The 70,992-nt window shown below is 35.1% G+C and overlaps 8 protein-coding genes and 1 long non-coding RNA gene across 13 annotated transcripts; 4 read left to right on the top strand and 5 right to left on the bottom strand.

Annotated features, from left to right (window-relative positions):
• The first annotated feature begins 6,929 nt into the window (after positions 1 to 6,929).
• On the top strand, positions 6,930 to 8,067 carry LOC113738741 (tropinone reductase homolog At5g06060). The gene has a single exon (XM_027265997.2). The coding sequence runs from the start codon at positions 7,069 to 7,071 to the stop codon at positions 7,861 to 7,863; it is 795 nt and encodes a 264-aa protein (XP_027121798.1). The 5' UTR covers positions 6,930 to 7,068; the 3' UTR covers positions 7,864 to 8,067.
• Positions 8,068 to 10,266: 2,199 nt separating this feature from the next.
• Positions 10,267 to 11,552, bottom strand: LOC113738740 (tropinone reductase homolog At5g06060-like). Its single transcript, XM_027265996.2, has one exon. The coding sequence runs from the start codon at positions 11,284 to 11,286 to the stop codon at positions 10,489 to 10,491; it is 798 nt and encodes a 265-aa protein (XP_027121797.1). The 5' UTR covers positions 11,287 to 11,552; the 3' UTR covers positions 10,267 to 10,488.
• A 7,032-nt stretch (positions 11,553 to 18,584) lies between these two features.
• Positions 18,585 to 23,821, top strand: LOC113740017 (uncharacterized). 2 transcript variants are annotated; one of them, XR_003460378.2, is made up of 3 exons: positions 18,585 to 22,740; positions 23,041 to 23,160; positions 23,292 to 23,821. It is a non-coding gene; the product is annotated as an uncharacterized lncRNA (long non-coding RNA). The 2 variants fall into 2 exon arrangements; XR_011813071.1 differs by having other exon boundaries at positions 18,585 to 23,160.
• Positions 23,822 to 25,929: 2,108 nt separating this feature from the next.
• On the bottom strand, positions 25,930 to 26,418 carry LOC113738938 (uncharacterized). The gene has a single exon (XM_027266202.1). The coding sequence runs from the start codon at positions 26,416 to 26,418 to the stop codon at positions 25,930 to 25,932; it is 489 nt and encodes a 162-aa protein (XP_027122003.1).
• Positions 26,419 to 28,530: 2,112 nt separating this feature from the next.
• Positions 28,531 to 34,471, top strand: LOC113739444 (pachytene checkpoint protein 2 homolog). Its single transcript, XM_027266658.2, has 14 exons — positions 28,531 to 28,916; positions 29,017 to 29,080; positions 29,417 to 29,523; positions 29,759 to 29,826; positions 30,574 to 30,677; positions 30,755 to 30,859; positions 31,294 to 31,383; positions 31,471 to 31,546; positions 32,253 to 32,322; positions 32,408 to 32,478; positions 32,602 to 32,692; positions 33,454 to 33,590; positions 33,678 to 33,806; positions 33,975 to 34,471. Exons 1-14 carry the CDS (start codon positions 28,745 to 28,747, stop codon positions 34,113 to 34,115), a joined length of 1,425 nt encoding a protein of 474 aa, XP_027122459.1. The 5' UTR covers positions 28,531 to 28,744; the 3' UTR covers positions 34,116 to 34,471.
• Positions 34,472 to 35,523: 1,052 nt separating this feature from the next.
• On the bottom strand, positions 35,524 to 37,841 carry LOC113738556 (pentatricopeptide repeat-containing protein At3g48250, chloroplastic-like). Its single transcript, XM_027265790.2, has one exon. The coding sequence runs from the start codon at positions 37,732 to 37,734 to the stop codon at positions 35,821 to 35,823; it is 1,914 nt and encodes a 637-aa protein (XP_027121591.1). The 5' UTR covers positions 37,735 to 37,841; the 3' UTR covers positions 35,524 to 35,820.
• A 1,627-nt stretch (positions 37,842 to 39,468) lies between these two features.
• LOC113738801 (pentatricopeptide repeat-containing protein At3g48250, chloroplastic-like) lies at positions 39,469 to 42,671 on the bottom strand. The gene is made up of 2 exons (XM_072045993.1): positions 40,841 to 42,671; positions 39,469 to 40,749 (listed from the first exon to the last, which is right to left on the bottom strand). The coding sequence occupies exon 2, from the start codon at positions 40,707 to 40,709 to the stop codon at positions 39,972 to 39,974; it is 738 nt and encodes a 245-aa protein (XP_071902094.1). The 5' UTR covers positions 40,710 to 40,749; positions 40,841 to 42,671; the 3' UTR covers positions 39,469 to 39,971.
• Positions 42,672 to 42,822: 151 nt separating this feature from the next.
• LOC113738647 (pentatricopeptide repeat-containing protein At3g48250, chloroplastic-like) lies at positions 42,823 to 45,032 on the bottom strand. The gene is made up of 2 exons (XM_027265889.2): positions 44,893 to 45,032; positions 42,823 to 44,680 (listed from the first exon to the last, which is right to left on the bottom strand). Exon 2 carries the CDS (start codon positions 44,596 to 44,598, stop codon positions 43,165 to 43,167), a length of 1,434 nt encoding a protein of 477 aa, XP_027121690.1. The 5' UTR covers positions 44,599 to 44,680; positions 44,893 to 45,032; the 3' UTR covers positions 42,823 to 43,164.
• Positions 45,033 to 64,941: 19,909 nt separating this feature from the next.
• On the top strand, positions 64,942 to 69,698 carry LOC113740263 (protein DEHYDRATION-INDUCED 19 homolog 5-like). Of its 4 annotated transcripts, XM_027267820.2 has the most exons (6): positions 64,942 to 65,093; positions 65,189 to 65,294; positions 65,779 to 65,918; positions 66,211 to 66,288; positions 66,359 to 66,600; positions 69,387 to 69,698. In XM_027267820.2, exons 2-6 carry the CDS (start codon positions 65,213 to 65,215, stop codon positions 69,487 to 69,489), a joined length of 645 nt encoding a protein of 214 aa, XP_027123621.1. In that variant the 5' UTR covers positions 64,942 to 65,093; positions 65,189 to 65,212; the 3' UTR covers positions 69,490 to 69,698. The 4 variants fall into 4 exon arrangements, with proteins under 4 accessions (XP_027123621.1, XP_027123622.1, XP_027123623.1 ...); XM_027267821.2 differs by having other exon boundaries at positions 64,965 to 65,294; positions 68,019 to 69,425; XM_027267822.2 differs by having other exon boundaries at positions 64,967 to 65,294; positions 69,393 to 69,698.
• Positions 69,699 to 70,992: the final 1,294 nt, after the last annotated feature.

Genomic DNA, 70,992 nt, shown 5'->3' with positions numbered 1-70,992 from the left:
CCTTATGAGCACAAGCAATTGGTTTCAGACTTCCAAGTGAAAATTATGTTCTAACTTGTGGTGGGCAATAGATTTCATGGAAAATAGAGTCATAAGTCTTGCCCGTTGTAATTTCTTGTTCACGAAAAGAAATAACTTTTTGTCAATAAAAAAATGGAAGAATTTTTCTTAAAGTTTATAACATTTTTTCCCTTAAAAAAAGAGTTTTTAAAACTTTGCTGGTCAACATTTTCTTGTAGCATCCCAGTTTAGGCTCGTCTTATGTTGAATTTTTGTAGAAAAGATTTCAAGGAGAAATAAAAGAAACTGATGCACTTGCTTTGGATACGTTTCCTAGGGAGCATTTAGGCATTTGTAGTTACTCCCTGGGAAACCAAAACACCAAAAAAAAAAAAAACCAAAAAAGAAATGAAAAAGAATGCAAATTGGTTGATTCCTCCATTTAGGATTTCATGGGCTGCAAATCAGACAAGAATAAATTGGCCATTTCACAACACAAGGGGCTAATTTGGCTAAACTAGTACATTAGGGTTACCAGACTTTATGCTAAATCATATACCTACGATGAACTTTCCGTGGTAGTGGTACTAAAAATAAAAATAGAAAAAGAAACAAATGTACCACTGAAAAAAATAAATTCTAATATTAAAAATCATGTCTATCTTAGTATGCGTTACAAATATACCTATGATAAACATTTCGTGGTAGTAAAATATATATTTTTAAAAAATGAAATGCATCATATGAAATGGAACGGAAGAGTAATTTAGATCAATTTTTAAACATACTACTTCCCAAATCATGAAATACGAGTTTTAAGGTTCACAACTTTTCAAAAATTAAGGGATTCATAAAGAATGCTCAATTTAGAATTTTTTTCATAGAGTAAATTCCACTTTGACCATGAAACGATCCATGTACTTTCACTTTAGTTCTTAAATTTTAATTTTGAACACTTACCTATTTAAGTAACAAATCCATCACACTTGAGTATAGCCACTAACCTATTTTTAAATTTCTCGAGCAAGTCGCAGGGTGCTCCAGGGAGCAAATTCGATCCCGAGACCTCTGTGTCCAAAGGGACCGCTGCTGCCACTGGAATTTGAGCACCACTTGCCTATCATTCAATTAATTTTGATAATTCCACCAATGATTGTACTCAAGTAGGATAATTTAACACTTAATGGAGTAAAATGTTCAAAACTAGAGTTTAAGAACTAAAGTGAAATACATCTATAGTTGAAGGGTTCAAAGTGGAATTTACCATTTTTTCCTATAAAAAAAATTAAAAATTTTAAAAATTGAAAACAAATGCCGGTCATTATCACTTTTCCCAATTAAACTATATTATTACTATCAGTTTACCCCCTAACGTTATCTTTTAGTGATTTCATCCCCATAAGTAATTTAACTCAATATGTTAAGAAATTTTGGACAAAAATATTCTTTTACTCTATAGTATTACTACATTGTTATTATCACTTTATCTCTTTAAATTATAGTGATACAATTGCTTTAATTACTAACATTATTTTCTAGACATTTTATCTCATCGTTAATCTAACTAGTATGGTAAAAAAATTTTAAATATATTTATCCTTTTTATATATAATTAAAAACAAAACAGTTGGAATTGTTATCCTTCCTTTTTTTTCACTTTAAGAGATCCAAAAACATAAAAATAAACGGATTTTCTTAAATTTATTTTTTCACACTTATTAATACTAGGAAAAGAAAAGGAGATAAGAAAGAAGAAAACAAAAAATTAGATTTTGCAAAGAAAGAAAATAAAAAAAAAGTCTAACATTATCGTATTACTTTAAAGTTGTCGAGTTTAGAATTGAAATTTGGTAATAAACAGAAAAGTGAAATAATTTTAAAATAATAAAAGTACTTAATTTTTTTTATTTATATTTGTTTAAAAAATGAATTGAACTCTCTCTCTCTCTCTCTCTCTCTCTCTCTCTCTCTCCCCCCCTCCCCTTCCCCCTCCCCATCTTTCTATTTTTTTCAATATTAATAAGATTGCCAAGAAGAAAAAGGTTAATATTTTGACCTTTTTCTTAATACTAAAAAGGAGAAGAGCCACTCTAAAATTTTTATTATTTTTATTATACAAAGAGTAGGGTACTTTCTTCTAAAGTTTTTTTAACTTACTAAATTGGTTTAATGGTAGGATAAATTGTCTAAAAAATAACTCTAGAGGTAAATTGATAATGAAACTATAGTTTATGGGGGGTAAAGTGATAATAATTTTAAGGGCTAAACATGTATTTTTACTTTAATTAACAAACTCCGTCAAGTTTGACTGTTAGTCTTGGGGGTAAAGTGATTTAAAGGTAATGTTAAGGGAGAAATTAATAGTAGCACCGAATGTTAAGGGGGTAAAATGATAATAATCCAAAAAATGCTGCAGCCCTTTATGTTGAGTTTGAAACCTAATGACAATCAGTGATGTGCAAGTATCTCATGCAGGCAAAGGTCCAGCCTATAGTTTAAGGGGATAATTGCAGAAACCTCCCCAAGGTTTTTAACAGTTACACTCATCTCTTTTGAGATTTTGAAAATAGCACTTACCTCCCCTAGCATGAATTTGGGGTCTATATATAGCTAACGCAAGATAGGATGAATTTACTTACATATCCTTAGAGTTTAAGGTTGTTTGTAAACAAATTTGGGGCAAAAAAAAATTAGGGCAATTAACAAGTTCATGGTAACTAATTAAACAAGATTAACGGTTATTTCTTATCTGATTAAACATTGTCAGTATACTTACAAAATGACGCAAATTGATGCTCCGATGTGGCATTATTTTGTAATTGACAACACTTGAGAGGACAGTCCAAGTTATATATTATTTGCGTAGAAGAGAAGCAGAAGCAAGAAAAATGTAGGGGAAAGAAACCTCCAAAAAGGGTTCCATAAAAGAATAAGTTCTAGTGGTTTTGGTTGATCTTACTTTATCTTAAGTATTCATGAAATGAAAGGAGAAAGTAAGTAGAAATCAAGGCAAAATCTAAGGATTTTTTTATTAAAAATTTACGACAATCAAGAGATAATAGGTAAGTAATCCATTGTCATCTCAATTTAATTCAAAAAGTTTCTTTAGTAAATGAGAGTTTTTGGAGTTGTTTGTACATTTTATATGTTTTAGAATCTCAAATTTCTGAACGTATATTCGTTGTTTCTTCTAGTTATTGCTACTGCAGCCTAAGTGTTTCACTAATTGTTTTCATTTTTTAATGTTTTTCATTCTTTTACTAATCCAGCCTTACAAGAGACAAAAAGTTACAAATGAAACAAAATTATTATCTTATTTCTCAAAAGATTTTTTAATGGCATTTTCTCTGATATAGGCTAAATCTGCTATCAAAAAACTTAAGTTCAGGGGATGTTAGTGCTATGTTTAAAATCTTAGGGGACGTCAATCCAACTATTACAAACCTCAAGGGAGGTTTCTGCAATTATCCCTAGTTTAAGTCTATGGGTCGAAGGCTAGATATTTGTTACGTACAGGTCCTTTTTGGCTTCTCTTTCTCTCTCTCTTCCAATGCTTGGTGGTATATGTCTTCTTTCAACTACAGTTTCTTACTGTCTTTGGCCCCAAAGAAAGAAAAATGGTTTCTTGCCGAGTTATTGGACTTGCTCCTACCTTCTAGCAAAAGAATGCATATGATTGGTCTTGTGTCATCTTAGAAAAGGACTAGTTGCCCTTTCGTCGGATGATTAAGAATAGGTTGGATCATGAGCTATTCCAGTTTTTGCTGCGTATTCACTAGTCAAAGTAGGTTAATAGCTCCAATTTGACTAGAATATTGTCTTATACAACCTTCCTTTGATACACGTAACATTGATTGACAATTAAATAAAATAAAGTGTTAATTAGCTGTCTTTGACTGATTTTATCTATTTTTAGAACCCTTCGTGTGAACCATCCAAATCTTGAGTAACTCATCAATTTGCCATTTCTGGATAGAGTAAGGATGCAGTTAAATGGTTGAACCGAGTCTCTCTGCGCTTAGTAGAGAAACCGCTTTGTCAAGTGCCAAAATATTTTGTCAAGTACCACTGAGCTTGGCTTAGTGGCTAGTTGTAGGTGGGAGTTTAAATCTGCAACGGATCTTTTGTATTACATCCTGTCTCACTCCTTATAATCTTGTCAAGTGTTTCTTGATAAACCAAACCCTCAAATAACCGAACTCGGACCATGTTAAATTGATTAATCGATTAACCGAACAGAAAACTTAATTTCTTTAACCAAAACCAGGTAAAACAAAAACTCTCTAATAAAATCACAATTTATCAAGGGAAAAAATCCTAAAACCCAAACAACCTCTGTCCTCTTTTCATCATCTTCACCATTCAAACAGACAACTTGATGATCCGTTGCGCAATTTACATGCATCACTGACGCCCACAAACACTCCCGCACGAGACTATCTTTCTACCCCATTCACACACACAAATTTTGCAGACTAAAATCTAGCAGGAAAATTCAAGATTTCTAAGAGGAACCCAAGTTTTATTTTCCCTTTTCCTTGCTGGGTTTCTTCGAAGCTCTTTCTTTCCATGCCGAAAAGGGTTTGCAGGAAGATGCATTGGCATTGCACATGAGAAACAACTTTTTTACGAAGATGAGATAAAGCTGTCCATGCTCGCGTGCTCATTAGACAAAGGCACATCAGGTATATAAACAGCTCACGAGTACTTCGTCAAATTGTAGACTTGAAAACAAGAGTGCAGCAGCTAGCTTACAGTGAAAAAAATTTAAGGATAATGTCAAAACACCCCTTTGATATAGTAAAGTCTGTATATCTATTAATTCCTAACACAATTGTTATCGTTTCCGAAAAAAAAATTACCAAAATATTTGTCATATTTTACATTTGAAATGTTTTAAAATGTTTGTCGTGTTACATAAGTCAGAATCATTTTTAGCCTATTGTCAATGTTGCCCATTCCTCTATTCATACACATTTCATATACAAATTTAAAATTTTGAAATTTTGGAGGTAAAATTGAAAAAAAAAATTACAAACATTATAATCAAAACACTATTTTTTAAAATGTTGGATTCATGAAAGCTACAAACATATTAATACAGAGGGAGTAGTTGATTGGAGATCTAGTTAGAATGGGTTGACTTGATCCTAGTATTGATTTTTAAATGGATGGTTGAGTTGGCAGAGGAACCTAATCCAAATAGGATATGGAGCACGGATGATTGTCACTAACAATCGTTCAGAACAGTGTAATGTTTTTTAAACAAGTTATAATTATATCTTAACTACTTGTACATATTTATACCAAAAGTGTAATATTCTATTACTATTTATATGAATATCATGTACTCCCTCCGTCCCACTTTGTTAGTCTTGTTTTCCTTTTTTGTCCGTCCCAAATTGTAGTCCACTTTCCCATTAAGAAATATAGTAATCTTTCAAATTGTCTAAAATACCCTTATTAAATATCTTGTTATTAATACATTGTTATTAAATACTAACCCACTACATTGAATACATTGAGCTTTTCCAATACATTGAATACATAGACTACATTGATTAGCATAAGGGTATTTTAGGAAATTATTAATCTAAATTTATGTTTCCAACCAAATTAATTACACTTTCTTAATCTGTGTGAAAAAAAAACCAAGACTAAGAAAACGGGACGGAGGGAGTATTATAATTATGAGTCGTTATGAAATTTTATAAGTAATTCAAATAGAAGTTACAAGGGATTCAAAAGTATTACATTGATTGTCATTGACAACCGTGCTCGAGTTCATCCAAATACATGCATGATCACAATTTACAAGTTACATAAATTAACATGCGGGTCCAAATGAACTCGACACTAATTGACAAAATCCTTTGAGACATTATGAAAAGAGAAAAGGACCTTAGCCATTTAAGATCGTGATGGATCTAAAGTCACTATCGTATTAAATTACTGGTAAAGAAGACAAATGAAGTGATAGACAACTTAAATAACACCAATTACTATTAAACAATGGTGAAAACTCCAAGAGTCTTGTATCATAACACTCAAAGCAAGATACTACTAAACTGTAAATTATTCTAGTTAAGTCTCAAAATCACAAACAAATTTCACTCACACCCAGCTCGGCAATTTTATCAATCTTTTCTTCAGCTATGGCACCTTACGACTTAAAAATGACCTCTATTAATTACTGGCAAATGTGAGACATTCAGCACTAATTTTCCACATGTCACGTTCAGATTATTGTGTTAAAAATGAAGTGATAAACACGAGCAAGTCAAACTTTGGATATGAACGTGATTCAACAGCCAACCATTCTCGCGTTTATTCCGTGAAAAGGACCTTTGGCATATTGTTTCTTTGGACCAATTGTCAATAGGTGATGCAAGTTCTGATCCGTGGAGCCGACGAACGAGAATAATACTCCAAAGAGACACGGATCAGAACTTTTGACAATTTAACAAATTTTGTTGATCAGAATAGCCAAAGAGAATAATACGACAATATGCCAAAGAAACAATAAGATCGATCAGAACTTGCCACGGATCAGAACTTGCATCACCTATTCATGCACATGATCAATGAGAGATGAAAAAATTCATTTTGAAAAATGTGAGGGAAGAAAAAAATTCATTTTATGAAATGTGAGGGACTATGAATCGAATTATGTAAAATTTGATTTGACAATTTTACTCTTAAAAAATTATCACATGTAAGACACGTGATGGATTCCAACTAAAAACTAGTCAGAAACCTAGATAATGAGCAAATTTGATTAATGTGAATTTGTAAGGGATATAAAATTATACTTTTAAATGTGAGGGACGAAAAAAGTCAATTTACAAAAAGAAATAAACGTTTTGAATGATTTTTCCTTTTTTTTTTAAGTGGAAAGTCTTGAACCCATGAGTCGATAACTTTCTATTACAATTCATGACGTCTGATTACCGAACCTAACCTTTCTCGATAAAATGGGATGTTGCATTATCTTAACAAGTCATTTGCCAAAAATCTCTATATCAAGATCAGGCTTTTGACATCTTGAGGCTCATCCCACCATCAATCATGGAAAGTACCGTAGGAAAAATTAGTTCAAGATGGTCTCTATCTGGAATGACGGCTCTGGTCACCGGTGGAACTCGAGGAATCGGGTGTGCAATCGTGGAGGAACTAGCCGGACTGGGAGCAAAAGTGCACACTTTTTCAAGAAAAGAATCAGAACTGAATGAACGGTTGCAAGAGTGGTCCTCCAAGGGATTCAAAGTCACCGGTTCGGTCTGTGATGCATCTTCAAGAGAGCAAAGAACTCAGCTCATCGGAGAGGTCTCTTCCATCTTCAATGGGAAGCTCAATATCCTCGTCAACAATGTTGGAACAGGTGTATTCAGGCAAGCTGAAGCGTTCACTGCTGAAGAGTATAATATGATTATGTCTACAAATCTTGATTCTGGTTATCATTTCTCTCAACTTGCTTATCCGCTTCTGAAAGCATCTGGGATTGGGAACATCGTGTTCATGTCCTCAGTCGCAGGCCTGGTACATGTTCACCATTTATCTGTTTATTCAATGACAAAAGGTGCAATGAATCAACTCACCAAAAATCTGGCTTGTGAGTGGGCTAAAGATAACATTCGAGTTAATTCTGTTGCGCCATGGTATATTAGAACCTCATTAGTTGAAGAGAAATTGAGTGACAAAGAATACGAGGAGAGGGTAGAATCAAGAACTCCTATGAGGCGAACGGGAGAACCAGAAGAAGTCTCCTCCCTGGTTGCTTTCCTTTGTCTGCCGGCTGCTTCCTATATCACTGGTCAAGTTATCGCTGTGGATGGAGGAATGACTGTCTATGGATTTGAATAGGAGAATAGCTGAGTGAACCATATACCTTATCAAGGCAAATGTTTACTTTCCAGCAAAAATTTGAAGTTCTTTGTTTTCTCTGTTTTGCCCATATCTGTACCATTTAATTCTATTTTCTGTAGGGCATGTTCTGCATCTTGTTTGCTTGGTAATTTGATAGATAAAAGCTTTGGCTGATAATACTAAGAATAGCTTTTGGGCTGATACGTCCATGGTCATAACACTAAAAAATTCTATCCATTCTTAGGCTCTTAAGAATTGGAGTCTATGGTTTCAAACTTGGATTTTATTTTTATTTTTTAATTAAATTTTCCTATATCATTTTAGGAGAAGAAGAGGAATTTGTTCCCATTGTTGGGGAGAAGTAGCTCTAACTCCTCCATTGTCCTGGCAGACAAGACTCCAATAATTTGTTGGGACTTGGGATCACCTGTGCCCAAATTAAAGCTTTTCACTTAGGAAGCTGTTAAGAAAATTGATTTATTTCTTTTTTGATAATCATTTTGAGGATGGTTTATGAGTTGCTTCACACTACGACCGGGTGAAATTGATCTAACGTAAAAGACACAAAATTCCAGTCTTCAATGGAAAAAACAATCATGGAAAAAGAAAGGTAGACATCATATGTGTTTTAATTAGTAATGTTGGTTGAACTAAGGACTTTCAACATATTTTTGGTGGATGAATATTACTTTTCTTGAATTTTATGTCTTTATTTGAAAATACTTCACACTGCAGCAATTTTAGACTCCCAACTTAAGCTGGTATTTTTTATTTGAGCTCAATGTTTCGGCCCGAAGACGAGCCCATTGAAGTTTACGTATATAAAATTCGCAACACTCGTAGGAAATTGGGCCCCGGCTAGCCCAATCAACAGTCTAACTGGACCAATCAACAGTCCAAATGGATCTTCTCCGAGATGATAACTTACCTAAACAAATAAAATGTGGACAACAGTCATCGTCATTTTTTTATTTTTATTTTTTGTCAATACAGAGGTATCCGGGTCAATTCCTACGGGGCTCGACTAATCCCCTGCGGTCCGGATCCAGTGTCATCCAATACAATGAAACAAATCATATCTTCAAAATAATGATAATTTCATAAACCTCCGTGGAGGTTTCTAACAATTGTATGTGTCACCTCCCATGAGGTCTTGTAAAATTACACTTATCTCCCTTGATGCAATGAAAAGATTATGATAGTTTTCATAAACTTTACAAATTATAGGTGACAGATGAGTTTAAAAGAAGAAAAAAAGAAATCCTTTTTTTAGTAATTTTCTTTATCATAAAATTCTAATGTCATCTAAATTAATACATTATGCTTCATTCCCAATTTTTCTGACTAGATTCCTTAATCAATCTACAAAATGTCGACCAGCCAATTAGGGAAGCATTTATTAAAACTAGGAGAGATCGCCGTACTCGTACTCATACTCGTACTCGCGTACGGTGGTAAATTACAAATATGCCCAGGATCAAATGATAGATATTGGCGCTGCATGGGGAAAAGGACTGAATAACATAAATGCAACTCCATGATCGGCACTCTGTAGAGCGGAAAAAACATTTCTCACCGGCCATGTACCAAAACCTTTCAAAGATATGCGCTCAAAAGAGAACGATACTTTTACCCATACGGCCTGCAAAATATTTAGTTAAATGAATAAACCAACCTTGGAAATTTAACAGTTTGGCAAAAAAGCTTTGACAGGAAGAAGGCAAAGCTTCTCATTGATAGCCGTCAAAACAAATACATGTATCAATTAATGACCTGCAGGAACGGTCCCAAAAGATTGTTTCAGCTACCGTTGTAATTCTGGACCATACAACCTTCTTCCAATAATAGCAGGATGGTTTTGAAGATCTGCCATGACCTTTGCACCTTCATTTGCAATGAAGGCATCCCACATAGATAGCACAGTTGTTTGAAAGCAGGTTCAAATAGACAAGTTTGCCCACTTGCACGAGTAAATGTAATTACGGAGCTCCTGTATGGTTAAAATTAATGATGGGTGTAAAATGGTATAAATTGATAATTTAGTTTACAAAATGAATTTATATGAGCTTCTAAAAAATTAGAATAATTGGGTTATCCAACTCATTTTTTGACTTACCCATTTATATTCATTTAATCTAATTAAATGGATATAAATGAGTTGACTCACTTATACCCATTACTCATTTTACCTAACCCAAACCGGTCCAAATCACCCATTTTGCCACCTCTAATAACAATGCAGCTGCCATGATCTCTGTAGGTGGAAGTCAGACCGGGAGATCAGCAATTGCCCTTCCAGGTGTATGCTTTTCATGACAAGCACTCCGCCGTTTAGATGCTACCTTTTGATAAAAGTGTGAAGAGTAATCAACATAGTACTAGAATTAACCCATAAATCAATAGGCAAATTAGCTAGAGATACTATTAGATAGTCACAATTACATACTTTGTGCAATATAGCAGTGGTGCATAGTAGACCAATTGAGAATTCATACGAGTCAATTCTCAATTTCTTACTATAAAAACCGAGCACATACCTTCCTTTTACAACAAAATACGTATAGATTAAACACTAGATCTTGGTGAACTATTGCATCAGTAGCAAGATAGAGCCTTTAATGACTAATTCCACTGGATTCCATTTGCAGTCAGTCCTCCATCGACAGCTATAACCTGTCCGGTTATGTAGGAAGCGGCTGGCAGACAAAGGAAAGCAACCAGGGATGAAACTTCTTCTGGTTCTCCAGCTCGATTCATTGGGGTTCTTGCATCCAATTTCTTCAATTTTTCATCATAATCCTGCACAGATTCCGTTAATGGGGTTTTAATAGCCCCAGGTGCAAGGCAATTTACGCGAATGTTATCTTTAGCCCATTCACAAGCCAAATTCCTGGTGAGTTGATTCATTGCACCTTTTGTTGCTGCATAAACAGATGCACCTTCTACACTGACCAAGCCAGCAATAGAAGAAATGAAGACGATGTTTCCAATCCCAGTGGCTTTTAGGAGAGGATAAGCGAGTTGGGAAAAGTGGAAAGAAGATTCAAGATTTGTAGACATGATCATGTCATATTCTTCCGAGGTAAACTCTTCAGCTGGCTTCATTTTGGTTGTTCCAACGTTGTTTACAAGGATGTTGAGCTTCCCATTGAAGATGGAAGAGACCTTTTCGATGAGCTGTGTTCTTTGCTCTCTTGAAGATGCATCGCAGACTGAACCAGTCACTTTGAATCCCTTGGAGGACCATTCTTGCGAGCATTCATTCAGATCTGCTTCTTTTCTCGAAAAGGTGTGGACTGTGGCACCAAGTTGAGCTAGCTCCACCACAATTGCACGGCCAATTCCTCGACTTCCACCGGTAACTAGAGCTGTTTTTCCCGACAAAGACCATGCAGAATTATTTTCTCCTACCTTTGACATGGGTGGTAGTACAGTGGTAGTGATGATGCTAAAAGGTTTTTTTTTTCCTTTTTTTTGGTTTTTTTTTTTTTGTGGGGCGGGGGGTGTTTTGGTGCAAAGTTGATAGGTGGTTGGAAAGGATCGATGACCTGAATAAACTTTTTAAGTGGACAACCAGCAACAAAGAGCCTGTGTTTTGGGAACCAGAAAAGTTCTAAGATTCGATTGAAATATCCTGAATTGGTTGATTGAAGACAGAAAAGTATTTCGTGATTATTTGGAATGAAATTTTCTTTTCTGGTTTATGATTTTGTGGTGTACAATATTGTAGGCCTAAAGTCAAAAAACAACAACTAGATAGATGGTTGAATAACATCGACTGTACAAATTCATATCATTTTCAGACAAAGAAGTGTTCAAACGGAAGTGTTAAACAACATATAATTCCCCCATCGGCTTGCAAATCCCTTTAAGACCAATCAATAATTCTCTTAGATCTCTCCACTCATCGAAGATAAGTCCAGGTCCAATTCAATCGAAAAAACTTGAGAATAAGCAAAATTGGTTTCCATGCTGCCCTAGTTTCCGGACAATATTACAGAATCATCTTTTCTTTTTCTTCATCTATAACTGCATTATTCCTCTAGAGATTTGTTGATTTGTCTGTGGTATTGCAGTAGCCGTCATGATTCATGACTGTTACGTCTAATGCAGCAACGCTTCTTTATTCTTTTAGCTTTCTTTCATCTTAGTCAGTATTGCAGGCAATTTAATATCTGAAATTTCATAATATATATATATATATATATATATATATATATATATATATATATATATATATATATATATATATATATATATATATATATCATTATCATTATCATTACTATATGGGTAAAATACCCAAAAACTCCTTGTGGTTTGCTAAATGTTCAATTTAACTCCCTCTAGTTTGAAAACCTATACTATAACTCTCTGTAATTTCAACTAAATTGAAATTGGACGGAAAGCATCTAATCTAACAGTTATACATGAAATGTCAATATTGCCCTTATATAAATGAATTCCTTATAATTTGTTGAATGTTCAATTTAACTCCCTCAGATTTCAAAAATTATACTAAGACTCCCTATGATTTCGACTAAATTGAAAATTGAATGGAAAGCATCTCACGTATAGTAGGACAATATTGACATTTCACACACAACCGTTAGATTTGATGTTTTATGTCCAATTTTCAATTTAATCAAAATCATAGGGAGTTATGGTGTAGGTTTTCAAGTCAGAGGGAGTTAAATTGAATATTTATCAAATCACGGGGAGTTTTTGGTATTTTACCCGTACTATATAAAAAGTATGAATCTTGGTACGAGGAAGTATAAGTGTAAGCACTTTTTTATCTTAGTTTTTGTTATCCCCAAATTACCTTTATGTCTTTTTATTAGAATTATTTCATTTTAATGTGGCACTAATTAAAAGAAATAAAACACTCCAATTGATTACATCTTAATAGTATTGGTAATTATAATTAAAACTATTTACCTACCCTTAGACTCTATCTCCAATTATTAAACATATCAAAATTTCTTAATTGAAGTATGAAAAATTTCTTATTAGTCATTAGTTGAGATTGTAAAAGAAAAATCAATGTCAAAAAATAGATATTCTCTAGAAAATGGAGAAACGTATAAAGAGAAGAGAATCCTTATTCATCTGTATATCTTTATACAAACATCACAACCAAATTTTACAATTGTGCACTTTTTACTAAGATTCATAGTTTTTCTATAGTAATGATGAAGAATTTTTCATATTGCACCAAAAAATGATGACACCTTTATAACTGAAATAGTATTATTAAACTAGAAAAAAGAAATTAACATAGCACCATACAAACCACTATTATCATTAATAGCAACCGATCAAAACAAGAAGAACTGAAAAAAATTGAAAACTATTTATAAAATGACATAAAATAAATAGCAAATGAATTAAAAAACTAGAATACAATTCAAATAATACTAAAGATAACTTCCAAATCATTGATATCCAGGGAAAGACAAACATTGTTATTGACAATAATATAGTAATGCTTCATTTGTATTGGTTTGAGCAAACCAAATCCATCCACCAAATCAAAAGCCATCTCTAATGATAAAGTAAGAATTATAATAAGAGTAAACTTAAAATGAGGATTGATAAAATGAAAATGATATCCAAATTGTTATTGGTTATGCTCAAAATACCCTTATTTTTCTAATGATCACATATATTTATTGCATTGAAATATTAGTGAATAATGGAAGAGGTTATGAAATGCAAAACTTTAAAATTAAGTAAATTTTATTTATGGTGACAATTGTAATTAGACAGATTTAGTGCATTCCAATAATTGATAATAATGATAGCGGATATGGATTAAAAGTCAGCAATTAAAAAATATAACATTGCAATATACAAAAAATTAATATTAAAATTGTTAATTACCCATAATTCTCATTCCAATTGCATGATTATCAGAAAAATGATTATAAAACAAAAAATATTGTACTCATATGAAAAAAGTAGACTTGTTGCTTTTGGTCCGCATTGGATTGTGCTAAAAATATGCATAAAAGAAAAGAAAAATAGAAAAACTTCAACTATCTCTATCTATCAAATTTTAATTGTCAGAATGTATAAGCCAAAAAAACTTTATGTGGTGGATCATTTATACTCCATTATTGATAAAAATAGAATTAATATAATACAAAGAATTCAAATTACGTATATGTTTATTTTTCTGACTTCATTATATTCTTCATTTATAAAAAAATTGTAATGATTGTAGTTTTTGTGCAATAGAATCATGAATATACAATAATTTTGGTAAAACATGATATTATCAATATTTGATATGTTAGAGTTCAAATTATAAATCAAAAAGTGTTCGGTTCATAATTCCAAATTCAATCCTAAGGGAGTCAACTACATTGGGATTTTTTTTTTATCTCTTTTCATTTAATAAAGTTTTTAAAAGTAACTAGTTTAAAAAAATAAATAACATAAAAATGCTATATTATGATGTTGATTATCAAAATTTCATAAAAAAAAATTTAGTATCTAAAGAATAATATATTTTAAAATATTACAATCACGTGCTTTGCACGCGAACTATTACTAGTATGTATGTATGTATGTATGTATGTATATATATGGATACAAGTGTGAGAGAGGAATGAAGATTTGGGTTAATTACATTTACCTCCCCTGAGGTTTGACCATATTACCAATCAATCCCTGTAATTTGTCCAAATAACGGTCTCACCCTTTGAATGATCAAACATTTAACAAAAACCCTCTTAATGCCGAAAATGCCCTTTTTGAGGCCATATTGCATTAAAAAAGAATATATTTTTATTTATTAACCTTCAAGTAATCCAAAAAATAGAAAAAAGTCTTTACTTATTATTTTATAAAAATCATATCTTTGCTTCCATAAATAGTTTTGAATCAATAATTATTTTAAATCTTAAAAATGAATATTCAAAATTAGATAAATTGAAAGAAAAATAAAAAAGAATCAATTATTTTAAATCCTCAAGTATGGTTCGAATTTGTGGTTCAAGGCATGTTGCGGAGAGCACAAGGCATGTTTTCCTCAATTTGAACCATACTTCAGGAATTAAAATAATTTCTTCTTTTTTTATTTTTCTTTCAATTTATCTAATTTTTAAGATTTAAAATAATTATTGATTCAAAACTATTTATGGAAACAAAAATATGGTTTTTATAAAATAATAAGCAAAAACTTTTTTCTATTTTTTTGGATTGCTTCAGGGTTAAAAAAATAAAAATATGTTCTTTTTTTAATGCAACATGGCTTCAAAAAGGGCATTTTCGGCATTAAAGGGGTTTTTGTTAAATGTTTGATCATTCAAAGGGTGAGACCGTTATTTGGACAAATTACAAGAATTAATTGGTAATATGATCAAACCTCAGGGGAGGTAAATGTAATTAACCCATGAAGATTAACTTGCAGTTTCTTGGTTGTCTACGCATCCGACATCGCATGCATCTGTCTGATTCTTTGTAAGATTCTAACATTAATTCTCAACTCAAAATAAGTGTGGGGCTTTTGTTCATGTTAGTCTTACTCCAGCAGTTGACTATATGTGTTGTTTCGTATAATTGTGAAATTGTGCTATGAGATCAAGTTAAAGATCAATGGAAATGTAGGGTATGTCAAGTTTTTATTAGATATGAGATGATTTTTTGTTTACTCACCATATCACTAACGAGTTCACGTGGCTATTTGTCTTTTTTGGGTTATTCAAATTTTAGGTTATCATTCTTAAAACACAACTAGTTGGAATATTAGTAAGGTGACAATAAGATTCCATGATTAGACTTTTAACTTTGTGGATCGACTCGAACTCAACCCAATTTTGATTTACCAGGAAAAATAACCTCACCATTCCAAATGCACAGCACAATAAATGTTGGTGATACTAAGTTAAAGCTCACCAAGGTGATTCAAATTGATTTGAGCTCAAGATTTGTGCATACTTTCATCAACAATAGAAGATTATTTCAACTTAACATGAGAATAACATCAAATACATGACATGTTTTTCAAAGGAAGATTGGATAAAGTGGACGGGTTTAACTTGAAAATGGATCCAAGATCTCATGCTAAAATGCATTGGCTTTGCTTGAATTGAGTGTTTTTCTTACAATTGTTTTGTTTTTTTTGTGGGGTGTATAATAACAAACTCTAAAAATAATTCAAAAAACACACAATATCAAATATAACTTATAAAAATAAGAAAAATAACAAGTAACAAATTCTACCACTTTTTCTTTTTTCACCCACTATGCACCACCATCCACCACCTCTTTTCTCCTTCCTTCTTCGCCGCCACCTCTCCCCTCCTCTCTCCCTTTTCTTCCTTTTCCTACCATCCTTCTCCCTCTACCTCTTACTACCCTCCCTTCCTTCCTCCCTCCCCATTCACCCGTCCCTTCCCTCACCATTCCCCTCCACTCCTTTCCTCCACCCTCCGCCAACCGCCTTCCCTAGCTTCACGGTGGGGGGCAGGGGAAGGGAGCAGAAAAGAGGAAAGGGGAAGAGGGCGGAGGGAGGATGGAAGGGAGGGGAGGGAAGGGAAAGAGAGATGAAGATGGAGGGGGAGGGAGAGGAGGGGGAAAGAGGAGAAGGGGCGAGGGAGTGGTTGCAGCACAAAGGAGGGAGGAGGGGAGGATGATGGGTTATTTTTAACAAATTTACATAAAATGCTCAAAAAATTTTAAATTCTAAAAGTACCCCAAAATATGTTTTTAAAAACACTGAATCCAAATAAATCATTTAAAATAAAAGTTTTTCACATACATCGTTATAATAAACTTTTTGAAAAACACACCCAAAAATACCTAATCCATACGTAGTTATATTTATCAAGTCGTACTTAAAATGGATCGTATTTTAATTGAGCTGAACCTATCTCAATCCAAACTTAACTAATTTTTCACTTGAGTTTAATATTGGGAAGGGCGAAGTTCAGCCTAAACCTACTTTACATAAATTAGGACGCTTTGTTAAGAGCTAAGCTCGAGCTAGCCTAATCAACAGTCCAATTAGCTGGAGATACATTCTCACTATCCATGGAAACCAAATTCATATATTCCTATTGCACAACAATCTTGTGGATAAAACAAAAGCAATGCAAGCATCAAGAAACAATACAAACCAGTATCATGCTGAAATATTGCATCGATAACAAGATCCAAGGGTTTATAATGATTAGTCCCACCGGATTCCATTAACAGTAATTTCTTCATCGACAAATGTAGGAAGCAACTGGGAGACGAAGGAAAGCAACCAGGGATGAAACTTCTTCTGGTTCTCCCAATCGCTTCATTGGAGTTCTGGATTCAATTTTTTTCAGCTTTTCATCAGTACTAAGCATAGGTTTTGCTAACGGGGGGTTTTGATAGACCCAGGTGCAATGCAATTTGCCCGAATGTTATCTTTTAGCCCATTCACAAGCAAAATTCTTGGTGAATTCATTCATTGCACCTTCTGTTGCTGCATAGACAGATGCATTTTGTATACGCGCCAAACCTGCAATAGAAGAAATGAACACGATGTTTCGGAACCTAGAGGCTTTTAGTAGAAGATAAGCGAGTTGGGGAAAGTGGAAACAAGATTCAAGATTTATTATTTGTATTTATTATGTTACAATTGTTGTACGTGTTCAAGACCTAACCTTAGATATTTTGGTCATACAAAATATAACTTCATTTTAATTCTGTTAAAAAGTTGATCAAAAGGAGTAAAGTGAAAGGGCAAAGTGTTACTAGGGACCAAGTCCAGAGGGACAAAGTATAATTAACCTTTTAAACTATTATGCAATTAGTTCAGTTTTAAAGAAAGTTAGTTTGATAAGAAAAATAAAATCATTACACAATTTTGGAACTTTTTACATAATTTAGAGTTGCAATATACTTTTCATAAAAGTGAAATACAAAAGAATAATTTTGCTAAAAAATTGGTTGATTTTGAAATTTTTAAAGAGCCGACTATGTTTGCATTAGAGATTATTTGAAAAAAAAATATTTGCAAGCACAAGCACCACAATTCAATTCACCTCCCAGCAACAATCCTCTCTCTCTCTCTTCAATTATTTGCAAGGGAGAAAAGATTTAAAATTAGACCGATTTCATTTGATGGGGAATTTTTGTTGTCTTTTATTAAAAAAAAAAAAAGGATAAAAAAAAAGGCCCTTGGAGTTGGAACCGGTCGACTTGTTTTGATGCTGATCCTGATTTGCATTATTTAAGTATTGGATTAGGGAACATCCAATCCTGATTTACATTATCTCATTTTTTAAATTTAGAGCTTTATAATCTAATTTTATGTTCTTCAGATCCGTTCTTTGATATCTTTATATATTTGATGATGTAATTTCTGCCATTAATGCAAATTTTAATGAAATTATGATGTTTTATATAAAAAAAAAAAAAGTATTGGATTAGGGAGTTGTTTGCTTTAGCTAGGAAAAGGGTGATGAAGAATGAAGAAGACGTGGGCAAATAAGCACGTTTTCTAGTAGCAGCAATGTAGAGTGCGTGATTCACTCAACCACGTTTCCATGCTGAGGAGAGGAAATTAAAAAAAAAAAAAAAAAAAAAACTGATTAGACGTGAAGTGGGGATAGTTGGCCGTCCAACATTGATCCACTCGCTCTTTTATTATCGGTGTGGTTTCAAGTCAGTCAGCAGTATATTTCTTCATGAAAACGCGTGCTCATTTTCGTTGTCGTTGAGAACTATAATCATTTTGTCGGGAGTGGATTTGCTCTCTTATTTTTTTTTATGAAAATAAATTATACTAGGATAGTTGAAAGTACTATCTCAAACATTAGCACAGAATAATTTGCGTTCTGGAGATGGTTTCTTCCAGTTATGCAGTCATTCATCTCGCCTTCGTGAAGGTGCAAGATGATTTTAGGATAAGATTTAATTTTGCTGAGGATTCTGGAATGCCATCAATTGACTCCAGTGATGAATCCCTTAACTTGTCCAGTTATCTGTATCGATATAGCCATCAACTTGACAAAGATTGGATGTTTCTGAGGATGTTTACAGTTTCTATCCACAGGTGGAGTGATGCAGGGAAGCTTTTGCAGAACTCGGGACGTAGTGAATGGGTATATCTGGTTGTCACCATTGAAGCCGTAGCCAAAGAGCTTCTTGAAAGAGTTCTCAACAAATGCTGTTCAAATCCTTCAGAGCTGCTCAACTTACTTGAGAGAATTGCAAACGAAGGACTGATCATTTCATGGCCGAAGTTGGACAAGTTCTTGATTATATTTCGCGGTCAGGTACCGGCTCATATCATCTGGATCCTGACTTCATTTACGACTATTCTCAGTTGTCAGAGATTTTGGGCTCCGTAATTGAGGGTCTGGTTTTTCTGGAGAACACCAGTTATGGCGTCAATGATCCTGATCTTAGAAAACAAGTCTGTGCTTTCCATGGGGAGCTGAACTTGATGGAAAGGTACCTTTAATTTTATGATGTAAATGCTACTTCCATCTCCAACTTCTGCTGCATTAGTGGCAGTGAGAATGTAATTCAGGCTTTTCTAGCTCATGTTGCATCTGTCCTTGTGCGCGCCGCAATTCAGTACGGTAATTACTGGATTGGCCAGAAAACAGATCAAATCCAAGTGGCAAACCATATGCTCAATTTTGGACTTGCATCTTTGCTGCATGAGATTGATCCTACTAATCTAGAGTTCCTAGATTCCAGTCACAATTTCCTAAAAGCTCTAAATAAATTCAGCACATCACAAACTGTTATGCCAATATCTTCTCAATGGGAGAGGGGACTCTGATCTTGAAAATGAGTTCAAGTCTTTGGTGACCTTTGTTATCTACAATAAACCAGAGGACAAAAACTCCCATGAGGATGTGCGAAGTATCTGTGCAGAAATTATGGCATTGCTTGCAGAGGCTGCTTCTCGCCATGAGATGGGACGGGACAAAGCTGAAGCAATTTGTCCTTTGTGTTCTGAGCTGCTTAAAAACGCTTGCCTTCTCAAGACAGTGCTTCGTTAAGGAGCAACTGAAAGAAAGAGCTTGTCCTCTGAAAATTGGAGAAATCAATGAGGTTTTGGAAAGTCAGAGAAGATTTACAACAGATGTACCCCATGAGAACATAGAGAATGGAAATCAGATGTTGGCATTCACAAAAGAAGTGGCTAAGGATGTTGCATCTCTACCTCAGCATGTCAGCAAAGGAAAAAAAATCTATGGTGAAAGAACTCACTTCTCTGTTTGCTTTTCAAGATTGTGATTTTCAAGGCAGAGTTATTTTTGTTTGAGTTACTGAAGAGCACTAATACAAGTATTATGGTTCTTGACAAATTCTCCCGAGTCAAATGCACCAGTGAGGTGTCATTTTGAAGAAATTCAACTACATCTTAATTCATTGACTCCTTTACTTGTTAACGTCTCAGAGTTGGACATTGATAAGCATCGAGAACTAAAAGTTTTTGGGAATCAAGTAATGGATGTAGCATACAGAATTGAAGATGTTATCGACTCGCTGGAGTCTGATGCTCATAGGCTACATCTCATATGGTTTTATGATTTACTAGATGAATTAAAACTGCTCAGTGAGGAGGCCTCCATTATGCATGTGACAACCCCTGATGCTCAAGTCCAAAATATCAACAATGTCACGCAGGTTTCAAGCAACATGATATCAAAGGATGTTATACCAGTAATGAATGAATTGATGGTGGATCGAAGGGAGGAAGAAGAAGCTATAATTGATCGACTTATTGCAAGTTCGTCAAGTTGAAATATTGTTTCTATTGTTGGTATTCCTGTTATTGGCAAGACAACGTTGGCTAGAAAAGTGTACAACTGCAAACATGTTACGTATTGCTTTCTTCGTCGAGCATGGTGTACTGTTTCACAAACATATGAGAAAAGAGAATTGTTGCTTCAGATTGAGCGTGACATTCAAGGGCATACTGGTGAAATTCATCAAATGAACGCTGCAGATCTGAAAGCAAAATTGTGTCAGTCCTTGCTGAGAAAAAGGTACCTCATAGTTTTGGATGATGTAAGGGATATTGGAGCATGGAAGTATATGGAAAATTCATTGCCAGATGACAGGAATGGAAGTAGAATTTTGATAACCAGTCGTCTTAGTGATTTTGCCTTAGATATTAAACCCGGTGATAGTCATCCTGTCCCATTACTCTCTGATGATGAAAGTTGGGAGTTACCAGAAAAGAAAATATTCCGTGGTGGAAGTTGTCCAGAAGAATTTCTGGATGCTGGAAAGAAAATTGCTAAACAGTGCAAAGGATTACCTCTTTCAATTGTTGCAATAGCTGGTCTCCCGGAAAGGATGGAGAAGAGACGAGATTAGTGGGAAAAAATTGCAGAAAGCTTGAGTTCAGAAATAATGCAAGATACAAAAGCTCACACCATGGAAATATTAGACTTGAGCTACAAGCACCTACCGGGACATCTAAAAGCGTGCTTCCTTTATTTTGCAGTTTTTCTTGAAGACAAAGTGATTCTTGTCAGTAAGTTGATGCAATTTTGGCTAGCCGAAGGGTTCATAAAGAAATCCCAGTCAAAGAACAGAGAAGATGTCGCGGAGGACTACTTGATGGACTTGATAAACAGAAGCTTGGTTGCAATATCCAAAAAATGTTCAAATGGAAAGGTCAAAGCATGTTGTCTTCATTATCTGATATGTGATTTTTGCAGGTCAAAAGCAAAAGAAGAGAATTTCTTACAGCTCGTAACCAGGTGTGATGAAACCTATGCTTCTTTTCCTGGTTCAGATTATGGTTTAGAGGTTGATTTTGACCTCCATTTAGATCCTGTATCATATGAAGCTTATCCATTGAGCAGTTTTTTGAAGCGGAAACAATTTTTGGGTTCAAGACCATCTGGACCTGGCACCTGTACTTTGATATTCTTTACCTCTACTGATTCAGAGCCTAGATGTCCTTATGACATCTCATTCATTTGTAGAAACTTTTTAAATTTCTTCGGGTTTTGGATTCCGAATGTATCAACCTGGGTGTTTCTTTTCCAGCTGAACTAGTACTGCTGGTTCGATTGAGATATTTAGCAGTCAGTGGGTTCATACGGAATGTTCCACGATCAATAGCCAACCTCAAGAAACTAGAAACATTTTGTGCGACTGGTTTCCATGGAAGGTCATCTTACCAGATATTATTTGTCACCTGCCAAGTTTAAGGCATCTTCATGTTAAGAAACATGTTGCTTTCAACTTGCAAGATGAAGAGGTTGGAAGTTCTTTTGATCTATAGAATTTGGTCAGCTTTTCCTTGCCAGCACTTTCTTATGGGGAAGATACGGAGAAGATACTTAAAAGGTTACCTAACTTGGCCATGTTGAGATGCATATTCTTGGAATCATGGGATTCTTCCAAGAATATGAACCAATTTCAGAGATTGAATTCTCTGTTTCATTGGAGACACTAGATATTTTACTTTGGTTGGTTTCTTAGTGCCAGCTACCTGATTCTGCCACTGAATCTAAAGAATATGAACCTACCATGGAATCATATTTCTGTGACAGGAAGGCTACCAAAACTTCAAGTGCTGCCTTTGTTGGGCGAAGATGGGACATGAGAGAAGAAGAGTTCCAGGAACTTAAATTCTTGAAGTTAGAGACCGTGAACATTGCCCAGTGGAACGCCTGTAGTGATCACCTTCCCAAATTTGAATGATTAGTGCTACAAAATTGCAAAAATCTTGAGGAAATTCCTTATGATTTTGGGGCCATACCAACCCTCGAGACCATCGAGGTGCATTGGTGTGGCCAATCTGCAGAAGCGTCTGCAAAAGAAATTGGGGAAGCAACTTATGAGATCAAAGTCCTGATCAGTAGTTCATAATTGAGATCATCGGTATAAATCATGAAGGACATTGTGGTATTTTCCTGCTGAAATATAAGCATGTTCATTGAATTTTAGCTGTTGAATCATTTCATTTGCTCTTTTTTGAGATGATATCTCTTTCAAAATCTTTATTTGAGGATGTATCATGACTAGTTAAAAATGTACAGAAACTTAAATGAAAATTGAATTTGTCATCGGCTTATTTTAAAGTTGAGAGCCTTGCATTACCATTTAATTGCTCCATAGTGATTATAAGTTTAATCAATTTAAGTAGGTTTCTTACTTAAGTTGCTTATTCATTGTCTCCTTTTTGACACATTCACTCCTTACCAGAAATACCAAAATAGCAAGCACATTTCTGTGGAGAAGCTGATTCATCCAAGTACAGAAAAAGCACTTGTTTCTGATTCTTTCTGATGGTAAATTCTGGAGGCCAGCATGTGCATATTATATGTAAGTGAGGATGTTTTTCATTTCATTTCACTCATGCATGCCTTGGATATGTGCTCCTTACATCAATTTGTTTAAAATTTCTAGAAGATTACTAGTTAAAAAGTTGAAAGCAACTCTACATCTTCTTGTAGGAAGATTGTCCTGGAGCTGCCTTTACATTGTCAGTGTGCTGTTTATGGTGAATCTCAGGTTATCAGTTTCATCTTTTGAGATTGATGTCCGAATCATTGACCTGGGATAGTTTTCGTCTTCCCTGTGCAGCCACTTCTTGGAGAACCTGATTACTGTTGCCGATTGACCTTAAGCCCATTATCAAATAATTGCAGCCAAGAAAGATGCTGCATTGTTTGTGCAAAAGGTTTCAGCAGCTAATTGATGATGGCAGTTCTCAGATGGATGTCCACCTAGCAAACGCTGTGATAGGTCAAGGCTGAAGGAAGAAGAGACTGGAAATGCAGAAAATGTATACTATGTTCATCAAAATGAGCTTGTCATACTAAAGACAGGAAAAGAGAAAATGCCAAATTGAGCAAGAATTAAGAAAGAAATAAAACAAGCTATTTTGCAAAGAGCCACATCGAAGTTGCCACCCGTCCAGGAAGTGAAGGCATATATGTAAAAAGCCATGAATTGCAAGTTCATCCCTCTATTGACTCCTGCAGTCTTGGATTTTTTTTTTAAATCAATGATTAATCTTTTCTATACAGGTGTAAAAAGATGATTTTATACTTGAGTTAAAAAAAATGTTTTTTCGATCAATCGGCAATTTTTACATTACTCCTACTCCTACTCCTACTCTAACCTATCTAAGGAAGGCTCCAACTGGATCAAGGGGAACTAATGGGGGCTTGAGTAAAATTTAGAGTAAGTTTTTTATATATTGTCAATGGTATTTTTTTTTTATATACTAGCAGATTTAGATCGTTGCTACATAATATAAATTCAAATTTAAAATTCATATCATGGATATGTGGAATATATCTAGTGGTAAAAAAAAAAAAATCAGTACACTATCAATCATAAGAAGTTAATCTTAAAAGTTATAGTCACACACCTTGACCCTCAATCATAGTGTTTCCAACATAGAATTTTAATTAAGTAGCAACTAGGGAGAAAATTAAAGACATTTATGGAACTTGCCCTGTATGTTTCAGGGATGTTCGAAAGGCCTTTCAAACCCGGATTAACACAGGAAGAGCGTTACGATATGATCTAGTATCCTAAAGTCATGTATCAATATTAGTCATGTGTTAAGGAATAACAAGTGTGTTAGGGATTTTATTCATAATTAAACATTAATTTTATTCTAAGATGCTGAAGCCCATTCAGCTAATTTTTTTGGGTGGTAATTTTCTATATGTTATTCTTATCTTAGATCCCATTAAGTTTTTTTGAGATTTAAGAAAATATCATTCAGATATCTTGCATTCTAAATATTTTCATTAGAATTCCTTTTGTTCCGTACCCAAACAAAAAAAAAAAAAAAACTTTGAGGACAAAATTGAAAGTATATTCTGAATTGGAGGATCAATATAGATTTCGGAGCATTTTGAAGGACCACAATGAAATTAACACTTTAAGGGGAGTATCAGTGTTTTAGACCCAAAAAATCAAATAAAGTCATCTACTATCAGTTTCTTTTTATTTTTCTGAGATGATAAAGAAACACCTATTAAATCATTTAATCTAAGCCTCTCTAGAAGAGAAAACAAAGAATTTTAGGTTTAAGCTCCCTTAAAATAATAAAACCCAACTGAGGCTTCTTTTGTATTATTACAACTTAGCCCACTAATGATCTACCACCCTCAACTGCAGGATACATTACCATTATCAAGTATAACTAACCAGTTTGCAGCTTCTTGCAATTGACTGAAATCTTTATTCCAATTGCCTTTTGTGATTTGTCAATACCATACCTTCTTCTTTTCCTTTTTTCCTTTTTTTTTTTAATCTTACATACATCAAATCGTTACAGTTCGTTTTTCTACAAGAACTCTAAAATATAACAATGCAAATGTGAACGAGCCTCACTGACTACTCTCCCACTGGAGTGGTCATAAATTTGTCCATTACAAACCTGTTAGGCCTGCTTTTCTAGGTTAATCATCTAGGATTATGTCATTTGACAGAATTTATTTGCAAAATTCCATGCTACTCCTGTTTTTTAGCTTCCTGTCTCTTTTTATTTATCTATTACTTATTAACTTACTACTTCTACCCATGTTAATAAGCTGAAATGTACTGTCCCTATCCCACTTGAAGAAGCACTAAAAGAACACTAAGGTTTCAGCAGACAAAAAGCAAAAGAACTATCAGGTTTTAGGAGACAAAAAGTAAAAATAAAAGCCAGAAGCAAAATGTACTGATACTAGACATGCAGTACAAGATCAACATTTTGACCCAAAAAAGAAAAAGATAAAGAAAAAGAAAAGGTACAAGATCAACAACCAATAAACGGCGAAACTTTAGCAGTTGAGATTTTGAACTGTATTTTTCATTGATATGCATAATCCCAGAAGCTTCAATTGCATCATTGACTGTAATTGCAAACTAATTGTTACTAAATTAAAATGCATCTATTCATGGTTCCTGAGCTTCAGATTAAATGACACACATGTCCAACTTGCCTTCCTTTTTGCCACACTTTTTTTAAGAAAAAAAATAAACACTAAAAATATATTGCAACTAAATAATTTGTCACCCAATTCAATTCAATTGAAAGCAAGATATGAAAGAAGAAGGCTAAAAATGACCTAAAAATTTGAGCCATCATCCAGGCTTATCAAGAGACAGATTTCCTTCTTCTTGGGGTGCAAGTGGTTCATTAAATCTCCTAGAGGATATCCTATTAAGTAAATTCCTGAGGCTATTCTTACTCTCTTTCCTCTTCTTGAAAACATGCCCTGCATCATCCTTTTCAGAGAATGTATGATCCAAAACTAAACCTCTTTCCAACCTTCTTGCAATTGTAACAATCTCATAAGAATCCCAAAGGGATTGGCCAAAATCCCAATTACTACTTGTACTACTACTGCTGCCATATCCGTCACCTGATGATGCTTTTCTTGCAGCTTCAAGCTTGAATCTGCTAGGCTTGCCCTTGAAATTTCGCCGGTGGGCATCAAATTCATTTGGTGATGACTTAGAGCTGCTGGAATTGGCATACCATGCTTGTGCTACTGCCTTGATGATCTCCAGATCATGTTCGTTTTCACCATCATGAACACGCTGCTCTTGCTGTTGCTGCTTTTTCTTCATAGGGTAGCAATTTAATTGATTTTGGAGTCAAGAAATTGGTTAGTGCTGCATGGGCCATGTTATTATCCTGGAACTATTTGAGCCTCTCATTTTGGAGCTGCAGAAATGTGGGGATGACAAACTGATCAACTGAATTTTGTCATCTTTAGGACACCTTAAGGGGACGAGGGGACGAGGGGCCTGACAACCGTCCCAGGCAGTTCACGGCTTGGATGAGGTCTCAAAAATTTGTGCGGTTCAGATCACGTCTTGTAACTCGATTTTCACGCCGTGTGGGACCCACAAAAATGTTGTTTTAATGTTACTCGCTGTTGTTCTATTATTATACCTTGTACAGATGATGTTACACCATGTACAAATGATATTATACCTTTCGGAGCAGTTGTTACACCATGTACAAATGATGTTACACCTTCCGGAGCGATTGTTCTGATAACCGCTCCAGCCCCGCGTCCACCTTAAGGACCAAAGATGAGTTTCTGTCAATGTGTTGTCATGAATGGACCAAAGGAATAGCATGTTGTCATGAATGGACCAAAGGAATAGCATAATTGCATGTAAGACATGGATACCTTGCTTTGTCTTTTAGATTGTTGTACTATACTTTTGATGTATGAGAACATGAAAGGTCGTACAAAGTACAGACAAAAGAGGGTGGCAGAAACCCACAATGGTAGGGTCATTTATGATGTTACAAGTTAACCTACAAATAGTAGGATGAACACTAATGCATGGTTAGATTTCCTAACCTCCAAGACTTAGCTTACCAAAAAATAAAAATAAAATAAAATGAATCTCTAATTCTTAGAACTCAACCTCAGTTGTTTTTATCAATAGTCTATGGCCTCATTGCCTTTATAAAGGGTAGTACATAGTACATCATTATTTTGTCAAATTGCAAAAAAAAAAAAAAAAAAAAATCATCAATCTTTTTTTTTTTTTAAATAATCGTCAATCTTATACAATTAGAAGTTATGTAGTTACAATTTTGATCTCTATAGCCACACTGAAGAAAAAACAAAATGAGTTGTCTGCACATAGTTTATTGTAGTAAATGGGCGAAATCTGTCAAAGGTTTTATTTAAGTGAGTAATGCCTTAAGGTAGAATGAACACTTTCTACAATTAATTTATTCTTCAATCCTTTTTTTTTTTTTTTTTTGTCGTAAGTGAGAGGTCTTGAATCCAAAATTTCTTATTTATAACACTCTCACCTTTTGACTCAATTCAACCCTTTCCCAATCCTAATGTGTATAATAGCTAGGACAAATTTTTGTTTTAAATCCTCCAAAATTTTCAAATCCACATTTTTATTTATTCCAACTTCGGATATAGCTCCAAAAGAAACTCTAAGTAGAGAAGGACAACAGCATCAAATGAACACATTTCTCTATGGACATTGTTTTCATTATTCATACCACGTAAATCTGTGAGAACATAATCTTTTTCTGAATTGGATTTTATAAATATTAAGCTACAAAATCTATATGCTAAAGAACTACACATCAGTAAGATTGTGTTAAAAACAACGAGCAATGATGACGTAATTTCTTTTTTAACATTTTCCAATAGAGAAGGGATGATATTTTAAGACATAGGGAGGGAAAGAAAGATTTGAATGCAGGATCAATAATGTTCTTATTATACATGCAAAAGTAAAAAATGGGTACACGATTTGTCTTCAAAATGGGAACAAAAACTCATATATTTTTGCCAAAAAAACTCATACACTTCATATAAAAATATCTCCTTAGCTATTTTACACTTAATTGTTATGCCATCGAATTTTTTAAAATTAAATTCTTTATAACGTTTTTGGATATTTGGTCGATATAATTTTATCAATAAAAAATGATCACAAAAAATGCCAAAAGTGTGCGCTCTTCAACTATTCTTTTGAAATCGATAACTTTGGTCAATCCTTATAAATTTTTTTCAACCTATCAAAGTTTTGAAAATTAATTAATATTGTCCAAAATTTTCACACAAAAATAGAGCAAAACATTTTCCATCTAAGCCATTGGTTTATGGTTTCTTTGATTCTACGTGTTTAAATCTTACTGCAGTTCTAAGATTCGGTCCATGCACCCACCACAGTACGCCCAAAACCATAGCCTCCTTTAAATGTCTTTACCAGAGATTCTTCCCGCGCTCAAAATTTCCCTTTCCATTTCCCCATCTCAAATTTCTAGCCCTTCCTCCACTAGGGTTTATACTTCTCAGGGAAAAACCCCAGGATTCCTTCTTTGATTTCTCCAACTTTTCTCGAATTCCAATCTCCGCATGTAGAAACAAAAGATAAAACTTCAAGAAATAAAAGCAAGAAAATGAGCAGCGCCCCAATGGATATTTCAATTCCAGATGCCGCTGCTGAACTTGGGCATGACGTTGTTGATCAACAAAACGGCAACGTTTTGGAGCCACCGCTTTCTCTTCCACCGCCCCTTCCGTCTCCTCAACCTCCTCCGGCAATAGCCGACGATAAGATTCCTGTTTCAGGTTAGCATTTGTAATTCATTTAATTAGTGAAATTTTTGAACTTTTTTGGGATGTTAATTAGTTTTATTTGTTTTCATCTTTTGGCCCTGTATTTTTTCAGTTGAAGTTTGTCTGAAACCAACTAGCACGGCTCGTATTGAAGATGTTCGTGCTGCCGTTGAAAGGTACTCCTAAGTGAATTATTTCTAGTCCAGACTATTGAATTATTAAAATGTATTTGCTCCAAAGTAGGATAAATTGCAAACCTTTTTGTAACTTTTTGGGACTTTTTTTTGGGAGTTTCAGTTATAGAATTTTACTATATATTTACTCTGATATACTGTGGCTCGATTGCTAAAAATGCATTTAAAAAGAAAAGATAATTACTTTTGAGATATTGTATTCAGGTGGATACTTGAACAAAATCCTGAAGAGTGAGTTTATGGTGGTTTTTAAGATTGAGCTGAATTTATTTCAATTTGATTTAGAAGTTATCTTTTTGTTGCTTAAATATTTCACAGGATGCTGGAACATAGGAATATGAGCTATGTTGATGGGCCCATTCCTGTGCCATTGGATGATTCATTTCTTATTGAGAATGTACAACGCATTTCAGTTTGTGACACAGGTAGGATTTAATTTTTGGGTTTTCTTTTTTTGGGTAATGCTACTACATTCTGGGTTTAAGAAGCAGAAAAGTCAAGGGAATCTGTTTGTAAATTTCTGCTAAAAGTGGTAAAGAAATGCTGAAGGATTGGAAAGTTGTTTTGTCATTAGAACTCCTTGTCTACTTGCTATTCTGAGAGGAAGTTTTGGTACCTTTGATGATTTTTGATTTGTTGCTTGATTTCTGGTGTTCGTAGATGAATGGCTGGATAACCGTGATGTTCTTTTGTTCTGGCAAGTCAAACCCGTTGTGCATGTTTTTCAGGTAATGATAATTTATTTTTAGCTTACTGGTTGCCCTTCCTCTTCTTTGGTTTTAATCATAAGTAAACTTATCGATTACTCATATTGAACAGTTTGGCTTGTAAAGAAATAATTTTTTTTTATATTCATAATTCTCGGATCCTATGCAGAATAGATGCTTTTGATGTTATCATATGATTTCTAGGTCTTAGTGGTAGATAATCTTTTATATGCTTTTAGATTTGATTGAATATTATAAAGCAGCATCCAAAGACCTGACTGTTGTGAAATAGATTGCTGTAACCTGCAAATGGAGAGTTTTGTTGGTTGGAAGGATTGGGTGGGTGGGAAACTGTCTCTGCATTCACTTCTCTGAAGACCGTTGTTAATCATGAATTGTGATTTCCACTTTCAGGGAGTACATTCCAACGTCTATTTGACCTTTGGCTCTCAGTTTCTTCTGGATTCAATTTTGCTCCTAAAGAACCAAAGTTTTAAGTTGGCCTCTTTGAACTAAAGCTTTATGCTATGCTGTGGGGTCAAGTCATTTGTAAATTAGATCGGTGTAACATTCAACCAATTCCAGAAGGTCAAGGGAGCAGGTTGAATATATATGGATATATGAAGGGCTCGATTGTTACAATCTTAACAAGATAAATATTTTTAGAGGGCTCAATTTTATATTCATGTTTTAGAGGTTTGCTAAAATTAATCTTGATACTGCATGTACTTATCCATGCTGTGCATTTGGACTGTTGCTTCTTTCCAGCTAAGTGAAGAAGGACCTGGTGAAGACTTAAATGGTGATGGCCAACTTTCTAGCTTCAATGAATGGATGCTTCCTGCAAAGGAATTTGATGGCATGTGGGAAAGGTTTGCCTTTTACAGTCACATTTTTCACTATTATTATGTTGATAAGCATAGTAAACTTGACTTTTCTTATTCTACAGCTTGATATATGAATCTGGTCTCAAGCAGAGATTATTGCGTTATGCAGCAAGTGCTTTGCTTTTTACTGAAAAGGGTGTTGACCCTTTTCTTGTTTCTTGGAACCGGTAAGGAATTCTTGCTGAGCTCTTTGATGTTTATGTAATCTTGTGTTAATATTTGTGCTGAAGTGTTCGGCAAAGTTCTTGTGCAATTTAGTGCTCAAGCCTTTTGAACTGTTTATTTTATGGACAAAAATCTCACTAAGTGATGTGTCAAATGATCACTGGAAAGTTCAAAGATTGAACTGCACAATCAAATTGTTTTAGAGTAAACCTAGTAATGTCTAATGGAATTTCAATTTACAAAGCTCAGCCTGACAAATACTCGGGAATGGTAGATGTAGATGTGCATATGGTAATGATGCTGATTGAAAAAGACTATAACTTCTTTGGCAAAAAAGAATGGAGAAAAATAAAAAAGAGGCGACAGCAATTAACTATTTTTGAAGTACATATACCACAATATGTATTGTTACTAATCCTATCTGAGTGGTCTGCAGTATCATTCTTCTGCATGGACCTCCAGGAACAGGGAAAACATCTCTCTGCAAAGCACTAGCTCAAAAGCTCTCTGTACGATTTAGCATCAGGTTCTGATGAGGTCTCATATTGCTTAATTACTATTCCTGTGCGAAAATCTCTTTTGCTCATATGATTTTACGCAACATCCATAACAGATACCCACAATGCCAGTTGGTTGAAGTAAATGCACATTCCTTATTTAGTAAATGGTTTTCTGAGAGTGGCAAGTTGGTAAGTGCAGGTTTTGCTCCTTAACTAACATTCTGTAACTTATACTCTTGTTGCTTATGAGTGGTAATCTTGCATGTATTCAATGGTTTGCCTCAAGGTTTTGTGCTTGAACAGTTTGCTCTCTTTGTATCATTAACAAAAGCAACAGTAAGATTCAATGACTTATTCAAGGAAATTCTATAAGGCAAATAGATAATCTTTTGCTCTCTCTCTCTCTCTCTCTCTCTCTCTCGTTTCCATTTGTTTGGGTTAATCTTAAGATTCATGAGGTCTACATGCTAAAACTTCGATGCTTTGAAAGAAATATGTGATAGTCTGATGTTTAGCTGAGTAACTCCCCTGAAGTGCTGCATTTATGTTCTTGGACGTGAATTCATGTTATTTTTGTGGGCGAGAATGTTGATTTTTGCACACCGTTGATTAATTTGAACTCTAGCTGAAGTTGAAGTTCCGAGACAATCCTTAAAACTTGTTCAAATGTATCCATAAAAATGAATATAAATTAATTTAACAGTTACTCATGTGCTGTATCAAGAGCGTACTGCAAAAATTGGTATCCTTGTGTCCATTTGATTTGTAACCGCCTTTGTTTCTTTTCCTCTTTACTTAGGCAGTAAATGCTTTTATAGTCTTTCTGCAATTTTTAAATGAACCTCTTCAGGTTGATTTTGACCAGGTAATAATTTAATTCTATCTACTCATTTAGGTAGCAAAGCTATTCTCAAAAATTCAAGAAATGGTGGAAGAAGAAAACAACCTGGTATTTGTTTTGATTGGTGAGAACAATTACTGATATTCAATCATATGATGCTCACACTTTTTTATCGTGTAACTAGATTCTTGTTTCTTGTAATATGGCAGATGAAGTTGAAAGCCTTGCTGCTGCAAGAAAGGCTGCATTGTCTGGTTCTGAGCCATCAGATTCTATAAGGGTATTTTCTCGTTGTACATTCGAGCAGATTTTAATTTGCATACAGCAGGATAGCTGTTGCAGAATATATTAAAAATTTGAATACAACTCATGATTCATAGAAGATCTTACAACTGCTTGTCAGGTCGTGAATGCGCTACTGACCCAGATGGACAAACTAAAGACCTCCCCAAATGTGATAATATTGACTACCTCCAATATAACTGCTGCTATTGGTAAGGACGTGGTATTTGGTATACTTTGGATTAGATAATTCTGTCATTCTCATTGTTTTTGCTTCTTTTTATGAAACAACTTAATATCTTGGATTAGATAATTCTGTCATTCTCATTGTTTTTGCTTCTTTTTATGAAACAACTTAATATCTTGCTTCATAATTTCGAAGCTAACACCAATCTCTCGATATTTTGTCAGCAAGCACTTCTGCTGCTGAAACATCAGCAATAGCTTGTTGCTTAGCCTTTTAGTGCCTCTAATAGATCAGTGCGTCAAGATTTGGAATTTTCTCCAACCATTTCTATGATCCTGTGTTTTGAAGTAGCAACATATACAAGAGAATATGAATTGTACTCAACCCAACGGATGATCAAATTATGTTTGAAGTTTGATAAATGGCTGTTTTTAATAATTGTTAAGCAATGAAATTTTACGTCTACTAATATCTAAATTGACAAGATGTTGCTATATTTGGCAAGGAAACACAAATTGTGCATAACTGCATATCCTATTTTTCCATTTGAATTATGTTGACTTTCCATATCTTTCTTTCTGTTTGTTTTCTTTTTATTTTTTGGGGTATTTCCCAGTGTCAGTGCTGGTCACTTTTTGTTTCTCTTCTATTGCATCTTTTAAAGAAGCATATAATTTTATTGTATTTGTTTTCCAGGTATTGTAAGACCAAATTTCTATTTATTAGCTAGTAAACTTGATGCAAGGACATGATTTTGATAATGATGTGCTCCATTTTGGACTGCAGATGTAGCCTTTGTTGACCGAGCTGATATTAAAGCATATGTGGGGCCTCCAACGCTTCAGGCACGCTATGAAATTCTAAGATCCAGTTTGCAGGAGCTACTACGAACTGGAATAATCTTGTCAAACCCTGACATGCAGGTATTTTTCCGGGCTTTTTGCATTCAGTAACATAAGCCTGATCCACAGCCTTGTTAACTGATACAAAAGAAAATGAAATTACTGCAGGATGGCCATAACGTCATTCTTTCAAATTTTACTGGTTTAAAAGAGAAGTTGAATTCCACGGTGCTACCAGAATCTCAATCCTCATTAAGTCTTTGTAGAAAATTGCTCGAAGCTGCAGAAGCATGTGAGGTAAGAAAAAGTTGGAAGAACATTTTCTTTTTAGTATTTGTATTTAACAATTTGCAGAGACAACGCTAGCATACAACAGTAGCCAACTCATAGGAGGAGCAGGGGCACTAGTGTTGAAGCGTAAGGGAAAGAATGATGTTTAATTTGTAATTTCTTGCTTGTCGTCAGGGATTGAGTGGGAGGTCCCTCAGAAAGCTTCCATTTTTGGCACATGCAGCCCTTGCCAATCCATACAGTTGCGATCCATTCAGGTTTTTGATTACTTTGACAGAAACAGCTAGGCGGGAAAGTGCAGAGATGCCTGACTGAGATATGGGTTATGTATTAACTGCAAGGTTCTATCATTGGTGCATGAAAAGTTGAAAAAAGTGGAAGACTTTTTAACTAATTTAGATGGTTGGTAACCAGCAAGGTCTCAAGCACAGGATCGTGTAGATTTCAAAGGCTAACTGAAATTTGATAATATCCCTCACGAAACCCCTATCCCTCTCCCCGTTTTGTCCATTTTGTGTAAATGAAAGAGGATCAAGAGAAGCAATTTCTTTTGACTTGACATCATACGAGAATTCTGTTGTAAGCTTACTAATTTGATATGTAACTAACGATTTAGCTGTGTCTCCTACAGCTAATAGTAATTGCAATCTCAGCACTTCCATTACACTGTATTCAGTCTGGAATCTTTAGATGAGATGCATAAACAGATATTAACTTGTCTGGAACTAGGAAGATAATTATACACATGATGCTTTGATGCCAGAAGATCTCTTGTTTAAGAAATATGCACACCTGGTCTATGACTATGCTCAAAAGCCAATACCATTGGTTGTGAATGAAATGACCTGATGATTTGTAAGAATTATTACAACACCCGTTAACAGGTACTATCTTTTATTGGCACAACTACAGTGGTCATTAAGTTAAAATCTATGCCAGCCAGAGTCTGCTTGATGCATTACTAGGAATATGTATCAACGGGTAAAAACTTTCGAGGACAAAATCACATCTTTTGTTTATAGGGTGTGTACATAGGTTATTGTACCAACTTGACAGTTTCAGCTTCAGCAAGCCAATCAAATGCTTCCATATAAAGGCCAAGATGACTTCATGAAAACGATTAGGAATCTACAGAGCAAGTTGGCAACTTTCCCAAATCCAACGCAAAATACTTTGAAGCAATCTTTTCTTTCATGGTTCTTATAGCAGGTCCCAACAATTCAGTATTAGGTAAGAGAACTAACACATGGCAATGACAAGATGAATACCTGTTCAATATAAGCAAACCAGAAATGAACCTTGGCTCTTTGATAAGGATCCTTCATTTGGCCAGGTTTAATGAATCTATTCAACAATAATTAGTCATTCGCATATTGGTTTTTCCATTATGGACAAGAACAGCGACCTTCTTGCTAACTGGATTATATTTGAGGATTTAGGGACTCTTCTACATACACAAATGTAACACTCTTGTTTCCATTGTCAGTTACCAAATGGGAGCTTCCTTTGCATCCTAGTATTTTAGGAATAGCCTCTTCAAATTCTTTATTAGTATTAAAAGGTCTACTAATACTGCTTTTCGCCGCCGGTTAATGGTTGATTGAAACAAATTATTTGATTTTTTGGTTCTTTTCTTTTTTGTCAACCAACACTCTGAATTACAAAGCAATGAAGCATAACATGATAAAAGCTTCATGACGAGAAAATGATTAAGAAAGACTAATTAGATGCAACTCCTGAATAACGCAGTATACCACAACACATGCCTCAAAAGGTTTAGAATAACAGAATGGACATCTGAGGGCGCCATGAAGGCCAAAAGAAAATAGAAAACCTTCAGCCATGACTTAGAGTTTGGCCAAGACAAGCTCCTATATTTATTGCCAAAGAACTTTCAATGATAATCAATGCATAATAAAGTTTGGCACAGGATTAGGTCAGTGTGCATATGGTAGCTTTGCATATTAAAGTTGGATAACCATACATTATCAACCAAACCTATAATTATAAGTCAATAGTCTCAAGTTGAAACTGCTTCTAAGTTGCTTTCTGAAGAACCAAAAAGGCTGCTAATAGCAGAATGTTTACGGATATGATGAGGGCACTTGAAAAGCAGATCCTTGGCCTCAGAATGTCTACCCTCATTAAAGAAGGACTGGAAAACACGCTGGTAAGCTGACACGGATGGATATTGCTTGTTACTTATTGCCATCAAACACCCCCAAGCATCATCCACAGAACCAAACTTTGAGACATACTGGATGATAGGTTCTGGATATGGTGGATAATTCTGTTTCTTCATTAGATGAAGAAGGTTCAAGGCTTCTTCAAGTCGCCTTTCTCCTAGAAGCTTTTCAATCAGATCCTTAAATGTAGCTTGCCAGGGTCTCACGTGAGCCTTGTCAATCATTTCCACGACTAATTGGTATGCTCCAACCACCCTCTTCTCTATCAGAAATCCATACACTAGAACATCTAAAAGATCAGCATCTGCATCAATGCCCTTTTCCACCATCTTTCCAAGCCATAGCAGTGCCTTGTCAACTTCATTAACTACACAATACCCCTTTATTAGTATGGTCCAAGTCTTGATATCAGGGGTACATCCTTGTGCTTCCATCACATCTAGTACTTCACAGGCTTCTTCTAGCCTCTTAGCTTTACAAAGTCCAAAAATCAATTGGCTGTAGGTGATGTTATCTGGTTCATAACCAGCATTTCTCATGGTCTCAAGGATCTTCTCTGCTTCATCAAACTTCCCAACACTAGTCAAACACCTATGAATCCCATCATAGTCATTCTTCAATAAACAATACCCAGCATCCTCATATTTCTTTACAACTCTAAGCATCAGATCTAAGTCAGGATCCTGAGCATATGCAATGGCACGCAAAAGCAAACTGCATTCCTTCTCCAAAGGCTTAAACGGACTATCCATCATATGCTCATAGAGCTCAACTGCATCCTTCACCATCATACTCTTCTGAAACTCCCTCATCACTTTCACATAAGTATCAATATCAATCTCATAACCAGCATCTTTCATCTCCTTAACCATACTCCAAAACTCCGTAACCACCTCTCCTTTACAAAGAATCCTAAGCATCCCATTATAAGTAACACTAGTATGCTCATACCCCAAACTCTCCCCAACCCATTTGAAAAAACTCAAAGCTTTCCAAGGCAAGCCTTTTCCTCTAAGTTCCTTCAACACCCTCAAAACAAAATTCTCCGATACCGAAAACCTCATGTCCTCCAACTCTCTCTCCAATTCACTACTCCAATCCGAATTCTTGACCACCTCAACCACCCTTTGCACAACAGTCTCCATAGCATTTTCTTGTATCATTCTCTCATAAAAATGCTTCAGAGCAGTAGCATCATTAATCAATTTCGAATTCCGAAAATCTGAGTAAATACTTGCATATGTCTCCTCATCAATATAATACCCCTTTTCTTTCATTTCTTTGATAACAACCCAAAATTCCTTCATTGCATGATTTTTAGCATAAATTCTCAGCATTAGACTATAAATAGAAGTACTTGGCCGAAACCCCTTTTCCTCAATGGCCCACTTGAAAAAGCTTGAAGCTTTTTCTGGTTCTTTACCTAATTTCATTAGAATATACAAAACAGTTTCATGGGTCAATCTTGGATTTAAACTTGATAGCTCTTTTTCTAACCCTTTAGCCCAATCCTTGGATAATAATTCATCAAAAATTGGCTCTGATTTTGTTGAAAAGAACAGTTTTCTATGATGGGATTCATGCAAAGAAGAAACTGGATAGAAAATTTTGGTGGGAAAAAATGGGGATGAGTGGTGAGGGAACCCAGTCACCTGAGTGTGGCGAGAGCGAGTCCTGAGCAGGTGAGTTGAGTGGAGCGAGTTGGCGACTCGGAGACAACTCAGGAGTCTCTTGGCTTGATGCTTCATGGTTGCTTAATATGCAGAGAATTTCTTGAAAAGGGATTTTATTGAGGGTTTAAGAGGTTGCGAAGTGGGATCGCGGTACTGGTAAGGAAGTCCCCGGACCCGGATCCAAGTGAATAGACAAGGGCTTTTTGGGAAATTAAGTTCAACGGTAAGCACATCAGTTAGACTACTTAGCAAATTTTCATAGTTATGCATTATTTCTAGTTGTGACATGCAAATGATTTTTTTCAAGCCCCACCACAAAAGAATTTTCTTTTCTCAGACCTAGTATCAAACTATTGATGTCAAACTATTAATGATTTAGACAATAACTATCGATATCAAACCTTTTTTTTTTGTTGCGAAAAGTGGTCATTACACTCATCAATGTGAATTTTGCTCCCCCTTTTTGGTTTTACATTTTGAGTTCATCAATTGATACTTTAAGAGAGGATTTGGTTGTTTCAATGACAAAACTAGGATTCAACCTAACATATGCCATGGGAAGAGATTACCTTGTTGGAAGGCATTCTTCATTTAAAGTTGTTGTTTCAATTGTGCTCATTTTGTCTAGTCAGCAAGGATCATAATCATATTAGTAATAGAATTAGCTCATATGCTCTAGATACAAATCAAGATGAGGAACTTTGGATTCTTTAGTATCGAAGTACACTAATTGTATAGTTCTATCGAGTCCTTATTTGAAATTATAAAACTTTTGATAATCTATAAAATCACTTATCATTTCGGAAAAAAAAAAAAAATGCCATAGGAAGAGGGTGTTTTTTACCACCTTGAGGCAATGTCCTTGCCCTCTCCACTCAAACATTTGTCACTGTAAAAAGTCATTTTTTTTTCAAATTGCAGAATTCACATCCAAAATTTCCACCTAAACCTATCCTTTATCATTTGGAGTGTGGTGTGATATCCACAATACACATTCGAATTACACAGTTCAAGCTCGAATTCAAATGGAAGAGGGGCTCCTACTATAATCACAGTGTAGATTGTAGGGTGCAGTTGATGATAGGGATGATTTTAATTTGAAATTGAATAGATATGATTAATTTTGTGATACAACTTCAAAAAGTGTGTCAAATTGTATTCTACTTTTGTTGTATAGTGTTTTGCTAATGCCTATCTAAATTGTACTGGTGACTGCAAAAGGTCCGGATCAGTAACTGTACTCATGAGATGGGGATCACATTTGAAAGGAAGTTCTTGTTTTACACTATTCTCAGTGTAATGATTCTTGTTTCAGTAACTTTCTCCGAGTTAATACTCTCACTCAAGAACCTCAAAATTTTCATCTCTGAAAGATTAAAAAAGATAAAACAAATGGAGCAAGTCTGGTATTCTAGCATTTTAGCTGCCATAGATTCAGTAGCGATGAGTTTGCAGTATTGTATAACCATAACTTTTTGCTCAAACTTTGATGGACATTCGCAAAAATTTTCTCCACTAATTGATCATTTCATTTGTATGGACCTCCCAATCAATAAAAGTCTAAACGCGGGCTCTTTTCCAACTAAGAATTAGTAAACTGCGTCTTCCTTTCTAGCTTAGAAACATAAATCCTATAGAATCCTCAAAATTTTCGAAGTTACATCTGATCTCACTCAAAAACTTTGCGTTTCGATTGCATTTTTCATGGATTTTTCGTTGAAAAATTACTGTAGCGATTTGATGTATGTGAGGTAAAAAGATGATAGGAAAATGTGTTCACGGAAAATAAAGTCATTTTTCGATAGAAAATGACTATCCAAACAAGCCAAATTTAAATGATTGCATTGAACAACTTAACCGACAAAATGAAAAAAGGAAGAAGGTGTAGTTGACAGGAAAATAATCTGTTCCAACCAACCAACCATCTTTTGACTAGTGAGGAGAAACAACATCAGTAAGCCTTTCCATGATAAATACTAAGGAATGCATGACTCCATCATGATCTCAAGCTGAAGCTGCTACCACGTCGCTGCTCCTTGAAGAAGAAAAATGGATGCGAAATTCAGGATTTCTGCGAATATACTTAGGGCACTTACGAAACAGCTCCTCAGCCTCAGAATGTCTACCCTCATTCAAGAAGGTCTGAAAAACACGTTTGCAACCGAAGACAGATACATGGTTTTTACCCTGCCTGTGACTTAGTGCCCTCAAAAACACCCAAGCATCCTCCACAGAACCAAACTTCGACAGATACTGGATGAAAGGCTCTGGATCCGGTTTATAATTCCGTTTCTTTATTAGCTGTAGAAGGTTCAAAGCTTCTTCCAGGAGACAAGAAGCTCTTCAATCAGACTCTTAAGTGTAGCATGCTTTGGTGCCACACGAGCCTTGTCAACCAGTTCCACAAGAAACTGGTATCCTTCAATGACCCTCTTCTCTTTCAGAAATCCATTGACTAGAACATCCACAAGACCAGCATCTGCATCAAAGCCTTTTTTCACCATCTTTCCAAACCATAGGAATGCCTTGTCAACTCCATCGATATCACAACAACAGCTCAGTAGTTCGATCATCCCAGTCTCAACATCAGGAACACATACCTGAGCTTCCATCTCATCTAGTAATTCAATGGCTTCTTTTAGCCTTCTTGCTTTACAAAGTCCAAAAATCAATTGTTTGTGGATGATACTAGATGGTTCATAACCAGCTCTGTTCATGGTCCGTACGATCTGCTCTGCTTCATCAAACTTTCCAGCACTCAACAAGCACCTGTGGATCCCCTCATAGTCCCTCTTCAATAAAGAATACCCAGCAGCTTCGTATTTCTTCACAACTCTAGACATCAGATCCAAGTCAGGATCAACAGTCGATGCAATGGCACGCAAAAGCAAACTACAGTCGTTGGGCAAATACTGAAATGGACTATTCATCCTATGCTCAAAAAGCTCAACAGCGTCCTTCACCATCTTCCTCGTCCGAAACTCCCTCATCACTTGAATATAAGTATCAGTATCAATTACATAACCAGCATCTTTCATCTCCTTGAACATACTCCAAAACTCCGAAATCGCCTCTTCCCTGCAAAGAAACCTAAGAATCCAATTATAAGTAAAATTATTATGCTCAAACCCCAAACTCCCCCGAACCCATTTGAAAAAACCCAAAGCTTTCAAAGGCAAACCTTTTTTACCAAGCCCCTCCAACACCCCCAAAACAAAATTCTCCTGCACTGATATACCATTCTCTCCCAATTTTCTCTCCAATTCACCGCCCCAGTCCGAGTTCTCGGCCACCAAATTCACAGCTCTCTTAATAGCAATTTCAAGAATCAATTTTTGATAAAAAAAAAGCTTCAACTCCTTAGCATCATCAACCCTATCCAACTTAATAAGTTTCGATTCTATAACTAAAAACGCCTCCTCATCGATATAATTTCCCCTTTTTCTAACGTTTTCAACAACAACCCAAACTCCTCCATATCATTACGTATAGCACACGATTGCAGCTTTAATCTACATCCTGAAGAACATGGCCTGAACCAACTTTTCCCAGCAGTTTCCGACTGGGAAAAGGGAGAATTTGCATTGTCTTCTCTCTGTAACTCTGAGAAAAGCACTCTTTCTGACTGTCTGTCTTCTACCATCTTTTGAAGCTGGGATCTAAGAGCCGAATAACCACTGTCATGGGAACTTCGGGTGAAAAGAAAAGGGGATAAATAGTGAGGGAACCGAGTCACCTGAGTGTGGAGAGAGCGAGTTCTCAGCAGGTGAGTTGAGTGGAGCGAGTTGGCGAATCGGAGACAACTCAGGAGTCTCCTGGCTTGTTGCTTCATTGTTGCTTCCGCCGTCATTTGCAGAGGTTTTCTTGAAATGGGATTTTTTTTTTTTGCGGGTTTTAGGAGTTGGAAAGTGGGTTCCTGGTACGGGTAAGGAAGACCCGCATCCGGATCCAAGTAAACAGATGGCCTTTTTTGGAAAATTAGGTACTACATGCTAGTCTACGGCTTTACGCAAGAGAAGTTTGTGCCAATTAAAAATTGTCCCCATCTGAACTTATATTTCTTGTTTTGCACCCGCCACCCCTTGCCAATCTTTTCCTATGTGATCCATATAATCCAATAGTCTCAAATTTAAAGTTACTTCATCATGATGCATGTGTTCTTGAAAAAAAAAAAAAAAGCTTTAGGAATAGGTAATGACCTTCTTAATGAAATATCTTGAAGAATTATGAAAGAGAAATTGGTACAAGTTTGCTATCTTATATATATGTTGATTAGTTTTATTTATTTATTTATATTAAGATACTTCTCTGACATAAACAATGCCTGAGGCAAACATTTATACAAGTGATTTGTTATGAAGCCCTCTAGAAAAAGAAAATTCTTTACTGAAATCAACTATTTGGATAGTAACTATTATTCCCAGATTTATCATCATTTTCATAAGAACAAGTCATTAGACTCACAATTGCGAATGCTTTACTTGTTCAAATGTTATCCACATGGTCAAAGATAATTGCCTTTGATTTTGAGAGCCAGTTCCACTATCTTTCATTATATAAGAGCTTCCCACATTCCAATTCACTATTCCATGATAGTATTTTGAGGAACATTCACATTCTTCAGTTTTTGAGGAATGACAAGAAAATAATTTGTTTCAACCAACTTCTAACTGGTGCGATAAAAAAAAAAAGGCATTAGTAGACCCCAAAATTCATATGATACAGATATTGAATCATTTGTAACTGTCCAAAATTCTAAGTGTCTGATCTCAGAGAAGATAATGGAAAACTCCATTTGGCCATCCGGGTAAAGAGTCTTTCTGCCAGCCATGATGAACAAAAAGGCGAACAATGACTGTAAGAATAACTACATAACCAATACACCAATTTCAAAGTATTCTACTCTACTTGTTGGACAGAATGTGAAAGAAATTTGAGGCCAGATTAGCGAATACAGCAGGAGAAAAGTACATACAATGCAAAGGAGCACTGCAAAAGAAAAGTAGGAGAACATGATTCAGCAAATGAAGATGTATAACCATGGAGGAGAACCTTCTGGACATGCGAATACTGAGATAAAGAGTTTGGAAAGCAGATAATGCTGTGAAATGTTCGTCATGAAGACTCTGCACATTGCCAAATCATGTCATGAAAAGAAAATGATTTGCAGATAGAGCAAGCACATACATTTCTTGAAAGATGCAGTATATACAATCGTATCCCTCCCAAGACTTAGATGTTAGATTATATATCTGAGGGTCTTTCAAGGCCAAAAGGAATAAAGGCCTTAGCCATGACTCAGGAGTTTTGGCCAAGACAAGCTCCTAGTCATTACTATTCCTCTACTCATTGCAAGAGAAAACTTTCAATACTAATCTACACTCTGCAAAGTTCAGCAGTGCACATGGTACCTTTGTAATTACAACCTTATGAACATTTAGGTATCAACTAAACACGTACTTCTAAGTCATGATCTCAGGCTGAAGTTGCCTATAGGTTGCTGCTCTATGAACCAAAAAGGATGCAAATTGCAGGACGTCTGCTAATATGATCAGGGCACTTTAAAAGAAGCTCCTTGGCCTCAGAATGTCTACCCTCATTGAAGAAGGACTTGAAAACACGTTGGCAAGCCAAAACAGATGGATATGTTTTTTTACTTAGTGCCATCAAAAATTCCCAAGCATCCTCCACGGAACCAAATTTTGAGATATACTGGACAAAAGGCTCTCGATATGGTCGATAATCGTGTTTCATCATAAGCCGAAGAAGGTTCAAGGCCTCTTCCAGTCTCCTCTCTCCGAGAAGCTCTTCAATCAGATTCCTAAATGTAGCGTGCCATGGTATCATGTGAGCCTTGCCAACCATTTCCACAACTAACTCGTATGCTCCAATGACCCTCTTCTCTTTCAGAAATCCATATACTAGAAAATCCAAAAGACCAGCATATGCATCAAAGCCTTTTTTCACCAAAATTCCAAACCATGGAAGTGCCTTATCAACTCCATTAACATCACAATACCCTTTTGTTAGTGTGATCCAAGTCTTGATATCAGGAATGTATCCCTGCACTTCCATCATGTCTACTACTTCACAGGCTTCCTCTAGCCTCCCTGCTTTACAAAGTCCAAAAATCAATTGTCTGTATGTCACGTTACACTGATTATAACCGGCCCTTCTCATGGTCTGGATGATCTTCTCTGCTTCATCAAACTTCCCAGCACTAGTCAAACACCTATGGATCCCCTCATAGTCACTCTTCAATAAACAATACCCGGCTGCCTCATATTTCTTCACAACTTTAAACATCAGGTCCAAGTCTGGATTAATTGTCGATGAAATGACATTAAAAAGCAAGCCACACTCCCCCTCCAAATACTTAAATGGAGTACCCATCCTATACTCAAAAAGCTCAACCGCGTCCTTCACCATCTTACTCTTCTGAAACTCCAACATCACTTCAACATAAGTATCACTATCAATTACATAACCAGCATCTTTCATCTCCTCAAATATACTCCAAAACTCCGTAATCGTTTCTTCCGTGCAAAGAATCCTAAGAATCCGATTATAAGTAGCATTATTATGCTCAAACCCCAAACTCTCCCCAACCCATTTAAAGAAGCTCAAAGCCTTCAAAGGCAAACCTTTTCCCTTAAGCTCCTTCAATACTCCTAAAACAAAATTCTCCTGTACCCATATCCTCATTTCTCCCAATTTTCCCTCCAATTCACTACCCCAATCCAAATTCTGGGCCACCATCTTGGCAACTCCCTTAATAGCATTTTGAAAAACCATGTTCTCATAAAAAAGCTGCAACTCAGCAGCGTCATCATCCCTTTTCAATCTCCTAAGATCCGAATAAATATCTAAATATGTCTTCTGACCAATATAAGTTCCCTTTCTTTTACAACTTCTGACAACAACCAAAAATTCCTTCATTCCATCATTTATAGCACACAACTTCAGCTGTGAATTATAACTTGATGAACATGGCCTAAATCCATTTTCCTCGGCGGCCCACCTGTAAAAGAGTAAATCAAATTTTGGGTCTTCATGTAATATCCTCATAGAATCAGGCAATCCTCGATTTTCTGATAAGATTTCATTACTTAATGCTTCTGACTTCCGTGATTTGGACAGCTTTTCAATTTGGGATCTTAAATCCAGCAAAGAAAGGGAAAGGGAACTTCGGGTAGAAAGAGAAGGGGATGAGTGGTGAGAGAACTGAGTCACCTGAGTGTGGAGAGAGCGAGTTCTGGGCAGGCGAGTTGAGTGGAGCGAGTTGGCGAATCTGTGACTAGTCAGGAATCTCCTGGCTTGATGCTTCATTGCAGCTTCATCTGCAGAGGTTTTCTTGAAGTTTTCTTGCGGGTATTAGATATGGGTGGCAATGGGGCGGGGGACACGGCCCCCAACCCCCGCCCCGTTGCATTTTAATTTGGGTTAATTACATTTACCTCCCCGAGATTTGACCAAATTACCAATCAAATCTTGAGGTTTGACAAAATAACAATCAAACCCTCTGACTAGGCAAAACTTTATCAAAAGCATCCCTACCGTCTGGAGTCGTTAGTGAAGCTGGTAAGGTTAGCAAAAAATTAGCGCGGCAATCCCAAAATGCCCTTCTAGAGGCATTTTATGTTTTACATAAAAAAAATATAAACCAACAAATTGAATAAAATAAGAATTCACCTCAAAATAATAAAAAGAAAAGGGAAAAAAAGTAGTGTGGTAGACTCCCTTTCAAGTCTGCAACTTCAGCGTCTGCATCTCCACCAAAATTGTATGTTAAATTGCTTCCAACCATTAACCCTTCTTTGCCGTCAATTCTATCACATATTCTAATTCTTCCATCTTTTCTCCTCCTCATCCATCTTTCTAAACCAAAGTCGTTACCTTTTCCTCTTCCATCCAATTTTTTATTTCTTCTTTGGTTAAGCCATTACGAACATATGAAGATACAGACATTATAGTGCTGGATTTGCACCAGAATTGGTAGACCATGTCTAGAGAAATCATTTGGTATTGCTTAGATACACAAGTGAAACTATTATCTTCAAAATGTCTTGGCTACTAGATATGGAATTTTTGTTTTTTTCCAGTTTTTTGTAAGTTGAGATTTGGAAGTTTGTCCTTCATATCATTTGAAAGGCTTGTCTTAAATTTGGTAAGGGATAGGAAAAAGGCTCGTGTTAAATTTGGTGAGTGATACCAAATGGGTTTTTGAAGAAGGTAATGGAGTAGCCGGTGATTAATCTTCACTTGCAATTTTTTAAATTTTTTTTTTCTTTTTTTTTTTCAATTTTGAGGTTAAAACTTGCTGTCCAAAAGATGGAAGTAGCCAACATTGATTCATTTGACTTGTTCGTGTTCTACCCCAATGAGAAGTGCTTTACTGCAAAAGTGTGGAATTTGGTCTTTGCTTCCGATGGGAAAGGCAAGACAGATCAGCCTCACATGTAGGCCTATTTGAACAGTTATGCAGTGAGTTTTGGTTGAGTTTGTATCAAGAATGGCAACCCACACAAAAGAAAGATGAAGAGGCTGGAGTCGACGATTGGCGACGGTGGCAGGCGCATATGGCTGATGATGGATGCAGCAACAGCAGCCCAAACATTCCTGCTGCCATTGTTGTCACCTTTAAGGGTTCCAGAAAATTGGAAAAAAAAAAAAAAACAAAGAAAAGAAGGTACACGATGTTTGTAAGACAGGCAGTTTCAACTATTTTGGGTATGTAGTCATTTTACTCATTCCGTCACGGACATTTAACAGAAGTTAGTGATAGGGGTTTATTTGTTATTTGACCAAACCTCAGGGTTTGACTGGTAGTTTGGTTATACCTCAGGGGAGATAAATGTAATTAACCCTTTTAATTTCCCCGCCCCCGCTCCCGTCCTATTCTACCCGTTTTTTCCGCAGGACACCCGTGAGATTAAAAAAAAATTATTATATAATTTCATTATAATTAAATTAAAGCAAATAATCAAGTACTAAAATATCAACACATTATCAAATTATTATTCATTCTAACTTCACAATTAAAACTCATAAAAATAATTAAACAAAGGTTATTTGAATACAATCTAATATGATAAAACAAATATAACTAAAATAATCAAATTTTCACTTTGATACAAATACAATCACTAAATTATTCTTGTGTTTTTTTTAGAAAAAAGTGTTATTGCATTAAGTGTAGTTAGAAATTTAACATAAATGTATTAACAAATTTAGTATAAATAATTAATAAATTTTATTAATAAACATGTATAATTAGTAGTATAATTGATAATATCATTTTATATATAATTATGTACATATATACATATATATATTTCAAACGGGTGGCGAGGCGGGGGAAGAGCTTCTTGGAGAGAGGAGACTGGAAGAAGCCTTGAACCTTCTTCGGCTTATGATGAAACACGATTATCGCCCATATCGAGAGCCTTTTGTCCAGTATATCTCAAAATTTGTGCCTCGTTTGGAAGGTGAGTTTTTTGAGTGTTTGTATAAAACTTTACTGTAGATCACTGTAGAAGTTGTAGAAAAATTTCTGTGAGATAAAAAAAACTTTTTTTCCTTTTCCTTTTCTTTCTTTCTTTTTCTTTTTTTTTTGTTTCTTTCTTTTTTCTTTTCCTTCCTCCCTTCCCACTTCTTCTCCCTTCCCTTCCCCCTCCCCTGATCCTTCTCCCGAAACTGCCAGCAAAAGCAGCAACTTTCTTTCTTCTTTTTTTTTTGCTTTTTTTCTCTTCCCCTCTCCTGCCCGCCACCCCTTTCCTCCCCTCTCCCCTGCTACCACTCTGTCCGTCACGCCTACCTCTCCCTATCACCCCTCCCTCTCCCTTCCCCACCACCCCTCTTCTCCCTCTCCCCTTCCCCTTCCTTCTCCCGCCATCCCTCTCCTTCCCTCTCCCCATTCCCCTTCCCTCGCCCGCCTCTGCAAAAGAAGACCGGCACCTGAAAGGGGCGTGGCTTGACTTGACTCCTGCCTGTTATGAAATATGAAGGTGGAAAAGATAAGGTTGGGCTATGGTAGGGCCGGGTTGGAGCCCAGGAAGAATGGTGGGGGAGGAGTGGGGGAGAGGGAGAGGGAGAAAAAAAAAGAGAGAGGATCAAAATCGGGCAAAGGGGGAGGATGGCAGGGGAGGAAGAGGGGGAAAGGAAGAAAGGGAAAAAAAAAAAGACTGGCACCGGAAGAGGTGATTGGTGCCAGAACCGGCGGCGGAGGTGGTGGTGGGTTGGGATGGGGGAGGAAGAACAAGAAAAGAGGAAGGGAATTTTTTTTTTTTTTTTTTTTGTATTTTGGATATTTTAAAGTGTGTAGGTTAAAAACTTTGATAAGTTTTTGGAGTTCCTGTAGCAAAAGTTATTAAAAAACTAGTATTATGAAAACTTGCCTAAAAACCAAGGTTCCAAACAGGGCCTTGGTTCCAGTGAGGATACTTGGGAATTTTTTATGGCACTAAGTTAAAAAACGTATCCATCTCTTTTGGCTTGCCAACGTGTTTTCAAGTCCTTCTTCAATGAGGGTAGACATTCTGAGGCCAAGGAGCTTCTTTTAAAGTGCCCTGATCATATTAGCAAACGTCCCGCAATTTGCACCCTTTTTGGTTCTTCATAGAGCGTCAACCCAGAAACAACTTCAGCTTGAGATCATGACTTAGAAGTACGTGTTTAGTTTAGTTGATACTAGAGGTGGCAAAATGGGCGGGATGGGCGGGATTTACTTGGTTTTAAAACGGAACCGAGTCATATGAGTTTGGGTCTAACCTTATCCATTGTGTTTTAGGACCAACTTGGACGGAATCACTTTGGAATGGATTTAGATTGATCCCGCCCAATACTCAAATCTATTTTCTATATATATTTTTTCCTTTAATTCATTTTTTATTTTTTATATAACTTTAATATTTTTTATTTATTAAATTTCTTTTAGTTTTATTAAATAAACATGCAAGTGTTTTATACTCAGGATTCCCACCAAAAATTGGATTAACAAATAAAGGAAAAGATAAATATAATACAACCATATTCCAACATATATCAAGATAACCAAGGCACTTAAGGTGTTGAATATTTATCCTCATCATTGTCCAAGGATGACAGGTCTAAACTGACTGAAATGCTGGAAATTCTAGTGGATAATGACTAGGAAGACTGCTAGATTATATTCGTTGGTATGGCTATAAAAATTGTTAAAAATAATTTTTGAATCTAAGACTCCGTTTGGATTGGCTATATTTTCAAAAAACAAAATTTTCAAATACAATGTTACAGTAATATACAATAACTCAAAAAATATCTCATCCATATTAGTATATCAAATATTTCAAAAAAAATTTATAGTAAAAATTTTTCATATACACTGCGACAATAAAATATTTCAAAAATACCTAAAAAAACAGTTAATCCAAACAGAGCCCCTGTTATTTGAGCCTAATGGGTACCCAAGTATTTTCCAAAATTTCCCATCAATTAATGGGTACAATTGAGATTTGTCCCATTTTCAACCTAATATCAAATTCCAGTACCCATCCCACCCAAAGTCCCTATGGGCATGGGTAACTCATTGGGACTTGGGACAAATTGCTACCTCTAGTTGATACCTAAATGTTCATAAGGTTGTAATTACAAGGGTAGCATGTGCACTGCTGGCCTTTCTTTTGTTGAACTTTGCAGAGTGTAGATTAGTCTTGAAAGTTTTCTCTGCAATGAGTAGAGGAATAGTAATGACTAGGAGCTTGTCTTGGCCAAACCTCCTGAGTAGGGGTGGCAATTTCTAACACGACCCGAAAACACGACACGAATCTAACACGAAATTAATGGGTTTGAGTTGAGGTTTTGAGGGTTCGGGTCAGAATCGGGTCGAATCCGATGAACCCGAAAAGAAAACATGTCAATTTCGGGTCAACCCGTGGTGACCTGATATGACCCGATGTGACCCATTTACGAATTAAAAATAATTTAATAAACATAAAAATTATTTTATCTAACTAAACTAAATCATTCTTTTTTTTCAAAGGCATTAATTACTTAATCCTAAATGAATTTATTTAACTTGTGTGAAGTTGAAATTATTATATTTGGACAAATAATATATTATGTTATTTTTTACTTTTATGCTGTTTTAATTTATTTTATATTTGGTTTGGGATAAAACACTTTTACGATGTTTAATTTATTTTAGATTTGGTTTGAAATTATTTATTTAAATTTTTATTACTTGATTATGTAATTAATTTTGTGAGAAATTGATTTTATTAAAAATTACAGTAATAAATTAATAAATTAAAATTAAGTTTCGGATCGACCCGCCAATCCGAAATTTTCGGGTTCATGTCAGGTATCCTGACCCGTTTCGGGTTGGCGGGTCGAGTTCGGGTCAGAGGATTTTTTGTTATGCTTGGGCCTTAAGCCGACCCGCCAACCCGAACCCGACCCGATTGTCACCCCTACTCCTGAGTTCCCGCAGTCATTGAGGCAGGGGCGAGGACCCGGGGGGAATTTTTTCCCCCGTTTAAAATCGAAACGGGCACCCGTCCTCATTGCCATCCCTAGTTTTAGAGGTTGGAAAATGGGCTCCCGCCACGGATAGGGAAGACCCGCATCCGGGTCCAGGTAAACAGATCAAGGGCTTTTTGGGAAATCTAGCATATGTTTTATGCAAATGAGAAGTTTGAGCTAATTATAAACTGTACCTATCAGAAATTCTCCATATTATTTTGTTACCCTTCATTATATATTCGGGATTGCCACCCCAGCAATTTTGTTTTTCCGATGTAATACAATTAATCCAACAATCTCAAATCGAATATTACTCCATCATGAACACATATTGTAAAGAAACAACTGCATGTCTTCTGACTAAATTAATGAAAATTAGTTATTTGTGAATAATTACATCCTCAAGTGTACATATTTTCTACCAAAATTCACAAGAAAATGTATTATAGTTGTCATTTTTTCCTTCTACATGTGGCAAAAACAAATTTCTTACCGAAATTATCACATTGAGGGTATGTAACCATGCCAAGTGCATAGCATAAAATATCTTTTTTTGTAGATAAAAGAAAACAAAAACTTAATTAAGAAGGTCTTTTTTGTGGTTAAGTGATTAAAACTGAAAAGTTATTTCATGTGTTTAATAGTTGTTTTTCTATTGTCTGGTGTTAAGGAGAAGTTTCTCTCAAATAAAATAAAAAAGTTTTAAGGAGTTTTAAAAAGGTTCTCTCAATATCAAAAATGAATTAGAAATAACTTTTCTAATGGAATAACTTGAAGAAATAATGAAAGAGAAATAGGTCAAATTTTTCAATATTGAATTTATTGATATTTTTTTGTTTTAAAACCAAACACACATTGGGTTATTTGAATAGTTTTGGGAGCATGAACCTTTCTTGAAACTTTTCCTACTTTTGTTACATAAAAACAAAGCCTAGACCTTTTTTTTTTTTAGTAAATCTTATATAGATTGACAGTGTATACACTATCATGATCGGATGCATGACACATTTGCAAAATTTGGATTATATATCATGTATTTAATGGTGAAAGTGTATAGAAGATTAATCCTTTTTTTTTTAATGAAAGTTAAAGTTTTCCTTTATTTCCTAGTTATGACTTACGCATGGTTTTTCAAGCCCTTATTATTTTTGCAAATTTAAACATTTTGTTGATGATTATTTCTAAAATTCTAAAAGAAAATGGACACTATCACCATTGTAAGTTCTTCTCGTTTCTCATTCGCCTGCTTTTGTTTTTTTTGTTTTTATTAGATAGCAACAGTTAGTTTAACATATTCCTATTTCTACTCCTACTTTATTATTAACCTGTAATGCTGTTGATGTGATTGATAAAAATAAATTATACTTGGATATGGGCTGCAATAACCATATGTCTGGCAAGAAAGAATTATTTGTTGAACATAATGAATCTATCGGTGGTAAGTTAAATTTGGAAATAACATTGTTTTACCTGTGTTGGGTAAGGAAAAAATTCCTATTAGCTTGAAAAATTGGTCTACTGATTTTATTTTTGATGTTTTCTATGTTCCTGAGTTGCATTATAATTTGTTTAGTATGGATTAGTTCTCAGAGAAAAAAATGTGATATTTGTATCACGAATGATATTTGTACTCTTTTTGATAAAAATATTGGAATGATTGTTAGTGTACCAATGACTTCAAATCGCTTATTTCTACTGAATTTGAGTATTGCCAATTTTTCCTGTTTAAATATGGTGATAGATGATAGTAATTCGTTGTGGCATACGCGGTTTGGTCATTTGAAGCGTGAGATTATTTATACAGGATTATGCAACCTATAAATCCGAGAGACTTCACTATAACCAATAAATACACACTTCTCCCCCTTGTCAGCAAGTTTCTCTCTCAATTGATCAACCTATACTCTTTCTCATTTACCTACTCTTATATATATATATATATATATATATATATATATATATATATATATATATACAACCGTTAGTCTAGCTTACACTATAACCAATAAATACACACTTCTCCCCCTTGTCATCAAATTTGTCACTTAATTGATTAGCCTACATTATAATCAATAAATACACACTTCTCTCCCTTGTCATCAAGTTTCTCACTTAATTGATCAGCCTACACTGTTTCTCATTTGCTTGCTCTTTATATATATACACACACAACAAGAGCTTACACTGTAACCAATAAATACACACTTCTCCCGCTTGTCATCAAGTTTCTCTCGTAATTGATTAGGGCAATACAATAGTTAATCTTGCCTATGTTATAACCAATAAATACACACTTCTCCCCTTGTCATCAAGTTTTATCTCTTAATTGATCAACCTTCAATGTTTCTCATTTGCCTTCTCTTTTTTTGCCTATACTAGGGGACGAGAAGAGACCCAACGGGATTTGGAGAAATCGACGGGGACTGAACCATCATTGAACTAGGGAAGGGGAAGAGATCCAACGAGATTTAGAGAAATCGACAAGGACTGAACCATTATCGGATTAGACAGGTGCATTATGCACCCGTATGGATTTATAAAAAATCACATATAGTGACACATTGATGAAAAATAAAGTTTGAACTCTTAACCTTCCATTCCGCCAAGATTTAAAATCTTTAGTGGTGGTGACTGCCCAAAGGGTCATTGGTTCAATTGCCTGCTCAAGTACATCAATTTATCATGTAAACGACAAAACGGATTTGACTGTTGCAATGAGCAATGCCAGAATCCAAGATGACATATTGCACGTGAGGAAAGGGAGCTCACCAAGTATAATAGAAATCGTTCTCTCGGCTTTTAGTTTTCACATTTCCAAAATGAAAGATCAATTAAAGGTTTGAAGAGCATTCCATGATTTCCGCATATAAAATCTTACCAAGAATTTGGCCTTAGTTAGAGAATTGTGGCTATTTACTTCGAAAGAAAATTCTAACACGTCAAAGATTTGAGAACATGTTGAGCTGTAAATTTACCAACAAAAGAAGACAATCTAACTAAACAAGAAAACTTTCTGAAAATTCCAAACTAAACCTAACTTCCAATTCATTCTATTCTTCTTGACTTTCCTTCAACCGGTGACACATCTCAAACATCCAAGATAATGGTGTGTTTGGATAAAAGCTTATTTGACAAATTTTTTAGAATAATTACTGTAGCACTTTTTTGTAATATTATACATATATATATATATATATATATGAGATAAAAAGGTGATTAAAAATATATTTACAATGCAATTCAAAATAATATTCCAAATGATTAATGAAATATGCAAGCACACTTTCTTAGCCCTCCATTGATGATAAATGGAGCACTTGTAATATGTAATTTGTATAATAAATTCATTTTTTATATATAAAATCACTTCACTCATATCACTTTTAAGCAAGCCAAATCCCCTATGAAACATAGCATCAATGCAAGAAGGCATTGTATCAAGTATCAACACACTCCACACTATCAGACACTCCACTCGCATGTAGGACTATTAACGAGTTTAATCAAATTGAAAATTTTATCGTTCAATTTTGTTTAATTATTTTATCAAATTTGAAATTCTATTTAAATCTGACTTGTTTAACTATCCTCCATCGAACTCAAATGAGTTTTTATCGAGTCAAATTCGAATCTAGCTCGAGTAACTTAAGTTTTTTTACTTATAAATTTCAATTTTATACTAATTAAATCAAGCTTGAACATTTATCAGATGCAAAATGCTATTTTAGTTTAATTTGATTAGTTAATAAACTAAATTTGAACAAATTATTATTAAGTCAAACTTGAATCGAGTACTGAATAGTTTAAATAACTTAACTTAGTCTTTTAGTCCTACTTGCATCTGGACCCAAGCAACGTACTACTTCATGAGCCTCTCTCCGAGCCCATTGAAGTGTTGGGAGGCATCATTTATCAGATTCTCTACATTAAAATCATGGATTATCCACAGAAGAAAAACAAAAAAGCAAATCTGCCCGATGGAGATCCGGGTTCCGCTTTGATTGTCGTTCACGCGACGTCTTTTATCCTTTTCAATCCCATCCACAACCAAAAGTTACTGGTCACACCACACTTTATAAACAAAAGCGTGCTAAGCAGTTACATTTTGCTTCGTGTACACGTGGCAACATCTCATTTGGTTTGGGGCGGAAGGGTCCCACTATGAGATGTAATGCAACTAGTGGTCCTTCGCCCAGAAACAGACAAACTGGCCGTTCGATTGAAGGAAACTGGAGAAGGTCCTTCTTTCTTTTGCTGGTGGGGAACTTGTATGATTGACATCGTGGGCCCAATATATTACTTCATTTAGGATTTAACAATTCCCATCCTTGTAATAAATTCTTTTTCCTCAACAAAATGAATTTGGGTAAATATAACCCTAGGTTTTGTTTTACTTTGTGGGGTTACTTTGGGCAAGAGGAGAATCATTTTATGAATCTTTTTGTTTGTTCTCATTAGGGTTTATGACGTTCGAGTTGACTATTACCAACAATGAGTGTTTAAATAGCTAATTTTAAAAATTTCATTTCGTGATAGTAAATATATTTTTCAATCATTCGTTAACTGCTGTTTTATCTCACATGCATTATATCAAAAATTAAGTTCGTACTTTTCTAGTTCATTATGGAGCAGGCATCCAAAAAAATTGCTATCCGTCCAATATCAAATTGGTTAACATGCCCTAACCAAAAAAAAAAAAAGGTTTTCCTTGGCTCCTTTAGTGTAATAAAGGATGTTAATTAAAGACCAGTTGGCGAGAAGTCTGTAGTCATCTTACTTTAGTTGCTATTCTGCGTTGGAAATTTAATTTGGGAACCCTGATATGGATTGTTAAGGATGACAGGAAAAATGAACTATTTGTATTTCCAGGTGAAGGAGTCATAACCGATGATAATTCTCAATGATTGCCCCAAAAAAAAAAAAAGTTGTAAATGATTAATCAATAATTGTGTACACCATGACAGCTCTTGGTTTGTCTTGCATTTGTATTTTCAATAAGAAGGCTATGCGTACAATAATGAATCAGTTTTGTCCACTCGGAATAATTAGAATATTGATCTTCATGAAATTACCTATTTATATGCAAATTAAAATCATTTTCAACTTTGACATTGCTTTGATTACTCAATACTCTTTCGATGTTTTTGGCCCCTAATGGCTGACCTTGATTTGATAGGAAGAATCTACAGTTTACATTTTTTTAGGGGATTGTTAAGTATACTGACATTCTTGGTTCTTGACATAATATGTCTGTAAAGCCGACATCTAACTTGCCTACATGCCAACCTATATCAAAATCTGACCACTTTTAAATTAGAAAGCAGTAGGGATGAGGATGAAGATAAACCTACATCAATTAGAAAGCAGTAGGGAAGAGGATGAAAATAAACAAAATTACGTGTATAAAAGAGTGCTAGTTAGTTATTAACTTATTGTTTACTCATTCCACATAATTAATTCGGTGGTTACAAACTTACAATAAGATCATACAATGATTACAGCTAATGACAAATTGGATTTTGAGAGGGGAATATGAAGTTCAACACCCAAAGCCACAGAATAAAATTGGTACCATAACAACATGGTACATTTTTTGCTTCTTCCTAAAGTACCTTAAAGAACATCATCTCTGATTTATCCCAAGAATAGATGTTGAAGACCAAGAACATGCTTAAGCTCTTATAAAAAATCAATCGTACTTGAAAAACAAATCAAAATTCACTATCTAGCTACCTTTATGCACATTTCTTCCATGTGCATGGAATATCATAGCCTAAATTATAAGACCATGTAGACTCTAAGGTCCAAAGCCTAAAATTAAGTACAAAAGAAGTCAAAGATTAGATATCTTTAATAGCTCAAAGTTTGTCCAATGCAACATTTCCTTTATGCAAAGCTGTCCAATATTTCTTCTACTCCTTTGCAAGAAAGACTTTAAAAGGAAGCAAAAAAGAGCCACAATTTTCAAACACCAAATACACAAAGACCCTTTTTAGAGAACATACTTTAAAAAAGAGCCCCAGCTTTAGGGCACCAACCAAGCAAGCTAGCCTTTTATACTTAGCAAGGAAAAAGAAATGCGTCCCCAAAAAAACCCACATAAACCGTCCCCCCACCTTTCTTTCACTGTCTTGTGGAAAAGTAGCTAGTGCCTTAAAGGGAGTCCCAGATGCATGCGGGAATATAAGATAAATATATCTACAGTATGCGTGCTCTGCAATTTTACAAGTGCCCTAGCCCACAACCCCCCTACAGTCTTGTTTATAAATGCAGTGTCCATTTTGTAACCGACTTCAGATAAGTATTGGTTGATTTCCTTATTCAGAACAGTGGTTACAGCACCAAATATGAGGATATTCACTGGAATCAGGTTCCAAGTCCAGCATATTCACCAGGGTTCCGAGTCCAGCATATTCACCAGAGTTACTTGGAAAAATTTGGAAGCTATTGTAGCCTTCTTCTTCTGATGGATCAAATTTGAAGAGAAGAACAGCCATGATACTCCTGTGAGGTTCTTGAATGGGGAATCAAGCGCTCCTGGTCCGATTTCAGATATACTACTATAAATAATTGCATTGTTTTCTTCCTTGTAATTTTTTTCCCTTTTAGGTTATGCAATAGGGTGTTATCTTGTTCTTGATCTTCTGTTTTTCCATTGACTAGGTTAGTTTCAAGGTTTCAGATTTGTAACTTGAAGAATTATAGTAGCTGTTTTGATGAGGAAATAAATAGTTTATTATGGAGTTAATGTATGAGACAGATATACTGCAGTTTGGAATGTATAACATCTCTTGAACAGCTTTCCTGGGACATAGATTCATGTCTTGTATCCGATTGAGTTCGTTTTCATTTTGTTCAATACTGCTTGAAACCAATAATAGCATCTAAATGCCTGCAGCCAGGTCTCTCCTTTCTTCACTGGTGATTGTAGATTGCAAAACTTTCCCCGCTTGAGCATTCTAAAATTCAAGCATCAGCATTTTTGAAATCTGAGCAGTAGATATTTCCTTTCTGTCTTTTTTTTCTCTCTACATTTCTTTTCGCTTTTCATGTGCGATGTATATGCTGAATGTGAACTTGAAGCTTAATTTGTAGAGCTTTTCTTTGACTCTTTAAAAGCTAAACTGATTCGTGTTTTTGTGCTAAGATTTCCCCTTGATTTTCCAGGTGAATCATTTTGCGCATGCTCATTTTACACAACACGTAATGGAGAATTAAGTAGCAAACATGCTTACCAAGATTCAGATAAACAGTGAGAGTATGAACACTTAAACAAGCTTGCTTAGAAGGCATTTTTGCTTTCTTAAGTGGAGAAAATGATACTTTTTTTTTACTCTATTTGACCATGATTGCAAGCAGAAGCTCTACATTTTCCTGCTTTCAACTATTTGTCCTATATATCTGTCTGTTTGTATCCTCATGATTTTGGCATAAACTACAATTGCAAGAGACAATTTCTTCCCAAGTGTAGGGAATTGCAGTGACCAGTAGCCATTAGGTTCAATAATATCGTAATCATGGTCAGAGCCGACTTTGCTGAAAATCTTCACCAGCCATGGTGGAAATTCTTTTGCATCTATATCAGCACAAAAGCACAAAGAAAAGCTACTACCATAACATAATATGCTAGTGTACGCCATCACATTTGGCAGGGGGCATATACAGTAGGACTGATGTGTTGTGTTACTCACACGAAGAACTACACATACTAGAAAGGATTGCAATTCGTTGAAAGGCTCGAAGCAATATTCACACCCAAGAAAAGTAACAAATTTGACTTTCATACTAATGTGAACGTGGAAAGAAAAATGTCTCAGGAATTCAAAAATGTAAGGAAAAGTGACTAGTTAATGTTACACTAAAGTGTGCTTGCTTGATGAGTAATTGCAATAGACTAGAAAAGAGAACTATCATTTATCATGTACTGATCAATAAGTTATAAACTACTTTGTTTTCGAGAGGGATAATAAATCAAACTCCCATGGAAGAGATGTCAATGAAAGGCTTTCATAAAAATTCTCGCAGACTCGAGAATGAAGTTCTCATTTTATATATGTCAGATCATGAATTAATAACTGTATCCGCAATATACATATACATATACACAGAGAGAGATAGAGAAAGTAAATGAAGTTATCAAATTGGTTAGCATATGATATATGGTGTAATTAGATCATTTCTCTTCTATAATTGTCAAAAGGGGCTCAAGAAGCTAAACCTACGATCCTGAAATACAACATTTATGTGCTGAAGGTGGATGTGGTAAGCATGTGGCTTGGACGTTTTAAATTTTAGTTCTCTTCACCTTGGCTTACTTTTAGTCAATTATAGAATTAATTAGAGATCGAACCTAAAACTTTATGTCGAATAGCTGTGCTTGATTCCTCTGTCCATTGATGCCCTTTTTGCTTTTATGTTTTTGTGTCAAAAAAAGCTCGAGAAAAAAAGTATTTTTGTTCCAAAAAGCCAGTTGACCAGAGTAATATACTGCCTACTGAAGTTTAAGCAGTTTAGAGTTTCAACCTGCTGGATATTCTCTGGTAGCCACAAACTTGGGAAATCTTTTTTCTGATTGCAATCAACTTTTCTCTCCTCTTTATTCTCTGTCTAAAGGTTAATGATCAGAATTAATTAACGAAAGTGGTTCTTTGACCTATTTTTTGGAAGAGGTTGTTTAGTACTTCTAGGGGCATTGTTACCCCACCAAAATTATTCAATTCCATATGCAAAAGCTAACATGATTCTTCGTGTTTTCCTGCACTAGAAAGGTAAGAACCCCCACATGGAGTAAATTTTTGTAAGGTAAATAATTTCCATGTATAAGTGGTTACAAAGAAAATAAAAACAAGTATGTGATTCTGCTACTGTAGAATTTGGTGGCATATAAAACTATGAAAACCCTTACTTTCTGAAGTGTATTCTCCATATTCATGCTAGGTACGGATTTAGATTTTCTTTCAAAGTTCTGAGACTTATTTGTACTAGATTGCATTATCAAGGTCTAAGGGAATTTCATTTCCAGTTCCTGTTTTACGAATTATACAATACGTTCTTGTCATATATCCATTTCTTCCAAACTTAAAAAGGTTATGGATCGTTTAGCTGAGATTCGACGAGAAAACACACCATTTATTATTTGTATTTCAATTCAAGCAAGGTGATAGGTTAGCCAGAAGTTTTAGAGCAAGATTTTTCTAAGACATAAATTTTGAGAACCTCAATTTGCAAGATGGATTTTGTTTTGGTGCTCATCAATTATATACTACGGCAGATGCACATTACAAACACCAGCATAGGCTTTGATTGACTTTGATGCGTGGCTTGAGAATGCAAATTTGACGATTGGAAACAATTGGTATTAATTAAAAAGGAAGCCCAGAATGCCAATTCTCCTGAAAACTTTAAATTATTGAGAGTTTTCCAAAAGGAAAAATGGGGCAAATATGGCAGCAAAAGAATAAACAAAACTGAATTAATTTCACTTTGCACCCTTCAACTGCAGTCAAATTTTCAATTTGATTCTTAAATTTCAAAGCGGAATATTTTTAGTTCTTAAAGTAGATATTATGTCACACTTTAACCTCTACAATATAAAATTTGTCCCACTTTAGTTTCTAAGGTATAGAATTCATCTCATTTTATTCTCTAAATTATAAAATTCATTCAACTTAAGTATTAAATTTCTCCCACTTCCATTAAAGATTTTACTTAAGCGGAACAAGTTTCATATCTCAAGGACTAAAATGCCCTAATTAAAGTTAATTTCTGAAAACAAAAGTATTTTCACTTGCGTTGATTCATTAACACACACACACACACACATATAATGTTTTATTTTTTTTTCCCAATCGGATGAAGGTGTAGAGCCTAGCTACACAGATATAAATCTCCATCGAGTCGCAATCAGACAATTCTCCATCAAAATTAAACAATAATGTTTTTACTTTGTGAAGGATGAATGGCAATTAAAGATTCCAGTGTATTTATGCATGAATAGGACATTGGTGTTTCAACCCAGCTCACCAAATAAGCTCTTCAGCACTAATTTTGCAGTCCAATCTTAGCCGAATTCATTCTTTCAGGCCCAAAAGAGGTTCAAGAAATGGGGTATGGCCCGCAAGCAACATCAAAACAACAGATCACATCTAACCCTCCCAGAGCCCATGGAGACAAAATATAAAAATCTTTATAACATAAATTATACATTTCAATAAAGCACTCTCGACCACAATTTATTCCTTTCAATTGTCACTTCATAGATTTACCATTGAGAATTGACACCTTTAACACTTTATACACTTTTCTGCTTGGCCTTTTCTGGGTGCCATCAACTTTTCTGCGTATTTTGCACCGGCCTCGCTTCCATATTCCATGCACTAAACTACAGTTTAGTCACTATCCTCGTTAATAAAGCCACATTCTTTCTCCATATTCCATGCACTAAACAATAGTCTTATTAGTCACCATCCTTGGTAATAAAGCCATATTTTTCTCATCCTTGGTAATAAAGCCATATTTTTCTCAACTTGTTCTTCCATGCTTAATGCCTCAGTTTTTTTTTTTGGTCGATCATCACTTTTTTATCTACAATATCCTACACTATCCTAATCTAAGGAGGAGATCCAACTGAGTCTAAGGGAGCCGGTGGGGATTGGACCACCACCGAATTAGACGAGTGCACTACATACCCGTCTGCATTTTTTAAGACTCGTCTGCATTTTTTAAGAAGCCACTTAATCTAGCAGTTGGTGAAAGGTAAGGTTTGAACCCTTGCCTTCCATTTTACCAAGTCTTAAATGGCTTAGTGGTGGCCACCAGCCCAAAGGCTGGTAGTTTCTTAATGCCTTAGTTAGGTTTGCCCTATTTTAGTAAATCCATGAGTGACTTCTTTTAATGAATCTTTTAGGTGCAAAGTAACCTTTTATTGCCAATCACTGGCTTTAATATCCATATGGGCTGAGACAGATCAAAACTTTACAACAACTTGCCAGATCTGCGTCCCTCATAATATTTTAAACTTAATTGGTAGGTACGCCTAAAAATAGATTGAACTAATTCCTCTAATTTATTGTGTTAGAATTCTGTCTTTTGAGCATCAGAACTATTCTATTTTAGTTAAATAGGACATTACTTTTATCCCCAACCTAATCTCCCCCTGGGAAGAACATATTTTGATATGAAAAGGGTCGGTGACAGCATTTTTTTTTTTAAAAGTGTATTATAGTATTAGTAATAGTTTTATCGAATATGTGTTTCTAAACTCAATCCTGAAAATTTCAGTCAAAACAATACATTCAATGAATCCATTTGCGTTCATCCGGAAACAAGCACAAGAGTTTAAGCTATAGAAGAAAAATGTATGGACAGGAAAACATTACAATTCATCGGTTAAAACTCTAAATCATCCTGATTTTGACAAAATTTTGATCTGGTTTTGTTGGTTTTCAATCCTGACATGTTTCTTGAACGAATTTTTTGTTTTACTTTTTCTTTTTTATCGAGACGACAATTATATAACATATCTATCTTAAACTACGGGAGAGGGGAGGCTAAATAGGCTTTGTATTAGGGGTTAGTAGGAACACAGACCTTATTAAATCAAGGGAGTGTTGTGACACAACCTTTGAATTTTTTTTGTTGCAAGTGGGATTTGAACCCCACCTACAGCCCAAACGGGGCCTTAAGACCCACCATGGTGGCCACTGAGCTAAGCTCAATGATTTTTGTTTCACTTATTAATTCCTACTTTCCGACAAGGAAATATAGAATTAGGGACGATTGAGGCTTAGGTACTAATCGACACTAATTAAGTATAGGGGTTAATCACCATCCGGATTATTTCTTTCTTCTTTTGGTGCAAATTTGTCTTAGCCAGAAATCAAGTCAAAGGTTTCATAAATATCAGTAGTGTCATTTGAGCTTTAAGGTCTCATCTTGTTTCCAATTCCTTGGATTTTGTGAAATTTGGTCGGACGAAATTGACTGGTGCGTCCCATCCAAGTGTGTATTCTAAGTTTTAAATCAGGTCGAATAGCACCTTTTTTTTCTTTTTTTTTTTTTTTTGGCGCTAGGCAGATGAGTCTAATGCTGTTTACTAGTACTCGTTTGCTAGTTAATCCTCGTAATGAATATGACTACTGATGGGAAGAAGATGTGACATCTTACGAACCGACCTATGGTTCTAGTGATCTTACATCGAATACTTCTCTATTTTAAGTTGAAAATTCTCCGTTTGGATTAAAGAATTTGAGGGAAGATTTGAAATTCATCAATATTTTTTAATTATTTAGATTGCTTATAATTTATTTGAATTTATAATCACTAATTATTAAAATATATTTTAAATACCATAATAATTTGTAATTTATAAATTTAAATATCTTTTAAATAATTTAAACAGTTAGAGGGATTTGAGATGATTTCAAATCCTTCATCAAATTTCTCAATCTAAGCTCAAACTAGACAACAAAATTATGTGAAATACAACAATTACTTTTGAAATTCCTTTTTGATAACAGGACTAATTCGTTGGCGGACTAAAATTAGGCTCATTTTTAGCCATGGCTGCATGGATGTAGAAGAAATTTTAGTAGAGGACAGCCCAAAAGCTTCGACGAAATAAACCATATCAAGAAATGAGTTCGTATGCTACAAAAGCGTAATGGGTGAGGCCACCATGCCAATCTATCAAGTCGTGCATTATAAATAGGGGTGTTAATAGTCGAGTTCGAACTCTACTCGATACTTTATTAAGTTAGGCGCAAACTCACTCCTTTAATTGAATGAGTCCTAAAATCTAGTCCAGATCGATTCGATAAAAGAGGTGCGGGGCTCGATCTCGAATTCCAACTTGACTCGTTAATCACAAAGGAGTTGAACTTGCATGAGCTTGAACTCGAAAAATCTAACCCCTAATTCTATTTATTGTGTATTGTCAAATGAGACATATGCCATCACTAACAAGCCCAATTGAGCTGGTTGATTGAGAGATAAGTCGAGCTGCCTCGGCTCGTTTGTAATTGGAATACTTTTTTAATTCGAACTTGACTTGTTTATTGAAATTAATGAGTCGAGTTCGAGCTTTTGCGAGCTAAGTCTTATCAAGCTTTTGAATTGCTCGAATTGATTAACAACAGTAATTACAAAAACTTTAGGTACTAAATTTTTAAGCCTTTATATTGAGAATAGTTTGTCACTTCTTGAATTTTTTTTGTTCTATAATCAAAGGTTCACCTTCAGTATGTAGATCAGATTCACAAATTAGAAGATGTTTGCTGCCAGAACAAGGAAGACATCTTTCTTTTAATAATAAAACAAGTAAACATATTAGCCACATGTGAATCAAGAGTAAATTACATCTATAATTAATCCTTACTTACACAAATCACTACAATTTACACTTTCCTATAACCAAAATTAATGATTCAGAAGTAGCTTAGAAACTTCTGATGTTCATCCACAATAATGAAAATTTGCAATTTTCATGATTAACTTTTCTTCTCAAGGAAGAAAACAAAAGTAGAAAGTGACATTAGAATTTTGATGAGTAAAATGTACTGAGATAATGACCATTGGTCGGCAATAAGAAAAAGAAAAGGAATAATTTTAGAAACCTCCCTTGAGATTTTTAACTATTTCATTGGCCTCCCTTTAAATTTTGAAAATTATATTAACTTCCCTTGAAATTTATTATCTTATAACATTTGTGTCCAATCATCAATTAAAAAGTGATACTAGGACTGAAAAAATAATGGCTCTGTTTGGATTGTCCTATTTTTCAAAAATAAAATTTTCAAATACAATGCTACAGTAATAAACAAATAAAAACAACTCAAAAAATATTTCATTCATACAATATATCAAATATTTCAAAAAACATCTATAGGAAAAGTTTTTCATATACATTGCTACAGTAAAATATTTCAAAAACACTTTAAAAAACAGCTAATATGATTTTACCATTGTCCTCCATCTACTAAATTGTTTTATTAATTTAATACCAACCCAAACATTAAGAAAATACTAGAATTTACTGTTTATTATCAAAGTTTAAATCACACATAGCATTAAAACTAGTATGTCATTCTATATATTTCACTTAATATAAGATCCAAATTACTCTTTTCAATTACCAATCCATTGTTTAACACAATCAACAACAAATAATAAAAAAAAATCTGCAACCAAAGTATTACAAGGGGTGAACTTTAATATCATAAAAATCTCAACAACTAGCCTTAATATGTTGACAAAATTATTTATGATGTTAAAATTTGTTCTCTATAATATTTTAATTGTAAATTTTTTGATTATTTATTGTTAATCATGTTTGACAATGGATATGTATGTGAAAAGAGTAATTTGGATTTTGTGTTAAGTGAAAAATATAAGATAAATTTTTTATTTTTTGATGCTATATATAATTTGATCCCTAATAATAATTAGCAAATTTTAATGTTTTTCTTTAGTGTATGAGTTGGTATTAAATTAATTAAATAATATAATAAATGAAAATAATGATGAAATTATATTATTTTTTCTCTTTTAATATTATTTTTTAATTATTAATTGAATTTAAATGTTATAAGATAATTAATTTTAAGAAAGGTTAGTGTAACTTTCGAAATTTGAAAAGAAGCGAGTGAAGTAATCAAAAACCTCATAGAAGGTTTCTGAAATTATCCAAAAGAAAAAGAAAGATGAGACTAAGATGCCACGTGTCAGCCATCTATAAACCAACCTTTTGAGTGTCAGAAAAGCTTACTGAAACGTCAGACCAGATCCCCCCTCCCTCTCTTATAAAAAGCTTTCCTCACACCTCACTCATCACAAGAATACAAATTAGTACAACACAACAGCACATCATGAGCACATGAGCAATCAAAAAGCAGCAGCAGCCACTCTTCTTTTCTTCACTTCAATCTCTCGTGGTATTCTGAAGTCAATCTAACCAATTGGTTCTGTTAGATTTCACTGTCTGGTGAATCAGTTCTTCTTTAAGTACTTCTCATTTTTCATTTGTCAGAGAAGTAAGCGAAGCGAAGCAGAAATGGATGAGGATTTCTGGGCTGCTAGAATGCACACGGCTAAAAATTTTTCAGCTGTCCAAGCTGCCAGACTGAACAATTCTGGTAAATACAAGTAATTTCAGCACAGCCCTTTTTGGTTTTCTTGTTTTTTGTTTCAAAATTTGCGAAGATTATGGATTTTTGAGGTAATAGAAGGTAAATGATTAATCTTTTGTTCTGCTGAGGCGTGGTTGTGGAACTGATTATTGACTTGATAGTTTCTCTAGATTTTGCCTTGCAAGATATAGCTAAATCTTGATATTCCGTTTATTTTTCCACTGTTCTGGACTTACTTTTTGTTAGACAAATTTTTAGAAAGATAGTAGTTGTCAGGGTCTCTATACATGGCTAATTAACTTTTATTATCTAATTAACAAGTGAGTCTATTCAGGAGCAAAGTTCTTGAACTTGTAATGTTGCTGGATGGACCAATTGCTGTTTTCTGCAGTCAACCTTGATTTTTTATTTTTGGTGGTGGTGATGATAAAGATGATAAGTTCATCAAACTCCCATCTTTAAATTGTTTATTTTTTTCCTAATTGCACAGATAGCCATTTGGCCACAGGAGATGAAGGTGAAGATGATGTTAGAGCATGGTTTCCCTGCCCTTTCTGTTATGTAGAAATTGAAGTTCCAGTGCTGTGTAGCCATTTGCAAGAAGAGCATTGTTTTGACTTGAAAAATGCGGTATAATCCATTAACTTTGTTAACAAACGTTACTCCTATTATATCTACTTCTTTGCATATGAAGGCCTTGCATGTCACTGTACTCTGTCTTTCTGACAAATAAGAAGCACAAAATTTTGATGATGATCTTTGCACCTGTAGTGTGCTTTAATCTGTCAGACAGGGAAAAAAACCAACTTCCTTTCCTTTTTTTTTCTCTGCTTTTAGTTTGGTCAATTTGAAAGGATTTTCTTTGCTGATTCTGTTAATTTGGTGTCGTAATTTGATGGTCTTTTTCTATCCTATATTCCAGGTCTGCCCAATATGTGCAGCAACTCTGGGAAAAGATGCAATCGGGCATTTCACAATGCAGCACTCTCAATCGGTGAAGGTATATCCCTTTCTGGACTTCAACTTGATGTGATATCCACCGATAACTGAACAACGTTAAACTATTGTAGCGCCGGAGAAAATCTCAAAAATCAGGCATGTGGAGTAACACCTCAGCAACAGTAGGCAAGGACTTGCGAGAGTTAACATCATTTCTTGGTTCAAATTCATTAAGTAGTCAGTCTGACGGGCATGAACCTGCTCCAGATCCACTCCTTTCACCATTTCTTTGTTCAAGACCTTTTTTAGACCCTAAAGACAGCAAAAAAGATGTGTCTTCTAGTTGCACTGACTCAACTGCTAATGCAGACAGGTAAATTCTTCCTCCCTAAGATTTCAGTCTGGCCTACTACTATATGCATTTATGAACTTAAATTTCATGCTATATAAAGAGCTCTAAAGCTCATACTGCTGGTGTTGGTTGGCTAATTTTTTAATTAAGGGAACCTAATTTAAGCTCATTATGAACTAAAAAGGCCACATGAGATGAGATGTAAACAACATAATACCATTTGTTTGGAATTTGCTTGTTCTGTAGGAACTTGTACAATTGTTGTACATTCAAGTATTTTAACAGGTTGTCAAATGTCACCTGTTTTGAGGGGAAAAAAACTTAGAATCAGATGGTGGTTTCATTTTTCTAACTAGTTGTGCATATAGATCACATAGGACCCCTGAACCTTTGAACATTATGAGGCCAAAAGATCCAAGCGAACTTAGAAGCTACCTTTTAATGTTCTATAATGAGACATCTAGAGCAAAATCAAGAATAAGGTAATATCTATTAGGACTGGGCATGGCAAGGTCAGAGTTTCACTTTGTAGTGAGTCACTTTCTGAATAACACGCCTGATAGGATATGGCTAGCAGAACTGTACATTGAAGACCATGCCTGTATGTTGGAGGAGAAACAATGATCAATGAACTGAAGAGATAAAGGTCATCAATGCATAATCTCAAAATACTCTCCATCTGTTATAGTTTCTTTGGTTTGACCTGAATTAAGTTTTTCCCAGACATGTTCACAGTATAACAGGAAAGGTTGTTCTAAATACGAATTGCTAAATTGGATTACACTACTTTGACATATTTACTTGAAAAAAATTGTTTATTGAAGTGTTAAGAAGATGTAAAGGATGGAAGAATATACAGGAAGTGAAGTTGATAAGCTCAATATTTTCAAGCTGAACATTCTTTGCTCTTCCAGAAATATTCAAAAGCAAAATTTGGTGTGCCCAATTATATGAACATAATTTTTTCACTTGTATAAGATGATCTGGCTCTTTGAGTGGTGTTTGTAGCTGTAATTTAAGTAAAGTATATAATTTTGGCTTTTGGAGTTATAATGAGCCACGTAGAGGATGTGAAATAGTTAAGGCTTTCATGGAAATAAATAAATAAGAAAGTCATAAAACATTTGAATGGGCTACCTTGTCAAAGGCAATAATTTAAAGAGAAAAGAACACCAACTTAAGATCATCTAGGTTGCTTTGATTGGAAAATGAATAGCATTGGTATTTTACTTAAGATGTAATGCCATAAAATGTCTGCTTCCTAAACTTCTTTTCTAGTAATTGATAATATTTGGTTACTCATCTTGATAAAAAGTAGCTGTATAATTTCATGATAGATGATAAACCTGTAACCATTGCATTCTAAGTTTTCAAGTGTCACACTGAGGATCATCACTATCATAGGAATTAAGACTTTGAGATGCTCTCTAATTCTACAGGATTCTACGTCAATTTTCTGCTGAGGAGGAAAAGGAGGATATAAATGTTTTATTATTTAGCGGGAACAGCTTGCCAGAACAGCAAAGTGTAGATATAGCATAGAAGTACCTTATTTCAATAGGAGAAGATCTATAGATGACTCTGACGCTGACCAGTCTTCTTGATTTTGAAGCCAAATTGCAGATAAAAGAATTACGGATGATTTAAAATGCAATGACAACAACTGATCAAAACATTCTTTGTATTCTTTTGGAAATCCAGAAAACAAACTTTCTAAGTTACAGAACAATATTCACCACCTAATTATTGCCTTTCAGTATATCAATGTCAGTTATCACGTGTCTGGAGAGTTGTTTGCATGGCAAGCCGAATAAGAGCACTACCAAGAAGAAGAGTTCTAACTAGTATTACTTGTATCTTTATTCCTCTTGGATATCAGTTTTCTATTTCATTTAATCCTTTTTGTTCTTTCATTCCTTTTGTAGTGGGAATAAGGTGAGTTCTAACTATTATTACTTGTATCTTTATTCCTCTTGGATATAAGCTATCTTTTTCATTTAATCCTTTTTGTCCTTTCATTCCTTTTTGTAGTGGGAATAAGGTGGAGCAGATAGCTTAACATGAATAATAGATCTCACAAGATTCTCCTTAGATAGAAGTGAATTCATATTATTGGTGATGCTCGAGTTTCTTGTCTGACTTTCACTTGGTATTATAGCCTACCTCTTTGTGTAGTTTATCATGTCTCACCGCTGCTCTCCAATCCCTCCACCACAAACCCCCCCGCCTCCCCCCTCTCCCCCCCCAAAAAACAAAAAAATCGAAGTGAAAATAGTAAGCTAAAGTAGGGCTATTTGGAAAATAGAAGGCATTTTAATGGCAATCCACTGCAGTGAGTTTATGAGAAAGTTGCCAGAGCATGTAAACAGGATAGAGTGAACTGGAAATGCAGAACAGTGAATGATGCTTGACAAATTAATGTCTATGCGAACGATCATACTCGATAGAAGCTGCTTCATTACTTTTCCTATGTCTGCATGCCAGTTGATTTGAAAATAGTGTAGCGTTTTTGTTGTTTGCTCTGGTGGCAGAGCCTCTGTTTAGCAAATATGTCATGTCATGTCATTGCAAAGTTTTCTTCAATCCAATCTGTCTGAAGTTAATCAAGAATGAATGTGCAATTTAAAGATTTTACTCATCTGAAAATTACCAAATGATCAGCAGCATTTTGTAATAAAAGGAAGGAATAACAGAATAGTTGCCATATTCTCTCCGTTGGTGAACTGGTGAAAGATTAGAGTTCCATTGTGCATGACCTTGACTTTCAAGATAGGGTGACAAAATTCTGATCAATTTTCTTCTTGCAGCAACAGACCATCTTTTGCAGATGCAGTTCAAGAACAAAATTATGAGGAGAGAACACAGCGAGCTGCTTTCTTTCAGGAAGTCATCATATCAACTATTTTGTAGGCTTGTCTGTTCTCTATGTAATACAACACAATTTGGATATCAGGTTACTCTTAGTGGTGGAAGACACTACAGTTTACCTTGATGTCAGTCAAATAGGCTTGGTTAAACCACGACAGAAAAGTAATGAGCGTGTTACATTTTGGGGTGGCATTGCATTGTATGTTTGTAATGAATCATGATACCAGATAATGCATCAGTATTCTTTTATCTGTGAGGAGGAGCCATTTTGCTTTCTTACTTGTACTCTTGAGCAAGCATTATGGCAGCACTGCATCATCGGTTATCACAGGGTATGAATGGCACTTTTATGCTATTGAACTATTATATATTATCTTGAAGCTCTAATTTGCAGGAGATATTAGAAGGAAAAAAGCTAGCATATCAGTACTTTCCTGTGTTTAATTACTTCATCAGGAGCTCTATGATAGAAGGCCTAGATTTAAATTATACCTGGGTTCGGATTTGTACATCCAGTGCATTCCTGCCCTACCATTAATTATTGCAAATGGAAGTTGGTATACGATTATAATCTTTCAACATGTATAAGGTTATATGGGACTCTTGAGTAGTGTTTATAACTGTAAAAGTGACTAAATATGGTTCATGGAGGTGACAAGAGTCGCCTGAAGGATGTAAAACAGTCATCACTTCGTAAGAAACTTTAAATTGTTTGATGAATAATTTAAATGAGCGATCTGTCAAAAGTAATTTTTTAAAGGAGAAAAAACTCACCAACTTCTGATTAACTAGAACGATGTAAGGCCCGTTTGGAAGTTGAGTTTTTTGAGGCATGTATCTAAAATTTTACTATAGATTACCGTAGAAGTCATTAGAAAAATTTTTAGGATACAAAACTTTTTTCTTTTTCCTTTTCTTTCTTTCTTTCCCCTCCCCGGCACCTCTGCCTCTAACCGGCAAAAACCAGCAGCCATGGAAATTTTTTTCCCTCTTTTTCTCTCCCCCTCTTCTCCCTCTCCCTCTCCCTCTCCCTCTCTCCCTCTCCTCCCCCATCCCGTCGCCGTCAGCAGCCATGAGAACTTGCAGCCATGGATTTTTTTCTTTTGCTTTTTCTCTCCCCACTCTCCTCCCCCTTTCCCTCCACCCTGCCCCTTCCCACAGCCATGGATCTGGTCACCCGACTCATGCCATGGGAAAATTTTCTGGCCCTTTCTCTTCCCCTCCTCCCTCTCCCTCTCTCCTTCTCCTCTCCCCTCCCCCTCGCACTCCGACGCCAGAGGAAGATGATCGCAATGGAAAAATAGATAATCAATGTTTATTCGGCCGAATTATGATCATGATCCCTTCGAGCTTTCTTGATCTTGCCGTCCACATCATCATCTTGAATCAGTGGAGGGAACATTGACACAACCTCTGAGGACAGATCAAGATGAAGGGCTCGGCGTGTTGCTGTTGGAGAACCTTTTCTTTTTATGGATGCTGGGTTTGATTTTTGTGTGGTTTTCTTGGGAGCCGGTGGGCATTGTGTGATCACTGGGATTTTGT

This window comes from Coffea arabica, chromosome 4c (genome assembly GCF_036785885.1).
Source record: "Coffea arabica cultivar ET-39 chromosome 4c, Coffea Arabica ET-39 HiFi, whole genome shotgun sequence".
NCBI lineage: Eukaryota > Viridiplantae > Streptophyta > Magnoliopsida > Gentianales > Rubiaceae > Coffea > Coffea arabica.
Note: the sequence above shows the minus strand (reverse complement) of the source record. Positions and strands in the feature narration are given on the sequence as shown.

Bases quoted from the DNA above. Each gene is read 5' to 3' on its own strand.
- LOC113738741 (XM_027265997.2), top strand. From the start codon at position 7,069: ATGGAAAGTACCGTAGGAAAAATTAGTTCAAGATGGTCTCTATCTGGA.
- LOC113738740 (XM_027265996.2), bottom strand. From the start codon at position 11,286: ATGTCAAAGGTAGGAGAAAATAATTCTGCATGGTCTTTGTCGGGAAAA.
- LOC113738938 (XM_027266202.1), bottom strand. From the start codon at position 26,418: ATGAAGAAAAAGCAGCAACAGCAAGAGCAGCGTGTTCATGATGGTGAA.
- LOC113739444 (XM_027266658.2), top strand. From the start codon at position 28,745: ATGAGCAGCGCCCCAATGGATATTTCAATTCCAGATGCCGCTGCTGAA. The intron at 29,081-29,416 runs GTACTCCTAAGT...AATATTTCACAG, and splicing joins GTTCGTGCTGCCGTTGAAAG to GATGCTGGAACATAGGAATA. The intron at 30,860-31,293 runs GTAAGGAATTCT...AGTGGTCTGCAG, and splicing joins TTTCTTGTTTCTTGGAACCG to TATCATTCTTCTGCATGGAC.
- LOC113738556 (XM_027265790.2), bottom strand. From the start codon at position 37,734: ATGAAGCATCAAGCCAAGAGACTCCTGAGTTGTCTCCGAGTCGCCAAC.
- LOC113738801 (XM_072045993.1), bottom strand. From the start codon at position 40,709: ATGTTCAAGGAGATGAAAGATGCTGGTTATGTAATTGATACTGATACT.
- LOC113738647 (XM_027265889.2), bottom strand. From the start codon at position 44,598: ATGAAGGAATTTTTGGTTGTTGTCAGAAGTTGTAAAAGAAAGGGAACT.
- LOC113740263 (XM_027267820.2), top strand. From the start codon at position 65,213: ATGGATGAGGATTTCTGGGCTGCTAGAATGCACACGGCTAAAAATTTT. The intron at 65,295-65,778 runs GTAAATACAAGT...CTAATTGCACAG, and splicing joins TGCCAGACTGAACAATTCTG to ATAGCCATTTGGCCACAGGA. The intron at 65,919-66,210 runs GTATAATCCATT...CCTATATTCCAG, and splicing joins GTTTTGACTTGAAAAATGCG to GTCTGCCCAATATGTGCAGC.